General features: G+C 41.7%; 5 protein-coding genes across 7 annotated transcripts; 1 reads left to right on the forward strand and 4 right to left on the reverse strand.

Moving 5' to 3' along the window:
• Positions 1-11,525: 11,525 nt before the first annotated feature.
• LOC123311644 (cell division control protein 2 homolog 3-like) lies at positions 11,526-12,353 on the reverse strand. Its single transcript, XM_044895712.1, has one exon. The coding sequence runs from the start codon at positions 12,351-12,353 to the stop codon at positions 11,526-11,528; it is 828 nt and encodes a 275-aa protein (XP_044751647.1).
• Positions 12,354-16,125: 3,772 nt separating this feature from the next.
• LOC123311368 lies at positions 16,126-18,847 on the reverse strand. 2 transcript variants are annotated; one of them, XM_044895278.1, is made up of 2 exons: positions 18,385-18,847; positions 16,126-16,991 (listed from the first exon to the last, which is right to left on the reverse strand). In XM_044895278.1, the coding sequence occupies exons 1-2, from the start codon at positions 18,628-18,630 to the stop codon at positions 16,197-16,199; spliced, it is 1,041 nt and encodes a 346-aa protein (XP_044751213.1). In that variant the 5' UTR covers positions 18,631-18,847; the 3' UTR covers positions 16,126-16,196. The 2 variants fall into 2 exon arrangements, with proteins under 2 accessions (XP_044751213.1, XP_044751212.1); XM_044895277.1 differs by having other exon boundaries at positions 16,126-16,994.
• A 21,504-nt stretch (positions 18,848-40,351) lies between these two features.
• On the forward strand, positions 40,352-47,470 carry LOC123311371. Of its 2 annotated transcripts, XM_044895281.1 has the most exons (7): positions 40,352-40,939; positions 40,991-41,113; positions 42,429-42,600; positions 43,462-43,710; positions 45,106-45,386; positions 46,801-46,985; positions 47,169-47,470. In XM_044895281.1, the coding sequence occupies exons 5-7, from the start codon at positions 45,331-45,333 to the stop codon at positions 47,453-47,455; spliced, it is 528 nt and encodes a 175-aa protein (XP_044751216.1). In that variant the 5' UTR covers positions 40,352-40,939; positions 40,991-41,113; positions 42,429-42,600; positions 43,462-43,710; positions 45,106-45,330; the 3' UTR covers positions 47,456-47,470. The 2 variants fall into 2 exon arrangements, with proteins under 2 accessions (XP_044751216.1, XP_044751217.1); XM_044895282.1 differs by having other exon boundaries at positions 40,352-41,113.
• LOC123311372 lies at positions 45,502-46,215 on the reverse strand. Its single transcript, XM_044895283.1, has 2 exons — positions 45,783-46,215; positions 45,502-45,662 (listed from the first exon to the last, which is right to left on the reverse strand). Coding segments are annotated over exons 1-2 (423 nt in total). The 5' UTR covers positions 46,204-46,215; the 3' UTR covers positions 45,502-45,660.
• A 13,068-nt stretch (positions 47,471-60,538) lies between the features above and the next one.
• Positions 60,539-61,636, reverse strand: LOC123311646. The gene has a single exon (XM_044895715.1). The coding sequence runs from the start codon at positions 61,634-61,636 to the stop codon at positions 60,539-60,541; it is 1,098 nt and encodes a 365-aa protein (XP_044751650.1).
• Between the last annotated feature and the right edge of the window lie 10,453 nt (positions 61,637-72,089).

Consider the following 72,089-nt stretch of genomic DNA (forward strand, 5'->3'; position numbering starts at 1 on the left):
CTCCTTAATCGACACAGCGTTGTCACATGAAATGAAATAATGTCCTGTCCATACACTGATTGCTTCAACCATCAAAGATTCTGCTGTCTATACTTGTGATCTAGAAAACTGAATGAGCCCTCTTCAATTACTATTCACTTGATATAATTGTAGTCTACTAGTTCTAATTCAAACAAGCCTAGCAGATTTATGAAAATGTTCAAGATCTACTACATTTTTAATAGCCTGGCAACGTTGGTGCCTTATTTACGTAGGCAGAGGATTGAGGATCTACGCAGGCCCGACCGGCCAATAGGCAATTAGTTATCGTTACAATACACGCATGTGGCAGTCACGGCCGTGTTTCTATGCTATGCTATGCGGCATACGCTGTTCGTAGTTCGTTCTCCTTGTCGTCCATCTTGAAATAGTTTCGTAAGCTGTGTGTGTTTGTTTTGTCTGGAGGAAATTAATTGTACTTTGTCATGAGTGATTGAAATGGATTTTGATTCAATATAGTGATGGACATGTTTAAACATCTGCTAAAAAACAAAATGACATAACCGATTTTGAAGAAAGCTCTCCACTTTCAAGTCTACTAATATGATGAAAAAGATATTTGGTATGTTTTGTTCGACATGTTTTTTTCTCCTAAAACTAATTGAAATAACATTTTACAGAGGCCGTAGTGCTGATGTGGGTACATCTGATCGAAGCAATCTAAAAATATAGGAATAGACCATTATATTTATTTAAAGAGGTGTGCTCAATATATATACCTAAATTTTGAAAACTACTATTTTATTATTTTCTGAATAAATTGGTTTGAGACCTAAATAGTTAAAAATTTAGTTTTCCTAAAATCCGATTGACACTATGTTATGTCTTATTCGAAACTATGAAAAGGATAAGTATGGAAGAAGGTAAGGTTGTTATAATAAATGTTGAAGATTGACTATATTCAGAACAGTAATATCTAACAACAAATACGCCTAATGTTCATTCATACGATATTCGACAATATAAACGATGATCCGAAAGTGCATTTATTGTTCTTTTAATTTATTATATTCGAAATAATCGATCAAAACATATTAATGCAATTTCGGATCATCGTATCGTCGGATATCGTATACATGAACAGTAGGTCTAACGTTGTTCAGAGACGTCTGTAACGAGGTTTACTCGGAGAAGCCTTTATCTCGAGCGCCAGCTATTCTTTTCAATAGGAAGAATAGCAAACCTACCAGAGAAGCTGCTAGCCGGAGACAGAGCTCGATGTTGTCTAGGGTGGTAGCGACAACGAAGAAGTCAAAATCGAATTATGTAAAAGTTTATTCACACCTTCGGAAACTAATTAGATGTACAAGTGAGATATGTGTAGGTACGAACTATGAGTGATTCTATAAGCGAACATACATTCGGGAAATCCTATCCGGTCACGAGCACTTATGAAATTTATACCGGGTGTAGTGAAAAATTAACGGTTCAATAAAAATGCGCCAACCAGAACTGACGGAACGAATGCTAAGGACTTGCTATACGGTATCGGTATGTAGTTGTATTTCCCCGGAAATGAAACACAATAAGGGCGGATCTGTTCGAGACTTTTATTCGCTGCCCCAAGGGTTAACACGCCATGACTGACAGCGAAGAAAATGTCTATTTTTAGCGCAACTACGGGATTTCACTGACTACGTGCGGTATCTCTTATTCTCTGCCCCAAGGGTTATAACACGCCATGACTGACAGAAAAGAAGAGATTTCGGATTTAACACTTATGACGCGGACAGGGGGGTTGACGGAACTTTCCCTTCAGTACCCCAAGGGTTAACACGCCATGACTGATAGCGAAGGGAAAAGTCAGACTCGCGAAACAGGGTAAAGAACGATAAAATACAACAGAAAACGATACAGTACAGCAGTGTCAAAGTTAAGGAAGTAACGGCGTAGGTCTAACAAAGAAATTGAACGGTACAGACGGGGACCTACCTCCTTTGTTTCAAGCACTCGGAACTCAAAGGATTTAAAAGAAAAAAACTAAAAAATTAACTCTAAGCACTGATGCAAACACAAAATGATTATTCTGCAACGGCGAAAGAAATACCGAAAATTAACTGGATCTATAACAGAAGTCACCACGTTAGAAAGCGAAAAATCGAAAATACTGAAGCGAAGTGAAAGAACCGAAGTAAAAGTCAAAAAGTGACCGTCGCGGGGGGAAAATTTGCTTTTATAGGCATATCCCCTCTCACGGTAAAAATCTGAAAATTCCAGAATGCGACAAGAATGAAAAACGTTGTCAGCTCCGGTTTATCGCATATCAACAGATGAAAAACGTCGAAATCTTCAGCGGCATGTAAGAAAAACAACGTGAAATACAGATAAGCGGTTTTTTACATTTACTCTGCCTGTCGGAATGAACGTACGGAATATTCGAGAATTAAAATATTTTCAAAGACGGAAATTTAAAACGAAAGAAATGCACTAAAATGAACTCCAATTTTCCTCAGAAAACTGGACTTCATTACACCCTCTTCAGCTCGGAAGAAATTAACTTACGATGAAATAGTGAGTTTAATTTCACGACTCTATCTACCCCTAGAAATAATGACCTTACTTTCGCGCGCGCCACCTATATGCACGTGACCAGATCACAAGTACAGATTACAGAGTAGAACTTATTACAAGTGAAGTGAAGTACCTACTCCTCTCTATGGTTGGCAGTGGTAGTTCCAATGCGCACGCAGAAACGTCAGCGTCCGTCAGTTCGGCGCAGGTCTCCGCCATCTTGTCAAAGAATTTTGTTCAGCGTTCCGTGCGTGGATGTTCAATTATTATAGTGGCAAATCTTCTTTCTCCATGTGGAAATCCATCTTTATCGCTGGTCGGAAACGTGCCATGTTTCATTCCTCCGGTGAGTACCTAATTTAACCGTGTTTGGCGGATGTTTGAATTCCATCGTGGTTTTGTAGGTTACCCAGGATTCGTGGGAGCTGCAACAGGTGGAAGACCTCCGGTACGTGGGGCTCAATGGACTGAATGGACCGGTTCACCCCTTTCGACCTGGCTATACGGACGTTGGGACTCTCGGAGCCGGCAGGAGACTCGCAGGTGGGTAATTTCTAACAATAAATTCTCCGATCTTCATCGTTCCTCGTGGTCCACTTTTCTTCTTGGAACGGTTTTTTTCTCTGTATTCTGTTTTCAGGTAGACGGTGTTAAATTGACGGTACCATAATTTCGATTCGGTTCAGAATAGAAATTGGTTAGATGCATTTGATTAATAGACGGATATACTCAGTTGTGATGTGAAACAGTATCCTTTATTGGTATTCCTTACATAAATAACAGATTTTCAGACAGTTTTAACAGGTTTGATTTATATTTAATTTCATGCTGAACGGATGAAAATCTGTAGATACAGTATTTCGGTCAACGGTGGTGCATGTACGGAATTTGAACGGAATTGTTACGGTGTAATCGGTTATAACTATGTTTAGTAACGGGCTTCAGATTTACGAGGTTTCTCCTTGCAGGTGGCCTCTTCATCTTGGACAGGTACGGGGGGCTAATTCTCTACTGGTTTTACCTGCTGATTCTTGGTGACAGATTGTCCGGATGCACTGGTGATATCACACTGTACGGCAGCCTCTCTTTGACAGTGATGAGAATGACAAGGACAATTTCTAGTCAGTGTACCTACAGTTATTCGGATTAACAGGTAAACGGAAAATAATAATATAATCGGTAGCAAAAAAAAATAACGGGTTCCCTCCTTTCAGAGGTTATTTCTATAGAACGGTCAACGGATCATGACAATAATATATATTATGCATGAAACGGTTTTAAATCTTTAATGTGTATTTTAGTGATTTTTCTACCCTCTGTATCTTTCAGGTCATAGACGACAGGTGAAACAACTTTAACGACGGTAAACGATCCGAAAAACTTCGGAGCCAACTTGGCGGCGAAACTGTCAACGGCCGAGGATAAAGGACGGTCCCGGCGTAGAACTTGATCTCCCGCATGGTATCGGATTTCTCTTCGTCGAAGATTGTAGTGGTGAGCCTGTTGCTGGAAGGCACGGTACAGTTCAGTACGGACGAACTCATAAGCCTCCTGGAGATGCTTGACCTGTTGAGTACGGTAAGTCATGTCTCTGTTTTCTTCTTCTGTACGGTTGGATTCTCCGTTCATTTCATTATTGTGGGGGTTTGTCGAATAAATCGCCCTCGGGACTAGTTCCCTTCCATAATTTAAAAATGCCGGTGTAAATCCAGTAGACTCCTGCTTAGCGGTGTTGATGGCAAACATTAATTCTCCTATCTTTTCATCCCAGGTTCTTTGATCGGCTTCACATAACTGTGCTATCATGGTCTTCAGGGTACGGTTAGCTCTTTCTACAGGATTGCACTGAGGAGTATACGGTGGTGTGAAACGGTGAGCAATGTTCAGCTCTCGGAGACTGTTCTTGAATAGCCTGCTGTCGAATTGTACTCCATTGTCGGATATTACTAGTTTTGGGCAACCGTATTTCAGTATGACTTGTTCGTAGAGGGCCGAATAAACAGTTTTGGCGGTAGCTTTCCGCAACGGACGACACTCTACCCACTTTGTGAACCGGTCTTGCATTACCACGATGTAGAAGTTTCCCTTTTTTGACCGTGGCAATGGTCCAACTATGTCCGTGGATACTTCTTTGAACGGCGCATCCGCCATTCGGTGTGGTTGCATCTTACCAGGGGTTTTCTGTTGCGAAACTTTGTACTTTTGGCACGATGTGCAGTTCCTCACGTATTTCGCAATGTCTCTAAACATCCCTGGCCAGTAATAATTTCTGGCTATCCGTGCAATCGTCTTAGCAATCCCCATGTGACCTGCTAGTTCTGAGTCGTGGTTTTCCTGCAGTAATTCTGTTCGCTGTTCGGATGGTACACAGAGTTTCCAGCGTTGGCCGCTTCCATCTTCTGTGAAGTCGGATGAGTCCCAGAAATGTCGCAACAGTTTTCCATTTTCAACGGCGTAGTCAGGAAAATTTGCTGGGTCTTTTTCCACCTCCTGTAACTTTTTGTTGTACCATTTGCACTGGGTTGTTTCTATCTCGGACAACCATACGGAATCTAGGGACGGCAACGGGTTTCGGGACAGGCTGTCGGCTACTTTGTTCATCGATCCTTTACGGTACTGGACTTCGAAGTCGAATTGCTGAAGGAAAACGGACCATCGAGCAATTCTTCCGGACGGTGACTTGATGGAGTTAAGCCATTTCAGACTCATGTGATCGGAAATTACTGTGAAATGGAATCCTTTTAGGTACGGTCGCAGTTTCTCTATGGAAAATACTATGGCGAGACATTCCTTTTCTGACACGGAGTAATTTTTCTCTGCGGGGTTTAGTGTTCGGCTCACGTAGGCGATTACTCTCTCCTCTCCATCGATCACTTGTGTTAGGGCACCTCCAAGGCCCATGTCACTGGCGTCAGTTTGCAGAACGAACGGTTGGGTGAAGTCTGGACAAGCCAGTATCGGAGATTCTGTGAGTTTTTGTTTCAGAAGCTCGAAGGCCTTCTGCTGGTCTTCTCCCCATTTCCAACGGTGTTTCTTCTGCAGTAATCGAGTCAACGGAGAAACTAAATCGGAGAAGTTCTCTATGAAACGACGGTACCAGCTGGCAACTCCAAGAAATCGACGCAGTTCTCGGACGGTTTTCGGTATTGGCAAAGACACTATCGAAGAGACTTTGTCGGGATCGGTACAGATGCCATCGGAGGTGACGACATGTCCAAGGTATTTTAGGGATTTTCGCACAAAGTCACACTTGTCGGGGTTGAGACGAAGATTAGCTTCTCTCAACCGTCGGAATACTTCTCTCAAGTTCTCCAGGTGCTCCTCGAAAGTTTCCCCTAGGACAACTATATAGTCCAGGTAAGCGAACGCTTCCGGCTCCATTTCTGGGCCAATGACGGTGTCAAGGAACCTCTGGAAGGTGGCTGGGCTTGCATGCAAACCGAACGGCATCACAGTGAACTGGAACAGACCTCTTCCGGGGACGGTAAATGCAGTAATCGGACGGCTCTCCTTTGCTAATGGTATCTGCCAGTATCCTTGTTTCAGGTCCAGTGTGGAGATGTACTTCGCTTTTCGGAGTTTGTCCAGAATCCCAGAAATGTACGGCAACGGGTATGCATCTTTCACAGACACTTGGTTAACAGCACGGAAGTCGATGCAGAAACGGTACTTTCCGTCTTTCTTCTTGACCAATACAACCGGTGAACTCCACGGTGACTTGGAGGGTTCAATTATTCCCTCAGCCAGCATACGGTCCACTTCCAGATTGAAGATCTCCTGCATTTTCGGATTTAGGGGTCGGTACCGTTGTTTGATCGGTTCGGTGCCCGGTTTCAGTTTGATCTTGTGTTCAATCAGGTCGGTTGTACCATACAGGTCTTCGAACTTCTTTAATTCCTCGGTCAGAAATGCCTCCAGTTCTTGTTTCTGAGATTCTGTCAGTTCCAATAGGTGTTCTTCGGCGGTGTGAACTTCTGCGGTGGTTTCGACGGGAGTCATCGGTTTTCCTTCCAGGAAGCACTCGGCGGTACTGAGATTTACGGAAAACTTGAGAGTCGACAGAACATCCATCCCCAGAATAATGTCTACCGGTAAGCTTGGTACCAGTAAGAATTTCAAATCAGGCAGTGTGTAATCGGAAATTTGCACGGTGGTGGTGTACAGTTTCGGCGTGGCGGTGGTTTTTCCGTTCGCTATTACTGCAAAACTGTTGTGCATTGTTTGTCCTGTGATTCCCTTACTTTCACACTGATCGGATACGGCCTGACTGCAAAAACTCCTGGTCGCCCCTGTATCTATCAGTGCTCGGAAGTGTTCGCCGGCTATTTTGACCTCTATTAACGGTCGGTTATCATTACAGGTGGTCGGTGTCAGTGGAGTCAAGATTCCGGGAGATGTGGTCGACTCCGTCTCCAATCTCCCCTTTAGTTTTCCGAACACGGGCAGTCTCGTGATAGAATGTTCTCCCTCTGACATCGAGAACAGAAGATTTTCGGTGGCCTGCGACATTCTCGACGCATGTGGCCATATCCACCACATCGGAAACACTGTGTCTGGAAGGACACTCTCCTCCCTGATGATGATTGGGTCCGGTCAGCGTGGCTATTTTCGGCTCGAGGACGGGGTGGCGGTGTTGAATTTCCGGATCTACCTTCGGACCTGTCTCCAGAAGTCGGACGGTGTGATTCCTGTTGCTGGACTATTGATTCTCTGGATCTGAGTGGCTTTGGACGGCTTTCCCCCGGCGGAGAAAGTCGTGTCTGGCCAGCTGGTGTTGGCGGGATTGATTTCCTATGATCAGTTGTTTGTACTTGTTCTCCGGTATCCACAGAAAAACTTGCCTGATATCGGTTCAGTTGGCGGGGAGTGTACGTTAGGTGAGGTTCCTCCACGAAACCTGGTTTTGAGGGTGGCCTGGTATACTGGCTCATCTGCCACTGGACCAGTTCAAAAACTTTTCCCTTACGGAGAAGTTCATCATACGTCTTGGTCTCCTGGAAGGCCAAGGCCTGCTGTAAGGGCGGGATCAACCTTTGTCGGATAAGTCGGATCTGCTCCACTTCGGATGGTTTTGTATAGGTGAGTTTCTGGAATAAGTTCTGCATCCGGGTAACATACAGACTTCAGGACCTTGTGTTCGTCTTTTTATTTCCTCCAACAGATTCTACTCATAGTTAACAGGCAGAAACGCTTCTTTCAGTTGGTTGCTGAAATCCTCCCAGTCCTCGAAAGTACCTCTCCTGGAATAAACCAATCCCTTGCATCCATTCTTAGTAATTCATAAACTGATTCAAAAACTTGTTCCAGGGACACTTTACGGGCTTCAGCCAGCCTCTCCACTTCTTCAAGGAATCCGGTCACACTTCCAGTGCCATCAAAGGAAATGTTCCACTTGTGTACAGGGACAGTCGGTATTGTTGATCGGGACTCCGGTTCTGATCTGGCAGGTGTTGTGATGACTGGTCGGTCAGGATTTATCCAAGGTGCAGGTAAGTTTGGGAAAGACACCCCTCGTGTAGAATTAATCCATCTACCTTGTGTCGGACATTCAGGTGTTGTTGTCTCACAGTCCTGTGACTGTGTGAGAGGTATCGCTGGTAACTGTCGCAGTAATGCTGTACATGTCTGTCTTGTCTCATTCATGACCTGTTCTAATGTTGGATTCCTTACAGGTGTACCAGTACGTGAGACATCCACTGCTACAGGAGGATCGACACCATCTCCCAAGTCGATAAGTGATGTTTCGACCCTTGACATCCTCTCCGGTTGGATCGGTGACACTCCAGGTGAACTGGGCACCTCCACATCCAAGAGAGACTTCTGATGTCGGTTAGATGTCTGCAGCTGTTCACGATTGTTCTTTTTACGTAGCTCCTCCAGTGTTTCCAATGCCTTAGCAGTAGTTGCCTTCATTTGTCCAACCAGTTGTAACTGTGCTGTGTCTGCAGTAACAATAAAGTCCAGCCTTCCTTGAATGTGTATTAATCGGGTGTAAATTCGTGAAAATTCGTTAGCCGCATTCTCATGATTGAAGTTCTGAAGGGATTCCACTAAATCGGTGAGTTTATTTTGACAAATCTCAATCTCCGAGGCGGGATTCAATACTACTTGTCGTAGTAGACTCCGTTTAGTCATCACAGTACCCGGTATCGATTGTCCTCTCAGTTGTAATTCGTAAGTAAGTTCATCACTGAGTAACCGGTTTACATCCATGTTCGACATATTATTTTCAACTAAGTCCGATTCAGAACGCACCAATCTTTCACACTCGGTATGTCTTTCACAATCTGTTTAAGTTCTAAGTCCAACCCGGTGAGTTAATCGTTAGCTAACCTACTCACTTAAGTTCGAAGTGGGTATCGGTGTAACCCCAAAAAAAATAAAGTCTAAGTCCCGGTGTATCAGAAGAAAAAAAAAATCTAAGTTCAAGTCCCGGCGCACTAAAATAATCTAAGTCCCGATGTATCACACCAAAAATTTTACAAGTTCAACGTTACTCGAAAAAAAAATTGTCAATCAGTCCCACTAAAGTTCGAAAATATTCGCGAAATACCGCACACACTCGCAAGTCGTTTCGTATAGTCCGGAAAATTTCCCGAAATTCGAATCGCACCAGAACGCACAGGTTAATTTCCAAACAGTTTTTCAATTTCAATATTCGGAAAATAAATCGCAATAATCGAATTTCAGTTTTCAGAAAAATCAGAAATAATTGGTAAGTTTCAACAGTACAGGTCAAAAGAAATAAAAGCAGGTAGACAAGTTATCAACAGGGTAATAGGTGATTCACTATTCAACCGATAGGTAAATCAAGCCTATTAAATTTTTCCAATTGTGACAATAAATTTTCAATGTTCGGAAATTCACTCACCTTCAATACGAAATTAGAGCAGTTCAATTCAATAAATCAGAAATAATAAGAAATCGGAAATAATTTCCACTGATATTAAGGCGCAACAACAGTTCAGTTTTCAATAACTCAATAAAGTAATCGGCAAAAGGAATAATCACAAATTAATTAAATTATTTCCAATAGGTTTCAACAATAGGAAAATTTTCAGAATATAGTCCAATTCAATTCACAGTATAACAGTTCAATACAGAGTGGCAGGTAATAAAACACAGTTCAAGTTTATTTTTCACAGTTCTCGGTTCAAGAAATAGTTACTCACTGTTCTTAGGTTTTACTCACTGTTTCGGGAATTCACTCACTGTCCGGTTAATGTTTCTCACCTCTGTTGTTTCCTACTTGATTTTGCACGGTCCCTGCTCGGGCGCCATTTTTGTAACGAGGTTTACTCGGAGAAGCCTTAATCTCGAGCGCCAGCTATTCTTTTCAATAGGAAGAATAGCAAACCTACCAGAGTAGCTGCTAGCCGGAGACAGAGCTCGATGTTGTCTAGGGTGGTAGCGACAACGAAGAAGTCAAAATCGAATTATGTAAAAGTTTATTCACACCTTCGGAAACTAATTAGATGTACAAGTGAGATATGTGTAGGTACGAACTATGAGTGATTCTATAAGCGAACATACATTCGGGAAATCCTATCCGGTCACGAGCACTTATGAAATTTATACCGGGTGTAGTGAAAAATTAACGGTTCAATAAAAATGCGTCAACCAGAACTGACGGAACGAATGCTAAGGACTTGCTATACGGTATCGGTATGTAGTTGTATTTCCCCGGAAATGAAACACAATAAGGGCGGATCTGTTCGAGACTTTTATTCGCTGCCCCAAGGGTTAACACGCCATGACTGACAGCGAAGAAAATGTCTATTTTTAGCGCAACTACGGGATTTCACTGACTACGTACGGTATCTCTTATTCTCTGCCCCAAGGGTTATAACACGCCATGACTGACAGAAAAGAATAGATTTCGGATTTAACACTTATGACGCGGACAGGGGGGTTGACGGAACTTTCCCTTCAGTACCCCAAGGGTTAACACGCCATGACTGATAGCGAAGGGAAAAGTCAGACTCGCGAAACAGGGTAAAGAACGATAAAATACAACAGAAAACGATACAGTACAGCAGTGTCAAAGTTAAGGAAGTAACGGCGTAGGTCTAACAAAGAAATTTAACGGTACAGACGGAGACCTACCTCCTTTGTTTCAAGCACTCGGAACTCAAAGGATTTAAAAGAAAAAAACTAAAAAATTAACTCTAAGCACTGATGCAAACACAAAATGATTATTCTGCAACGGCGAAAGAAATACCGAAAATTAACTGGATCTATAACAGAAGTCACCACGTTAGAAAGCGAAAAATCGAAAATACTGAAGCGAAGTGAAAGAACCGAAGTAAAAGTCAAAAAGTGACCGTCGCGGGGGGAAAATTTGCTTTTATAGGCATATCCCCTCTCACGGTAAAAAACTGAAAATTCCAGAATGCGACAAGAATGAAAAACGTTGTCAGCTCCGGTTTATCGCATATTAACAGATGAAAAACGTCGAAATCTTCAGCGGCATGTAAGAAAAACAACGTGAAATACAGATAAGCGGTTTTTTACATTTACTCTGCCTGTCGGAATGAACGTACGGAATATTCGAGAATTAAAATATTTTCAAAGGCGGAAATTTAAAACGAAAGAAATGCACTAAAATGAACTCCAATTTTCCTCAGAAAACTGGACTTCATTACACGTCTATTACTGATACTTAATTGTAGTACAAAATACGATTATTAAACGTCTATTTTTCGTACATTAAAGTCGTTGAAATATAGTCTATAATATATGAGTTGTGAACGTTTATAGACGACTGGTTTTCGACGAAAGTTCTGAATTACTTAAGTAGTCTAAAAGACGTATATGAAATACGAATAGGAGACGTATATCCAGGATTGATTTTATACGTCTACCACGCGGACATTTGTCCTTCTTATTTGGTCTAATGAAACCGTATTTATACGTCGGAATAAGTTGACTTATATATGTTTAATAAACGAAAGGTGGTTTCCTGGGAATGATGTTTAATAACGGGCTTCAGATTCACGAGATTTTCCCCTGCTATTGGCCTTGGCTACACGGAGTTCTCGACATCTTGGACAGGCACGGAGGGCTAATTCCCTACTGGTTGGCATGCGGAACTTGTTCAACTTCTTTCGGGGTGGTTCAGATTGGGTGGATGCGCTGGGGATATCACACTGGACGGCAGCCTCTCTTTGACGGTGATGAGAATGACAAGGACAATTTCTAGTCAGTATACCTAGCAGGCCGCAACTGCTGCAGAAGAAAATCGGTGTACCGGTGCAGTGGGCTCGACTTGCCACCTCTACGGCCACCAACCCCAACGCCCACAGGTCGACGGATGTGTCATACGGTTCCAGTCTTCGTTGTTCCGGTGCCCAGTATACAATGGCTCCTGCTGGCTCGGTGAGCAGGGGTTGGGCGGCCAACCCAAAATCTGCCAGCAGGAATCGGCACCGGCGGCGTAAGATGTTGGCCGGCTTGATGTCTCGATGAACTATCCGCTGACGGTGACACTCCGTCAAGGCTGCTGCCAGTTGCCTCATCACCCGGAACAACCGAGACGGCTGGCTTCTCGGTCCCTCTCGACGCAGGAATGCGTTGAGATCCTCATCGCAGAGAGGCATAACCATGAAAAGGTAATCCGTCTCAACGATGGCCTCGTGCAGAGATAGTATGTTCGGGTGTTCCAGTAGTCTGAGCATGTCTACTTCATGGATAGCGTGGTGAGTCAACATTGTCCTTTTCACAGCCACGGCTTGGCCGTGTCGTCGGCCTCTATAGACACGCCCAAAGCTGCCTTCTCCTAGGATCTCCCCCATCTGAAACATGTTAACTAGACACCTTTCATCTTACGGGACACTGGTTCTGGTTGGCCGAGCAACTACAGTTATTCAGATAAACATGTAAACGGAAAATAATAATATAATCGGTAACGAAAAAAAAAATATGTATATATATTCGGTAACGGAAAAAAATCACGGATTTCCTCTTTTCAGAGGTTATCTCCATAGAACGGTTAACGGATCATGACAATACATAAATATATATTATGCATGAAATGGTTTTAAATCTTTAATGTGTATGTTAGTGATTTTTCTACCTCCTGTATCTTTCAGGTCGTAAACGACAGGTGAAACAACTTTAACGACGGTAAACGGTCAAACTGTCAACGGCCGAGGATAAAGGACGGTCCCGGCGTAGAACTTGATCTCCCACATGGTATCGGACTTCTCTTCGTCGAAGATTGTAGTGGTGAGCCTGTTGTTGGAAGGCACGGTATAGTCTAGTACGGACGAACTCATAAGCCTCTTGGAGATGTCTGATTTGTTGAGTACGGTAAGTCATGTCTGTTTTCTTCTTCTGGACGGTTGGATTCTTCGTTCATTTCTTTATTGTGGGGGTTTGTCGAATAAATCGCCCTTGGGACTTCTAGTTCCCTTCCGTAATTCAAAAATGCCGGTGCGAATCCAGTAGACTCCTGCTTAGCGGTGTTGATGGCAAACGTTAACTCTCCTATCTTTTCATCCCAGGTTCGTTGATCAGCTTCACAAAACTGTGCTATCATAGTCTTCAGGGTACGTTTAGCTCTTTCCACAGGGTTGCACTGAGGAGTATACGGTGGTGTGAAACGGTGAGCGATGTTCAGCTCTCGGAGACTGTTCTTGAATAGTCTGCTGTCGAATTGTACTCCGTTGTCGGATATTACTAGTTTTGGGCAACCGTATTTCAGGATGACTTATTCGTAGAGGGCCGAATAAACAGTTTTGGCGGTGGCTTTACGCAACGGACGACACTCTACCCACTTTGTGAACCGGTCTTGCATTATTACGATGTAGGAGTTTCCCTTTTTTGACCGTGGCAATGGTCCTACAATGTCCGTGGATACTTCTTTGAACGGCGCATTCGCCATTCGGTGTGGTTGCATCTTCCCAGGGGTTTTCTGTTGCGAAACTTTGTATTTTTGGCACGATGTGCAGTTTCTCACGTATTTTGCAATGTCTCCAAACATCCCTGGCCAGTAGTAGTTTCTGGCTATCCTTGCAATCGTCTTGGCAATCCCCAGGTGACCTGCTAGTTCTGAGTCGTGGTTTTCCTTCAGTTGTAACGGGGTTTTCCTCGGTGGACTCGAGCGCCAGCTATTCTTTAGGGGAGAATAGCAAACCTACCCCGGCAGCTACTAGCCGGAGACAGGGTTCCCTTGTGTCTAGGATGTTAGCGACGCACAATGATAGGCAGAATCAACGTATACAACAACTTTTATTTGTCGATTCGAAAAAGGGGTACACAACTAGCACTATTACAAAATGCAGAGACTCGAAATCGGTGAGAATTACAGGGCAAAAACTAACGGAATAACATTGGATCCGATCTCAACGGTATACGGGGGTTAACGGAGTTGTTCGCCAGCCAGAACCTGAGACGTACACTTGACGGACAGATATTGGACTTCAGCCGGGTTAGGGGATAAAAGACAGCACAGAAATACGGGTACGTCACCCCAAAGTGTCTTCGGTACCCCCTGGGCGTCCGCACCTGCAGGGTACTTTAACGACAGTAGGGGTGAACTAGATACGACGGGAAATTTCGGGAAAGGGTGAGCCACCCCAAAGTGTCTTCGGTACCCCCTGGGCGTCCGCACCTGCAGGGTACTTTAATGACAGTAGGGGTGGAACTCAGACTCGGGTATGAGAGACGGAAAAACTGAAGTTCCAATATTAAAAAAAATAACGGCGTGTAGTCTTACCTTTGGCTTGGCCACTTGCACTCCCGAATTTCAAAGTAATTTGCCCCAACGGCGGTGAATGAGAAAAAAAAGCAAACAAAAATTTGAACTCTAATATAAAGAAGCAAAAAAAATAAATATCTTCTGACAAATTCCGGCGGACGGCACTAAGGATCGTAATTAGCAACGCAAGTTAATCTTTAGTGAAAAACGCAAGTGTCGCGAGTTAATCTTCAGTGAAAAAACGCAAGTCAAAATCGTAAGTGAAGTGGCCTGCGGGGGCACATCTGATTTTATACCCACAGGGGGGGTGCGGGAATCAGATGTGCCCGACAGTCGAAATTCGGTAATTTTGCGTCGATGAAAACGTCTTAATTTCGACTTATCTGTGCTAGCGAACAAAAAAACTCGATTATCTTCCAATTCAGGATGTTTTATACGGTGCGACATCGTTTTTAGGAAATAAAAACGGAATAAAAACGGTGCGGTATGTTTACAATTCCGAACGATGTCGGAATCCTGAATTGGAAATTCGAAAAGATTTCTCGAAACAAAATTATTTAAAAAGGAAAACTAAAATAATTATTCTAAAATGAGGGAATAGGTTGGAAAACCCATTTTCTCATTACATCCCCTCGTCTCCGGTTGAAAAATTGAATCCACGATGAAATAGGGGATTAAATTTTTCACGGTGAAATCTACTAAGTCCAGTTAACGGTTTGACTATTCACGGCAAGACGATTGAGATCGGATTTACAATAAACAAGTTCACCTAATCTACTCCAGGTGGCTTATACTCGGCCAATGCTCCCACTCTATGGTCCGCGATGACGGCGCTTTTCGATGAATCTGTCGAAGTTCTGTGTTCTATCAGCTAACCTCCAAAGTTGAATTGTCAAACTTCGCCGGGTGGTTCCAAACTTCGATTTCCATTTCCATCGGTGAAGGAAATGCCGGAAAATAGTGGAAACAGTGCAGGACGGAATGTTCAAAGTGAGTACCATTTCGATTTGTCATTCGTTGTGTTATTTCTGAACCATTTTAGGGTGGACTTCGCAAAGCCGGCTCCGGGCACATGTCATGGGGGGTTAACAGTTACCAATATCATCGAACCAGGGTAGTTTGGAATACCAGACAGCGTCGTTGGCTCCCCATGTGACGGTGGTGCAATTCCCCAATGGTGTTGGAGTCAGCAGCAGTTGTAGGTTGCATAAAAATGAGAGAAAAGCATTTAGTATATTGATATCCTGGAGCAGAGGGATGACAGGGTGTACGGTGAAATTTCGGAAGAAACGGTAAGTACGGTCGGTAATGTGAATAAGGAGATACAAATATACTGTTCTATTTCACTTACCGTTCAGGCCAGTTTGTAATATCGGTGTAAGCGGTGTCAGCCTTCTATTGCTATTTTCTATTCGGTTATTGTATTTAACAGTGACACAGGGGTGAAATAGAGACAAACAGGACGGGTGTATCTCACTTGTTATTATCGGACCCACAATTAATACAGAAAAATTGAATTAACTGTAACGGTTACTGTTTTTCCAGTGAATTAACGGAATTTTCTGTTGTAGGTGTTCTGGGATACCACTTATCTACACAATGACAGTCAGACGGCCCTGCCTGGTGGTAACAAAAGCTGCACAGAACAAACAAAACTGCACGGAACAGAATCTTCCAACGCTGGCAGACCAGGTCAGACCCATCGGTTATGGTGGAATCGCGGAAATATAGGTATGTACATTCTGGCAGTTAATAAGGAGATACAAGTATAAGGCTCTATTTCACTCACCTGGGCACTTACTCAGTGAAAGCAGCGGTATTCGGTGATAAATATTATTTTTAACGGTAATAGAGGGGTGAAATAGAGTCAGACAGAACGGATGTATCCCATTTATTATCGGTGCATGCTATAATATAACGGTACGGTTTAATTTGATTACGGTCATTAACAAGACTTCTTGTTGTAGGTTTTGGCCACATAGTGGCACCTCGGACAGGCCTGGGTCGTCTTCTGGGACGTCTTCCGGGGGAGCGGTTCCTTCTTTGGACCTGGAGCGGTCTTCCGGGGAAGCGGTTCCTTCTTCGGAATTGGAGCGGTACGGGGCTTCTTGTTTCCTGGACCGGTAGGAGACGGTGTTGGATCTTTCTTCACACCTCCACATGGACAATCCCGGGAGAGGGTGTCCAACAGACCACAGCGGCTGCAGAACAGGGTGGGGGTTCTGCTACAGGTGGCTCTGGTGTGTTCCCCCTGGCCGCACCTCCAACACAACCCCGGGCGGAGCTCCACGTATACCTGGGGGCCCATAGTCCCAACGGTTCTGGTGCTTGGGGGTAGGTACTCGTCTTTGTCAGTTTGTTGTTCTTGTGTTTGTGTTCCCTTCCGTATCCTCGCTTTCGTCTCCAGGTACCTTTTACTGACTCCAGTTTTTCCCCAGGATTCAACGGTGTTGGATGGGACCTTCTCCCTGGGCGGTGTTGTCCCTGGTAGTCTCGCCGGTCCGAGCGCTGGGGACGGTGTTGTGGAGCAACCGGCGGCGATATTCGGCGTCGGGCGGAGGAATGCCTTCGCTGCTCCCAACGGTAAGGGGACCGGTCTGGGTGGATCTTCGGGTATGTCCACCTCCTCGGGGTCCACAAATCCCAGCTCCTTATCGAGGCGTTCCAGGATCTCCACCTCCATGTTGTCGTCAGCCATGGTGTCGGATGGAGGACAAGTCGTGGCCTCAACGGTCGGTTTCTGCTAGAAAAAGACAGGTGAGTGAGGTACTATTTCTGCATGATCGTTAGTGTATATTTTATTATTTTTTTTTTTTTTTTCTGACTTCTCTCTATCCTAAGACAGAGAGACGGAGTACCTCTTGTCTTGTCCGTTTCTGGCGGCACCCAGATTCGGCGGACGGAGCCGGACGGGAACCTAAAGCGGTGTCGGGCTCGCGGACCGCCCCTGCTTCCCGGCAGGAGCGCCCTCACTTTCCGCTTTAGGCTCCGGGTCCATTCTGGGGGTTGCGGTGCGGTATCCAATCGGTGTGCCAGGTCCGGTGGCAGGCGGACGACCCACAGATCATCGGACGGTGGTGCTGGGGTTGTCTCCAGGTCCACCACGGTGGACAGATGGACGGCCGGCCACTCCCACTGGTCGGCGGAGCGGCGGAGGGACGGCTCGTCCATCAACAGCCCTTCGACGAACCAGACCACGGACGGGTGCAGCTGGGCCAACTCCCTCTGGCGTTCTTCGCCTGGGGAGGAGGCCCAGTGCTCCGTAGCCTGTCCGTCGATTCGGCAGGGCCGGCCCGTGGCCACGTCCATGGCCACGAGCCCTAAGGCCCATAGATCCACCGCGGTGTTGTACGGTTCCCGGCGGTGTTGTTCCGGGCTCCAGTACACTGGGGTGCCAGCCAACTCTGTCAGGAGTGGTCGGCACGGTGTAATTTGCTCGGCCACTCCGAAGTCAGCTAGCATGAACCGAGCCCCCCGTCTTAGCACGTTACCGGGTTTCAGATCGCGGTGGACCACGCCGTGCCGGTGGCATTCGGCGAGGCCCACGGCGATCTGGCGGACCACCCGGAAGAAGGATGAGGGGCCCCTCCTCGGACCCTTGCGGACGAGGAAGGTCCCCAAATCCTCCTCACATAACGGCAAGACCAGGTATAAGTGAGGGGGCTCCACCAACGTCTCGATGAGCGGTATTATATTGCAGTGGTCAAAGAGGCCCATGAATTCTGCCTCCCTGGCGGCTAGGGGATCCAGGTGGACCTCTTTGATGGCACGGCGTTGGCCCTCCTGACCACGTTCCCTGGCACTGAAAACGCGGCCAAAGCCGCCTTCCCCCAGAATGGCCTCTATGCAGTATTTCTCCATCCTGCAACGGTAATCAGTATTAGTTCAAATATTCGGAGAGAACACGGTTCTGGCTGGTCCGGATGCCGCATCTTCGTTAAGAAAAAAAAATTTTATTATTATATTTTTTCTCTCTAGGGGCCGGACAACTTGTGATGCACTGACGGACGGACGGTACGGATTCACAACCCGGCATGGGGGCCACGGACTACACACTTGGAGTAGGACGGAGTACGGGGGAAATGGTACCTGTCGAGGGAAGGAAAGGTAAAACGGTTATTTGACTAATTTACCAAGTGGAGGTGCTGTGAATCGGTGGAGCATCTCGGGCATGCTCGAAGAGCAAGCTCTTCGCTCGTCAGCATCCGACGTGGCCACGGGATATCTTCCCTACCCTCGATGCAGTCACAAACCTCCAGTGTGTCCCACAGGCCACAACGGTCACAGCTTCGAGTCGACGGTCCCCTAGTCAGCCAGATCGATCCGGGGAGGCCACAACGCCAGCACGCCCCGGATACGGTTGTCTGCAAATCGGACATCTGAAACTGATTTTAAGTTCAGTACGGTCAACACCCACCGACGGCCGGAGGGCTCTGGCGGACGAAACGGGGAACCCCTCGAATGAGACCGGAACCAAATGGTGAGTTCGGTGAATTTTCTAAACGGTTATTTACGGTATACTTACTAACAATCTGACGGGTGATACGGTTTTAAATCCTTTACATGAATATTGGTGATTTTCTTACCACTGTCATCTTTCAGGTCATAAACAACGGGTGAAATCACTTTCACAACGGTATACGGACCAGAGAACTTCGGAGCCAACTTGGCTGCAAAGCTATCAACGGCAGACGACAACGGATTAGCACGGCGCAGAACTCTATCACCGACATGGAAACGAACTTCTCTTCGACGGAGGTTGTAATGATGAGCTTGCTGCTCAAATGCACGGTACAACCTGGTATTGACAAACTCATAGGCCTCCTGAAGATGACGGATTTGTTCTGTACGGTGAGTAAGATTTACTCTACTTTCTTCTGGGCTTCTGTTTGTCTCCTCGGTGTATTCGTCTTGGGTGTTTGACGAGTAGATTGCCTTTGGAACTGTTAGTTCCCTTCCATAGTTCAGGAATGCCGGTGTGAATCCTGTAGATTCTTGTTTTGCGGTATTCAGGGCGAAAGTTAGTTCACCTAACTTCTCATCCCAAGTACGGTGATCGGCTTCACAGAACTGACCTATCATAGTTTTCAACGTACGATTGGCTCGTTCTACGGCGTTGCACTGTGGTGTATACGGAGGGGTGAAACGGTGAGCAATGTTTAGCTCTCGGAGACTGTTTTTGAACAGTCTACTGTCATACTGTACCCCGTTGTCAGATATCACCAGTTTTGGACAGCCATATCGGAGTATAACCTGTTCATACAGGGCTGAATAAACGGTTTTGGCGGTGGCTTTCCGCAACGGACGGCATTCAACCCATTTCGTGAAACGGTCCTGCATCACCACTACGTAAGAATTTCCCTTCTTGGAACGGGGGAGTGGCCCAACCACATCTGTACAGACCTCTTGGAACGGTGCATCAGTCATTCTATGTGGTTGCATTTTTCCAGGCGTCTTCTGTTGTGGTACTTTGTACCTTTGACATGATGGGCAGTTCCTTACGTATTTTGCGACATCTCTGAACATCCCTGGCCAGTAATAATTCCGGGCTAGCCGAGAGATGGTTTTGGAGATTCCCAGGTGACCAGCTAATTCCGAATCGTGATTTTCTTTCAGGACCTCCAGTCGTTGTTCGGTGGGTACACAGAGCTTCCATGGTTGTCCGGATCCAACTTCAGTAAAGTCGGAAGAGTCCCAGAAGTGACGATACAGTTTCCCATCCTCAACGGCGAAGTCAGGGAAATCTTCTGGGTCTCTTTGTACCTCTTGGAGCTTTTTGTTGTACCAACTGCAGCGAACTTCGACGTCGGCCAGGCATACGGAATCTACAGACGGTAACGGGTTTCGGGACAGACTGTCGGCGACTTTGTTCAGGGCACCTTTGCGGTATTGGACTTCAAAGTCGAATTGCTGAAGGAAAACGGCCCATCGAGCAATTCTTCCGGACGGTGACTTGATGGAATTCAGCCATTTCAGACTCATGTGGTCGGAAATTACGGTGAAATGAAATCCTTCCAGGTATGGTCGCAGTTTCTCTATCGAGAAAACAATGGCGAGACATTCCTTTTCGGACACGGAGTAATTTCTTTCGGCGGTGTTCAAGGTACGGCTGACATAGGCGATCACCCTTTCCTCCCCATCAAGAACTTGGGTCAGGGCTCCTCCAAGGCCTACGTCACTGGCGTCTGTTTGCAGGACGAACGGTTGATTGAAATCCGGACAGGCCAGTATCGGTGATTCGGTCAGTTTTTGTTTCAGGAGGTCGAACGCTTCTTGTTGTTCCTCACCCCACTTCCAACGTGGTTTCTTCTTTAACAGGTGAGTCAACGGTGAAACGACATCGGAAAAGTTCTCTATAAAACGGCGGTACCAGCTAGCAACTCCCAGAAAACGGCGCAATTCACGGATAGTTTTCGGCGCTGGGAATGCTACGATAGAGGAAACTTTATCCGGGTCGGTACGGATTCCTTCGGAGGTAACGACATGTCCTAGGTATTTTAGAGATTTTCGTACAAAGTCACACTTTTCGGGATTGAGACGAAGATTGGCTTCTCTCAACCGCCGGAATACTTCTCTTAAGTTCTCCAGGTGCTCCTCGAAAGTTTCCCCCAGGACAACTATGTCGTCCAGGTAAGCGAACGCCTCCGGTTCCATTTCTGGGCCAATAACGGTGTCTAAGAATCTCTGGAATGTGGCTGGACTAGCGTGAAGACCAAACGGCATAACGGTGAACTGGAACAATCCCCTTCCTGGAACTGTGAAGGCAGTAATCGGACGGCTCTCCTTTGCTAACGGTATCTGCCAGTATCCTTGTTTCAGATCCAGTGTGGAGATGTATTTGGCCTTACGCAGTTTATCCAGAATCCCAGAAATGTACGGCAACGGGTATGCATCTTTTACAGACACTTGGTTGACGGCACGAAAGTCGATGCAAAAACGGTATTTTCCGTCTTTCTTCCTGACCAATACTACCGGTGAACTCCACGGTGACTTGGAGGGTTCAATCACTCCCTCAGCCAGCATACGGTCTACTTCCTGATTGAAGATCTCCTGCATTTTCGGGTTTAGGGGTCGGTATCGTTGTTTGATCGGTTCGGTGCCCGGTTTCAGTTTGATCTTATGTTCAATCAGGTCGGTTGTACCATATAGGTCCTCAAACTTCTTTAATTCTTCTTTCAGAAATGCCTCCAGCTCCTGTTTCTGAGACTCTGTCAGCTCCAACAGGTGTTCTTCGGCGGTGTGAACTTCTGCGGTGGTTTCGACGGGAGTCATCGGTTTCGAGATCAGACGGCCTTCTAGAAAGCACTCGGCGGTACTGAGGTTTACGGAAAACTTGAAAGTCGACAGAACATCCATCCCCAGAATAATGTCAACCGGTAAGTTTGGTACCAGTAAGAATTTCAAATCAGGCAGTGTGTAATCGGAAATTTGCACGGTGGTGGTGTACAGTTTCGGTGTGACGGTGGTTTGTCCGTTCGCTATTACTGCGAAACTGTTGTGCATCGTTTGTCCTGTGATTCCTTTACTTTCACACTGATCGGATACGGCCTGACTGCAGAAACTCCTGGTCGCTCCGGTATCTATCAGTGCTCGGAAGTGTTTGCCGGCTATTCTGACCTCTACTAACGGACGGTTATCATTACAGGTAGTCGGTGCCAGTGGAGTCAGGATTCCGGGAGATGTGGTCGACTCCGCCTCCAATCTCCCCTTCAGTTTCCCGAACACGGACATTCTCGTGAGAGAATGTTTTCCCTCTGGCATCGAGAACAGAAGACTTTCGGTGGCCTGCGACACTCTCGACGCATGTGGCCATATCCACCACATCGGAAACACTGTGTCTGGAAGGACACTCTCCTCCCTGAAGGTGGTTCCGTCCGGTCAGCGGGGCTATTTTCGGCTGGACGGCGGGGTGGCGGTGTTGCAGGTCTGGATCGACCTTCGGACCTGTCTCCAGAAGTCGGACGGTGAGATTCCTGTCGCTGGGCTATTGACTCTCTGGACTTGGGTGGCTCTGGGCGGCTTTCCCTCGGCGGAGAAAGTCGTGTCTGGTTGGCTTGTGTCGGCGGGACCGATTCCCTGTGATCAGTTGTTTGGCGAACCTGTTCTCCGGTATCCATAGAAAAGCTGGCTTGATATCGGCTCAGTTGACGGGAATTGTATGTCAGGTGAGGTTCTTCCACGAAACCTGGTTTGGAGGGTGGCCGGGTGTACTGGCTCATCTGCCACTGGACCAGTTCAAAAACTTTTCCCTTACGGAGAAGTTCATCATAAGTCTTGGTCTCCTGGAAGGCCAAGGCTTGCTGTAAGGGCGGGATCAACCTCTGTCGGATAAGCCGGATCTGCTCCACCTCGGATGGTTTTGCATAGGTGAGTTTCTGGAATAAGTTCTGCATCCGGGTAACATATAGAAGCAACTTTTCTTCAGGGCCTTGTGTTCGCCTCTTTATTTCCTCCAACAGATTCTCCTCGTAATTAACTGGCAGAAATGCTTCTTTTAGCTGGTTGCTAAAATCCTCCCAGTCCTCGAAAGTACCTCTCCGGGGAATGAACCAATCCCTTGCATCCTTTCTCAGCAATTCATACACTGATTCGAAAACTTGTTCCAGGGACACTTTACGGGATTCAGCCAGTCTCTCCACTTCTTCAAGAAATCCGGTCACACTACCAGTGCCATCAAAGGAGATGTTCCATTTGTGTACCGGAACAGTTGGTACTGTTGGTCGAGACTCCGGTTCCGATCTGGCAGGTGTTGTGATAACTGGCCGGTCAGAACTTATCCACGGTGCAGGTAAGCGTGGAAAAGACACCCTTCGTGTGGAATTAACCCATCTACTTTGTGTCGGACCCTCAGGTGTTGCTGTCTCACAGTCCTGTGACTGTGTGAGAGGTATCGCTGGTAATTGTTGTAGTAATGCTCTACATGTCTGCCTTGTCTCATTCATGACCCGTTCTAATGTTGGATTTCTTACAGGTGTACCGGTACGTGAGACATTAACTACAGCAGGAGGATCGACACCATCTCCTAAGTCGATAAGTGATGTCTCAACCTTTGATAACCTCTCCGGTTGGATCGGTGACATCCCAGGTGAACTGGGCACCTCCTCATCCAGAAGAGACCTCTGACCTCGGTTGGATGTCTGCGGCTGTTCAGGATTACTCTTCCTACGCAGCTCCTCCAGTGTCTCCAACGCCTTATCTGTAGTCGCCTTCATTTGCTCAATCAATTGTAACTGTGTTGTGTCTGTGGTGACAATAAAGTTCAGCCTGCCTTGGATGTGTATTAATCTGGTGTAAATTCGCGAAAATTCGTTAGCCGCATTACTATGATTGAAGTTCTGAAGGGATTCCACCAAATCGGTTAGTTTATTTTGACAGATCTCAATCTCGGAGGCGGGATTCAATAATGTTGGGGGTAGTAGAGGTTCATTAGACTGAAGCACTTGTCGTAGCAGACTCCGTTTAGTCATCACAGTACCGGGTATCGATTGTCCCCTCAGTTGTAATTCAAATGTAAGTTCATCACTGAGTAACCGGTTCACATCCATGTTCGACATATTATTTCAACTAAGTCCGATTCAGAACGCACCAATATTTCACACTCGGTATGTCTTTCACAATCCGTTTAAGTTCTAAGTCCAACCCGGTAAGTTAATCGTTAGCAAACCTATTCACTTAAGTTCAAAGTGGGTATCGGTGTACCCCAAACAAAAATTAAGTCTAAGTCCCGGTGTATCAGAAAAAAAGTCTAAGTCCCGGCGCACCAAAAACAATCTAAGTCCCGATGTATCACAAAAAAAAATTTCAAAAATTTTTAAAGTCCAACGTTACTCGAAAAAAAAAATTTCTATCAGTCCCACTAAAGTCCGAAAATATTCGAGAACTACCGCACACAATCGCAAGTCACTTCGTATAGTCCGAAAAATTTTCCGAAATTCGACTAGCACCAAAACGCACAGGTTAAATTTCCAAAAAGTCTTCAAAGTTCAATAGCCAGAAAATAAATCACAATAATTGACTTTCAGTTTTCAGAAAAATCAGAAATAAACAGGTAGATAGGTTATCAACAGGTAATAGGTGATTCCCTATTGAACCGATAGGTAAATCACACCTATTAAATTTTACCAATTGCGACAATAAATTTTCAATTTTTCAAAGTCCGGAAATTCACTCACCTTAAATGTGAAATTAAAACAGTTCAATTCAATAAATCAGAAATATGCAATTAGAAATCGGAAATAATTTTCACTGATATAACGGCGGAATAACAGTTCAGATTTCAACAACTCAATACAGTAATCGGCAAAAAGAATAATCACAAATTATTTTCAACGGGGTTCAACAGTAGGAAAAATTTCCAAAATATAGTCCAATTCAATTCACAGTATAACAGTTCAATATGGAGTGGCAGGGAATAAAACACAGTTCAAGTTTATTTTTCACAGTTTTCCGTTCAAGGAATAGTTACTCACTGTTCTGAGGTTTTACTCACTGTTTCGGGAATTCACTCACTGTCCGGTTAATGTCTCTCACCTCAGTTGTTTCCTGGTAGATTCTGAACGGTCCCTGCTCGTTGCGCCATTTTTGTAACGGGGTTTTCCTCGGTGGACTCGAGCGCCAGCTATTCTTTAGGGGAGAATAGCAAACCTACCCCGGCAGCTACTAGCCGGAGACAGGGTTCCCTTGTGTCTAGGATGTTAGCGACGCACAATGATAGGCAGAATCAACGTATACAACAACTTTTATTTGTCGATTCGAAAAAGGGGTACACAACTAGCACTATTACAAAATGCAGAGACTCGAAATCGGTGAGAATTACAGGGCAAAAACTAACGGAATAACATTGGATCCGATCTCAACGGTATACGGGGGTTAACGGAGTTGTTCGCCAGCCAGAACCTGAGACGTACACTTGACGGACAGATATTGGACTTCAGCCGGGTTAGGGGATAAAAGACAGCACAGAAATACGGGTACGTCACCCCAAAGTGTCTTCGGTACCCCCTGGGCGTCCGCACCTGCAGGGTACTTTAACGACAGTAGGGGTGAACTAGATACGACGGGAAATTTCGGGAAAGGGTGAGCCACCCCAAAGTGTCTTCGGTACCCCCTGGGCGTCCGCACCTGCAGGGTACTTTAATGACAGTAGGGGTGGAACTCAGACTCGGGTATGAGAGACGGAAAAACTGAAGTTCCAATATTAAAAAAAATAACGGCGTGTAGTCTTACCTTTGGCTTGGCCACTTGCACTCCCGAATTTCAAAGTAATTTGCCCCAACGGCGGTGAATGAGAAAAAAAGCAAACAAAAATTTGAACTCTAATATAAAGAAGCAAAAAAAATAAACATCTTCTGACAAATTCCGGCGGACGGCACTAAGGATCGTAATTAGCAACGCAAGTTAATCTTTAGTGAAAAACGCAAGTGTCGCGAGTTAATCTTCAGTGAAAAAACGCAAGTCAAAATCGTAAGTGAAGTGGCCTGCGGGGGCACATCTGATTTTATACCCACAGGGGGGGTGCGGGAATCAGATGTGCCCGACAGTCGAAATTCGGTAATTTTGCGTCGATGAAAACGTCTTAATTTCGACTTATCTGTGCTAGCGAACAAAAAAACTCGATTATCTTCCAATTCAGGATGTTTTATACGGTGCGACATCGTTTTTAGGAAATAAAAACGGAATAAAAACGGTGCGGTATGTTTACAATTCCGAACGATGTCGGAATCCTGAATTGGAAATTCGAAAAGATTTCTCGAAACAAAATTATTTAAAAAGGAAAACTAAAATAATTATTCTAAAATGAGGGAATAGGTTGGAAAACCCATTTTCTCATTACACAGTACTTCGGTTCGCTGTTCGGTCGGTGCACAGAGTTTCCAGGGTTGGCCGGTTCCATCTTCTGTGAAGTCGGATGAGTCGCAGAAATGTCGTAACAGTTTTCCATTTTCAACGGCGTAGTCAGGAACATTTGCTGGGTCTTTTTCCACCTCCTGTAACTTCTTGTTGTACCATTTGCATTGGGTTGTTACTATCTCGGACAGGTATACGGAATCTACGGACGATAACGGTTTAGGTGACGGGTTGTCCGCAGGTGTATTCAGGGATTTTCTCCGGCCCTGCACCTCAAAAGCTTCTTGAATTTTCGGTGTTGGTTTGGCAATCAGTCGACCCTCCAGGTAACAGTCCGCGGTACTGAGGTTAATGGAAAAATTGAACCTTCCTAATACGTCCATTCCTAGAATGAGGTCAACTGGTAAATCAGGCACCAACAAAAATTTCACGTCGGTCAAGGAATAATGAGCCAGGTGAACGGCGGTAGTGTAGAGTTTGGGTGTTGTCGTGGGTTGACCATTTGCAACCACCACGAAACCATTAACATCGAACATGTCGAACATGTTGTCCGGTGATTCCCTTGCTTTCACATTGTTCTGCCACTTTCCGACTTACGAAACTCTTCGTGGCTCCCGTGTCAATTAATGCTTTGTAGTGCTCTCCGGCTATCTTCACTTCGACAAGCGGTCGGTTATCACTCCAGGCAGTCGATGTCATGGGAGTCAGTGTGTTGGGAGATATGGTCGACTCCTTCTCCATACCTCCGTCTAGTTTTCCGGACGGCAGGGACAATCTCGTGAGAGAATGTTCTCCCTCTGGCATCGAGAACAGAAGATTTTCGGTGTCCTGCGACATTCTCGACGCATGTGGCCATATCCACCACATCGGAAACACTGTGTCTGGAAGGACACTCTCCTCCCTGATGATGATTCGGTCTGGTCAGCGTGGCTATTTTCGGCTCGACGGCGGGGTGGCGGTGTTGAACGTCTGGATCGACCTTCGGACCTGTCTCCAGAAGTCGGACGGTGTGATTCCTGTTGCTGTACTATTTACTCTCTGGATCTGGGTGGCTTTGGACGGTTTTCCCCCGGCGGAGAAAGTCGTGTCTGGTTGGCTGGTGTCGGCGGGACTGATTCCCTGTGATCAGTTGTTTGGTGAACCTGTTCTCCGGAATCCACAGAAAAACTTGCCTGATATCCGTTCAGTTGACGGGGAGTGTACGTTAGGTGAGGTTCCTCCACGAAACCTGGTTTTGAGGGTGGCCGGGTGTACTGGCTCATCTGCCACTGGACCAGTTCAAAAACTTTTCCCTTACGGAGAAGTTCATCTTCAGGTCTCCTGAAAGGCCAAGGCCGGCTATAAGGGCGGGATCAACCTCTGTCGGATAAGCCGGATCTGCTCCACCTCCGATGGTTTTGTATAGGTGAGTTTCTGGAATAAGTTCTGCATCCGGGTAACATACAGAAGCAACTTTTCTTCAGGGCCTTGTGTTCGTCTTTTATTTCCTCCAACAGATTCTCCTCGTAGTTAACTGGAAGAAATGCTTCTTTCAGTTGGTTGCTAAAATCCTCCCAGTCGTTGAAAGCACCTCTCCTGGGAATAAACCAATCCCTCGCATCCTTTCGTAGTAATTCATAAACTGATTCAAAAACTTGTTCCAGGGACACTTTACGGGATTCAGCCAGCCTCTCCACTTCTTCAAGAAATCCGGTCACACTTCCAGTGCCATCAAAGGAAATGTTCCGCTTGTGTACCGGGACAGTTGGTACTGTTGATCGGGACTCCGTTTCTGATCTGGCAGGTGTTGTGATAACTGGCCGGTTATGATTTATCCAAGGTGCAGGTAAGTTTGGGAAAGACACCCCTCGTGTAGAATTAATCCATCTACCCTGTGTCGGACACTCAGGGGTTGTTGTCCCACAGTCCTGTGACTGTGTGAGAGGTATCGCTGGTAACTGTCACAGTAATGCTCTACATGTCTGTCTTGTCTCATTCATGACCTCTTCTAATGTTGGATTCCTTACAGGTGTACCAGTACGTGAGATATTGGCCACTACAGGAGGATCGACACCATCTCCCAAGTCGACAAGTGATGTCTAAACCCTTGACATCCTCTCCGGTTGGATCGGCGACACCTCAGGTGAACTGGGCACCTCCACATCCAAAAGAGACTTCTGATCTCGGTTTGATGGCTGCGCCTGTTCACGATTACTCTTCTTAGGTAGCTCCTCAAGTGTTTCCAACGCCTTATCTGTAGTTTGCCTTCATTTGTGCAACTAGTTGTAACTGTGTTGTGTCTGCAGTGACAATAAAGTCCAGCCTTCCTTGAATGTGTATTAATCTGGTGTAAATTCGCGAAACTTCGTTAGCCGCATTCTCATGATTGAAGTTCTGAAGGGATTCCACCAAATCGGTGAGTTTATTTTGGCAAATCTCAATCTCCGATGCGGGATTCAATGATGTTGGGGGTAGTAGTGGTTCATTAGACTGAAGTACTTGTCGTAGCAGACTCCGTTTAGTCATCACAGTACCCGGTATCGATTGTCCCCTCAGTTGTAATTCGTATGTAAGTTCATCACTGAGTAACCGGTTCACATCCATGTTCGACATATTATATTTAACCAAGTCCGATTGAGAACGCACCAATATTTCACACTCGGTATGTCTTTCACAATCCGTTTAATAAATAATAAATTTATTCGATCCATTAAGACACTAGATACACAGTGTATAGGACATGTCAGGCTAAAAACTTAAGAAACTAAGGAGTCGTACAAATATTCATCTACAGAGTAAAAACCTTTTTTTACAAGAAGGTTCTTAATTACATTCTTGAACAGTTTAGAATTTAACTTTTTCACAGAGGCTGGTAGATGATTGTACAATTTCATGCTTGTATATGAAGGACTGCATTCAAATCTGTGTGTTCTATGCTTCGGAAATGAAAACGTCTTAGAGTTCCTCGTCTCATACTTATGATGATCTGACAATTTTAACCATTTATTTTCATTTTCTTTAGCATAGAGCAAACATTTAAAAATATATATACAGGGCAACGTCAAAATTTTGTTCTCAACAAAAACTGGCCTACAAGAGTTCAGTGGATGGAGGTGGAATATGGAACGAATAATACGCTTTTGTGCTATGAACACTCTGGAAATATCAGAGCAACTTCCCCATAGCAAGATGTTATAAGATAAGTGGCTATATACAAGGCTATAATATACATTCAAAAGACAGTCCAAAGGCAAAACATTTTTGATTCTGTTGATCGCAAAGAAAGAGCTGTTCAGTTTCTTACATAGTACGTCGATGTGGGCCGTCCACCTCAAATTTTTATCTACATAGAGACCAAGAAACTTAGTTGTCTCAGATGTCAATATTGAGTTATCCCCGCAATTTATTCTAGAGGTTGTTAATTCATTATTCTTCAAACAAAAGTTAATGCATACCGTTTTTTCTACATTAACCATTAGGCGGTTTGAGCGACACCAGTTCACAAATTCACAAACAACACGTTCACATAGCCTCAGAAGTTCTTCGAAACTGTTGGCAGAAAGAACCACGGAAGTATCATCGGCAAATATAGTTAGCAATAAGCAGGCTAAGTACTCGGGCAAGTCATTTATAAAAAGCAAAAACAGAAGTGGTCCCAACACAGAACCCTGCGGGACTCCAAGGCTAATGTGACGGGGTCCAGAAAAATTTTCGCCTATTTTTACCGCCATAGTCCTCCCATCGAGAAAACTGCGCAACCAATCCAGAAATACACCCCTGAAACCCAAATTGTAGCACTTTTCAAGAATGAATTCGAAAGAGAGTGAATCGAAAGCCGAAGAAAGGTCAAAAAATAGACCTGCCACAAATAAGCTCTTGTCTAAGCATTCATATACTGATTCGAAAAAATTGACTGCTGCAGACTGTGTCGAATGACCACTTCTGAATCCGTGCTGTGCAGAATCTATCTAGATTGAATTTATTGAGATAACACATCATTCTGTTCAATACAATTTTCTCGAATACCTTGGAAAATACGCTGAGTATTGATATCGGGCGGTAATTCATTATTTCCTCTGGATCGCCTCTTTTGAATATGGGGATGACTATGGATTTTTTAAGGATTTCTGGAAACTTAGCCGATGTTATAGAAATATTGATAAGATGCGCTAAATGCTCACTTATTACCTGATTCATTGCCTTCAGTATTTTTGTGGATACAGAATCGACACCAACGCTTTTTTTATTTTTTAGGGATCTGATGGTTTCCTCAACTTCTGCTTTTATTACAGGATAGAAAAAGAAATTTTTATCAACCATTGCTGCTAAAGTACAGGATTGTGATAGATTAGCGCCATAACAAGATCTCAATTTAGAATTTGTGATAGAGGAAAAGTGTTCCGCAAAGATTTCAGTCAGCTGATTTGGTTCATCGCACATAACACCACTAAAGTCAATACATATGTCGTTTTGGCTATTTGTCCTACCAGTCAAGCCATTTACAATGTTCCACACTGTTTTATTTCTATTTTCGGAGCGATCGATTATCGAACTATAAAACTTCAACTTAGAGGCCTTTATCAATTGCCTATGCTGATGTTTGGCAACTTTATAGTTTTGAAAAGTGACTGGTGTACCTAGATTCTTATGAAGCCAATGGAGATTAGACAGGTTATATTTACTTTGAACAATCTCAGGCGTCCTCCACCTCCCCACCGATCGATCCGGAGCCAATTTATTCATAGGACAGTACCGCTCAAGAAAATGCTGCAGAACACCCAAGAAAGATTCAAAACACATGTCAACGTCATTGTGAGAATAAACTTCATCAAAACAGTGCCCAGATAAAGAAGCTATAAGATTATTAACATTAACTTGGCTCAAATTTCTGAATGAATGTGTTCCGAATGTTTTCCTTTGTTCTGGTCGGAAATTCAATTCTACTAAAATGCTTTTATGGTCACTAATATATGGTTCGAAAACAACAACTTTATAATCCCGTGGATCTACATTTGTAATGATATAATCTACTTTTGAGATACTAGTATGGCCATTGATGTTAGTGAACTCCCTAGTGGCATACCTCGACGTAACCTTCAGCTTGAAGCAATCTAGAAGGTCGTCCAACATTTTTGAATTTTTACATTCAGTTTTGAGGAAATCTATGTTAAAATCTCCACACAGGAGAATAAAATCAACAGTATCGATACATGACTGCAATGCATTAAACAATCCAGAGAAGAACAGTTCGATGTTTCCATCACAGGGTCGATACACACTAATAATGCCCAAGCGAGAGCCTTCAACTGAAATTACAGCACCACAGATCTCCACATGCATTTCCTCGGAGAATCTAGAAACCTTCAATTTTCTCAACCTCAAGTCATTCCTCACATATAATACGGATCCGCCGTGTTCTCTGACTACGCGACAAAAAGAATCAGCTCGCACATACCCCGGTATCACCGCGGAGTCAATACTGGCCGCACCACACCAATGTTCTGACACACTCAACACATCAATATTTGTGTCCAGCAATAACAGCTCTAAAATGTCTAGTTTGTTCAAAATGCACTGAGTGTTCAGCTGCATGATTCTCAGACCTTTAGGATTAGCAGTAGGAATTAATTTATTCGTTCCTGATTCAATTTTCTTCTGTGAAAAAAATGATGCACGCTGACCTTATTAGGCCAGTTGGAACCATCAAGTGCTTTGTCATATTCTGAACTAGGAATCAGTACTTTAAATGACGCGTAAGAATCTGGGTATCGGGATGTAAGTTTCTCACATATGACAGTGGAAAACTTGTCCCTGAGAAAATTCTGCAGATTTTCTATAGTTGTATCGGGCCTGAGATTCGAAACGTGGAGAGCCCTGAACTTTTCTAGACCTTCCACGCCTTCAGCGCCAGAATTTGTTCCAATAACAAGTGCTTTTCTAGGTTTGCGTTTTTGTTTCCTTTTATTCCCAACGACATTCCATGGGTTACTGTCCGCTGTAGATTCATCGGCTTCATTTACATTAGTCACCAATTGCGCTGATTCGATCGCCCGATTTACTTCCTTCAGGGTGAACTTTTTCAAGGGCTTGGACTTCTTTGTTAAAGGAGCGGCAGTTGAAGATCCCGCGACAGACCCGTCACTGATCAAGGTAGATGGCCGAGGAGCATCCGTTGCAGTTGCCGCTGCATAAGAACCGGTCAGACTGGTCAGAGGGAAATTCCCGGAATTCCTCACACCCACATTATCCGAAGTATGTTGCTTATCGTTATCAGACGCGCCGATAAGATTTTTTTTCAGTTTGTCTATTTCTTGCTCCTTGTTTATAATTTGATATTCAAGGGATTGAATTTTGAACCTTAGGAGAGAATTATTTTCCATAAGGATGTTATTTTTCGACTCCAGCTCAAAAATAATTCTGAGGAGAAGATCATGCTGTTTTGATTCGCCACTTATGTCTTTCACTGCGGTCTCGCAAATAGGTGATGAACTGACACTGATTTTATCAGAAGGAACTAGACCGGATATTTCCGCATTGCAGCACTTTTTCATTTTAGATCCGCAACCGGGATGAAAAGACTTTAGGCAGATAAGACACTTTGCACTATTCTTTGCGATAGATCTCTTGCAGCATCCACATTGAGGGATAACTGGCACAGAGAGATTCACATCGACTTCTTTACTCGCCGACATCTCGACGTTGAATAAAGTTCCAAGTCCAACCTGGTAAGTTAATCGTTAGCCGTACCGGTGTATGAGAGAAAAAAAAAGAAAAAAATCTAAGTCCCGGCGCACCAGAAACAATCTAAGTCGCGATGTAACACAAAAAATTTTACAAGTCCAACGTTACTCGAAAAAAATGTCAATCGGTCCCACTAAAGTCCGAAAATATTCGAGAAATGCCGCAAACAATCGCAAGTCGTTTCGTATAGTCCGGAAAATTTCCCGAAATTCGAATCGCACCAGAACGCAAAGGTTAATTTCCAAACAGTTTTTCAAGTTCAATATCCAGAAAATAAATCACAATAATCGAATTTCAGTTTTGAGAAAATTCAGAAATAATTGGTCAGTTTCAACAGTACAGGTCAAAAGAAAATATAAAGCAGGTAGACAAGTTATCAACAGGGTGATAGGTGATTCACTATTAAACTGATTGGTAAATCAAACCTATTAAATTCTACCAATTAAGACAATAAATTTTCAATGTCCGGAAATTCACTCACCTTCAATACGAAATTAAAACAGTTCAATTCAAAAATCAGAAATAATAAGAAATCGGAAATACTGATATAACGGCGTAACAACAGTTCAGTTTTCAACAACTCGATACAATAATCGGTGAAAAGAATAATCGCACATTATTTTCAATGGGATTCAACAATAGAAAAATTTCCAAAATATAGTCCAATTCAATTCAGAGTATAACAGTTCAATACAGAGTGGCAGGGAATAAAACACAGATCAAGTTTATTTTTCACAGTTTTCCGTTCAAGAAATAGTTACTCACTGTTTCGGGAATTCACTCACTGTCCGGTTAATGTTTCTCACCTCTGTTATTTCCTACTAGATTTTGAACTGTCCCTGCTCGGACGCCATTTTTTTGTAACGTGGTTACCTCGAAGAAAACTTATCTCGAGCGCCAGCTATTCTTTTCACTAGGAAGAATAGCAAACCTACCAGAGTAGCTGCTAGTCGCAGACAGAGTTCGCTGTTGGTGGTAGCGATAACGAAGTAGTTAAAATCAAATTATGTTCTAGTTTATTCACACCTTCGGAAACTGATTATATATACAACGGAGATATTTGTGGGTATGAAATATGAGCGAATCTATCAGCAAACATACATTCGGGAAATTCTATCCGGTCACGAGCACTCTATGAAGTTCATACCGGGTGCAGTGAAAAATCAAAAGTTGTTCAATAAAATGCGCCAACCAGAACTGACGAAATGAATACTAAGGATGACCTCGCGAAGTGAAATGACTTGCTATACGGTATCGAGATGTAATTGTATTTCTCCAGAAAGGAAACCTAACCAGGGCGGGTCTATTCAAGACTTTTATTCGCTACCCCAAGGGCTATAACGCTCCATGACTGATAGCGAAGAAAAGGTCTATTTTTAACTCAACTACGGGATTTCACTGACAACGAGCGGTATCTCTTATTCTCTACCCCAAGGGCTTACGCGCCATGACTGATAGAAAAGAAGAGATTTCGGATTCAACGCTTATGACGCGAAACGCGGACAGGGGGGTGAACGGGACTTTCCCTTCAGTACACCAAGGGCTTACCCGCCATGACTAATAGCGAAGGGAAAAGTCAGACTCGTCTGTATTGATAATTCTGCATTTTCAAAATGCAGTTTTTGACGTACAGTGACTGTACAGTTTCTGTATTGATAATTCTGCATTTTAAAAACGCAGTTTTTGATGTACAGTAACTGCACAGTTTCAATATTGATAATTCTGCATTTTCAAAATACAATCTTTGATGTACAGTAACTGCAGAATTACTGTATTGATAATTCTGCATTTTCAAAATGCAGTTTTTGATGTACAGTACCTGCACAATTTCTGTATTGATAAATCTGCATTAAAAAAAAAAACAGTATTTTATATACAGTTATTCTCTGTATTTCAAAAATGCAGTTTTCGATATACAGTAACCGCACACTTCCTGTATTTATAATTCTGCATTTCAAAAATGCATTATTTGAAATACAGTGCCTGTATAGTTTCTGTATCGATAATTCTGCATTTAGAAAATGCAGTTTTTGACATACAGGGACTGCATAGTTTCTGTATTTATAATTCTGCATTTAAAAATGCAGTACTTGATATTTAGTTACTGTACAGTTTCTGTATTGATAATACAGGTAGCCAAACGATGGCATCACTGCTCTCAACGGTTGTGATCACAGGGTAGCATACACGTCTATTGCGGTGCAGCATATACCAAACGATGGCGCCACCAGCGACGCAATACTCTATACCGTCGACGTAACCGGAGTTTATAGCAGGCACGAACTACGCTGCTTCGGCGATTCTCGTAGGTAGCTGCTAGGGTTCATTATGTTACTGGTTAACGATATAGTTACTGCACATTGACTGCTGCACCCAGCTTGTCGTACAGTTCTTGAACAGCTATTGTTGCATTTAAAGTGCAGCTTGCTGTACACTACTGTACAGTTTTTACACAGTGACTGCTACATTCAAAGTGCAGCTTGCTGTACAGTTTGAGCACAGTGACTACTGTATATAAAATATAGCTTGCTGTACAGTTTTTGCCCAGTGACCAAAATGCATATAGAATACAGCCAGTTGTACAGTTTTCGCACTTAACTGCTACATTTGAAGTGTAGCTAGGTGTGCAGTTTTTGCAAAGTACATACTGCATTTGAAGCACAAATTGCTGTACAGTTTTAGCACCTAACTGCTGCATTTGAAGTGCAGCTTGCTGTACAGTGATTGCAATACCATCGCTGTTTTTAAAGTGCAGCTGTGGCTGTATATCAACTGCAGTTTGTTCTGTACATGCACAACTGCACAACTGCACAGTCCACCGGGACATATACGGTCCTTTTTGGTGCAGTTACTGCATTACCGTCACTGCAGTCAAGTGCAGCAACGATGTGCAGTTTTTGTACAGTGACTGGATTTCAGTGTTTGCTGGGCAGTTTATTATTCACCATTACAACTTGATATCTATTGGTAAGATGATAATAATACAACAACAGCAACCAACGAGTCCAATTCAATTGCCGACTCGAACCGCTGAAGGTGCTGCTCAGGATATTCAGCCAGTGCTCACCCAAGCGGGGTTAGTTAGAAAGCGCATGAAGTGGACAACGTCCATGAATGAAACTATTGTGCGCATATATAACTCCATCACGGGACTAGGGCAGAACACGAACAACTATGAAAAAAGGCTCCATGAGGAATTCTGCAACGCCTACCCAAATCTCAATGTCACTGAACAACGAGTGGCGGAGCAGTACCGCATAATTCTGAGAAATGAACTAATACCAACGGCCCGAATCGACGCAATTAAACGAGAACTTCAGCGTCCGCCTGCAATAGAGAATAACACCAACACCTCTGATGAAATTCACATGCCTGGGCAACAACAGGCAGAAGAAACTCATACTGAAAGTCCATCTTGCAACGCAAGTGAGCCTGAACACCAGGACGATAGGGAAGAGCTCCACCGACAAGTTGACTCTGACATGAGGAGATACTTTGCCGAACTGTAAGGAACAGATCCTCTTCATCGAGTAGCACCTCCACGACTCAATACATCCAAGAAACTGTCACTTATAATCGACATCTTGAATAGGGACGTTTTACCTGAGTACCTACAGAACGGAAGTTCATTGGAATATCTGCATCTAGTTTTTTACTGTGCTGCGCTAACGACAGCGAAAACCATAGAGGCAAAAATTCGCCGAACGAACAACGATGGTCCAAAATTACACAAATTACACGCGCCAGCATGGCAGAAACGTCTTCAACACAAAACAGAAAGGCTAAGAAGAGACATTGGACGACTGACGGAGTACTTGAACGGGAATCGAGGAAGGAAGGTTGTGAAAGCTGCCAAAGAGATCATGGATAGAAACAGGACACACACAGAACGAGAGACGGAGAATGCTTCAGCTCACCATTGCCTCGACACTCTGAAGCAAAAATTGAGTCTGTATGCAGAACGCCTGAGGAGATATAAAAGCAACTATAGCCGGAAAAGAGACAATAATTCATTCGAAAAGTCGGAAGAAACTTTCTACCGGTCACTCACATCGTCTGATGGAGAAAATGGAAAGTTACCACCAAAGGAAGCCATTGAACAATTCTGGACCGAACAATTATCAACAAAACCTCAGTTCAATGGAGATACCGGATGGATTGAAGATGAAAAATCTGAAGCTAGAAAATATGAGCCGATGCAGCATGACATGATCACAATTGAAGAAGTAAAATCAGCTATCAGAGGACTGCACAACTAGAAAGCACCTGGGCCTGATGGATTGCAGAACTTCTGGATCAAGAAACTTTGGATCATGCATGACAAATGGACCTCCGCAATAAATGATGTCATTGAAAATCCTGAAAGAATGCCAGTATTCCTTACACATGGCACAACATACCTGTTACCTAAAGACCAAAGGAATACAGAAGACCCATCAAAGTACCGACCAATCACATGTCTTCCAACGATGTACAAATTAATCACATCGTGCATTTCAAACCGAATTCACAACCATTGCGAAAGGAATAATACATCGCCATGCAACAGAAAGGATGCACCAAAGACAGCCGAGGTTGCAGAGAACAACTAATAATAGATTCAGTTATCTGCAATCAAGCGTTCTCCAAGCGAAGGAATCTTTACGCTGCGTACATAGACTACAAGAAAGCATTCGATTTTATACCTCACGAATGGCTCTTGACGATCTTGAAAATTTACAAGGTGGATCCCAATATTGTTGAGTTCCTGAAAAACGCCATGTCAACCTACGGACTACGGATTTTCCATCAAGAGCGGCAGTAGAACTAGGATGGAACTGAATCATCTCCTTTACATGGACGATTTGAAACTCTTCGCATCTACCAAAACACAAATGCAACTGATGCTGAAAATGGTGGAAGGATTCTCGGAAGACTTCAAAATGAAGTTTGGACTAGAAAAATGTCGACTGCTAAACATAACGAGAGGGAAAATAGAAGATGGTACGTTCAAACTCAAGGAAGGTGCAGAAATTGAAGCATTAAAGGAAGGAGACACATACAAGTATCTAGGCATAAAACAGGCAAGAAAAATCAATCAGACCCAGATGAAGAAATAATTAACGGAGGAGTTCACCCGAAGATTGAGAAGGATAATGAGAACTGGTCTCAACAGCAAGAATCTGATAAAAGCGATTAACACCTACGCTTGCTCGGCGCTGAGCTATTCATTTGGTATTATCTCTTGGACGACCACCGATTAAGCAGCTTTACAGAGAAAAATAAGGACGATGCTGACTAAACACAATAAACATCACCCCAAAAGCTCAATAGAACGGACAGAGCTGCCACGACATCTTGGGGGTAGAGGAATTGTTGATTTGGCCAACCGTATGTCCCAGGAAATTGAAGGACTTCGAAAATATTTCTTGAGGAAGGCAGCTTCGTCAGAACTCCATCGAGTAGTTCGTGTTGCTGCTAGTTCTACACCATTAAAGCTACAGCAGGATCACTTGGAAACCATCGAACACTCTGCAGAAAGTAAAATGCAGAAACTGATTGGCAAACCTTTGCATGGGAGGCACCAGAACGAGGTCAACCATGATTACGTCGACATATCTGCGTCGAACTACTGGTTGACTTCCGGAAGGTTGTTTCCTGAGACAGAGGGCTTCATGCTCGCCATCCAGGATCAGGTGATTCCAACAAGAAATTACATGAAATACATCGCCAAGGATGCCTCAGTGGCGGACGATAGCTGTCGTTATGGCTGTGCGACACATGAAACTATCCAGCACATACCGGGGGATGTCAGAAGTTCACGGGCACGGAGTACAAAAATAGACATGATGCTGTTGCCAAGATTCTTCACCAAGAATTGGCACTAAAACACCAACTTCTAACTTCGAAAAAGGTTCCTTATTACAATTACCATCCGGATGCTGTGCTGGAAAATGAACATCACAAGCTCTACTGGGATCGCACGGTTCTCACAGACCGGAAAATAACCCACAATAGACCAGACCTCATATTGCTCAATAAGGATGAGGACACAGCACTATTCATCGACGTGGCAATTCCAAATAATAAGAATCTCCTAGATAGGCACACTGAAAAAATTTCAAAATACAGAGATCTCGAGGAACAAACCAGAAGACAGTGGAAGCTGAAAGATATAAAGACCATCCCTATTGTCATTTCATCTACAGGCCTGATACCGAAGAAACTACTAGAGAACTTGAGGAGACTTCAGTTGGACGAAAATGTTTATAAAGTCATGCAGAAGGCGGTACTGCTCGGAACGGCGAGAACTGTACGCAAGTACATGGGGAATGCAGAGGAACACCATCTGCTCCGACAGGAAGTGCGGGTGGAGCAGGAATCCAACCTACAGCAGGAAGCCGAGGAGCGACCCGGACCCGACCACCACCACGAGCCCGACCACCACCACGAGCCCGAAAACCTGGAAAGGGCTCCAACAGAGCTTAATCCTTTTGATATCTGGGATAAGTGAATTTTCCTCTGGAGAGGAGTGTGAAAGCCGCAAGGCTAAAGTCATACCCTTTATTTCTCACTGCAGACTCTACATGTACATATACAGGGTGTGGCGTAATGAATGGTAATATAGAGCCTGCGGGTAGAGGACTTTATGGTGGTTCAGAAAAATCTGCCGATTGGTTTCCGTCACCAGATAGCCAGGCGACAGAAGTCTGCGTTTAACGGGAAGTCTAAACGGAACACAAATGGGGTAGGACGGGATAGGCTACTGTGATCTTTCTGTGGCAACCTTGGGTGTCACACGCCAAGCATTACCAGTAGAAAAACTTCGAGATTTCCGTCGACTGGTCTTGGTTCACCAGAGAACCAAGCGACAGAAGTCTGCGTTAAACAGCAAGGATTAACACAATTCAACAAATAAAAGAATGCAACTTTGAATCACGAAGTATGCGGTATCAAGAAAAGACTTACAGTTTGTTCCGGTACGGTCACACCACCACTTAAGCAAAAAAAATGAAGAAAAGCAAAAGAAAACTCTAATAGGAAGAAAGACTTAAAAAGCGGAAATGAATTAATTACTGAATCGAGAAAAGAATCAATTACAGAATCACTACCGGATCAGGACTGAAAAATGAATCTAGAATACAGAATCGCAGATTGACTACCGAATGAATAATAATGAATTATCTTCGTCTGGTGGTGTGGCCCTATTTATTAACTCTCCAACATGTGGACGGTCACGTGATCAAAATTGCACTCAAAATTCAGAATTCTCGAATATTCTCCCCAGAAGAAATATTCTCGGTGGCGGTTATCTCTTTATCGGTAAAAGAAACTGTCGTTATCTGCAATCCACGATGTTTTATACTGAATTCGGTGTGTTTTTGTGGACAGAAAAACAACGCCGAATGCAGAAAGACACTTTTTCTTTATTTTGAATTCTTGCGGCGGATTAATGATGGAAATTTCAATTGTACGGAATTTGAATTTATTCATCAGGATTCTGAAAAATATTTCCAAAATGAAACGGAATAACTATATTGAAACTGAAATCTCCATCAGACGGTGTTGCATTATTTCAACTGGAAAATTCAGGGAAACGGATATTTAAAACGAGGCTTGATTTTTACCAAAAAACAATCAAGTATAGTTACATCCCCCTCCCCTGGGGAAAATTGAAGTTGCGTTGAAGACACAAGTTCAATTTAATAAGGGGTAACTGGCCCATCAAAAAAAAAGAAAAATTAATCGGAAATTCAAGTCGGTTAAGTGCTCGCTATCTCACCCTTACAGAGTTCTCATCCTAATCTAAACAGTACAATAGAAGTGATATCCGGATCTGCTCACAGGCGTAGTTCAGTAATCGTCCGGTAGGCGCTCCTTCCATGTAGCGGTTCTCTCCGATCCATGATCCACGATCCATACTCTGCGCTCTGCGTTACGCTCCGTGATAGGTGTCGTCCCTGGCTATGGACCGAAGTGCGTGTGATCTTTGATCCGATTGTTGGTAGACGTTTGACATAACCTTTTCCGTGGCACTCTATGACTGTCGCTGGTTCTGTGGTATCTGTCAGAAACAACGTGCTTTTAGTGAAATGAAATTACTCCAGAATTGGGAAATGAAATCGATGGCAACATATAACGGTGAGTACTCCATATCGATTGTTCCATTTCCTATTAACGGTTGGATTTTAGGGAACTATCATTCACGATGAAATGGGCTGATGAGGCATCTTTGACGTTGACCACTTGTTGGCACTGTTTCCTTCTTGGATGTTGGTTCGGTGTATCATTTGACTACGAAGATGGGTCAAGCAGGTGAGTTTCGAATATCCCCTTCATCAAACCAAAGTTCTTTCGATTAGTACTTCAAGTGGGAGGAACCATTCACTAACTTGTGTTCTCGTTGGAGCATAATGGCTCTACAACCGACCATTTCTCAACCAACACTGGAATAAAACAAGGCTGCGTATTAGCGCCTTTACTGTTCAATATTTTCGCCATAGCTGTATCGATAATTGCTGACATGAGCATGCCCGTAAGAGGTGTTGGGATAAGATTCAGATTTGATGGAGGCCTGTTTAACCTGAAGCGCCTCAGAGCAAAAACCCGTACCAAGTTTATCACGGAACTTCAATATGCAGACGACTGTTCACTCATCGCTAGCAGCTCAGAGGATCTACAGATAATGATGGACACCTATAAACATATATACGAAGCTTTAGGCCTTAGACTCAATATTGACAAGACCAAAATCCTGGTAAGTCCGCCAGAAAGCCTTGAAACAGATATCAGCCTGGACAATGAAACTCTAGAACAGGTTGAGCAGTTCAAATACTTGGGAAGCTTCATAAATACTAGGGCTAACCTTGACACGGAAATACACAACCGTATCAATTCGGCATCACGGGCATTCTGGAAGCTGAAGGACAGAGTGTTCCAAAATCACGACCTCAATCTGAAGACCAAGACAGCTGTTTACAGAGCAGTGGTCCTCCCAACGCTTCTTTACGGAAGCGAAAGCTGGACTCCCTACAGGCGACATATTAAACAGCTTGAACAGACGCAGCAACGTCATCTAAGACAGATAATGCACATCAGATGGTTCCACAAAGTTTCGAATGCAGAAGTCTTGCAGCGCGCGAATTGTACAACAATTGAGACTCAAGTAACGAGGGCCCGACTCAGATGGAGCGGCCACATTCTGAGGATGCAAGACACAAGACTCCCCAAAATAGCTCTATACGGCGAACTCACTGAGGGAGCCCGGAAACCAGGAGGCCAGTATAAGCGGTTTAAGGATACACTACATCAATCCCTAAAATCAGTTAATGCTAATCATAACTGGGAACAACTAGCGTTAGACAGGTCACAGTGGAGGTCTTTGGTCCACAGTTATAGTGGAGAATCGAGAAGGATACAGCGGCGGCCAGATCTGGTTGGAGACTATCCATGCCCTGAGTGTGGAAGGATCTGCAGGTCGCGGTTGGGTCTCCTTAGTCACAGGAGGGCACACAGTCGCAACTAGCACTAAGAAGTTACAAGTCTGTTCGAATTTTTTTTTTTTTTCTTCTTCTTTTTGTAGATTCATTCCCGGTAACGGGATACAGCAATGAATGAATGAACGTTGTAGGTGGAAATGTACCCAAGCTTGAAATCACTCTTGGTTGGAGGTGAATTGGACCCTCTCACAACACTGGAGGTGGATGTGGACATTCACTGTGTGCCAGAATATTGTTCGGAGTTGGAACGTAATCCCTGATGGAGGAATGGTGGAGGCTCTCTGATCCGACAGTCCCTGCTAGGTAGGTTAACAGCTGAACTTTCATTTAAATCTTGTTGGAGTAATTGATATCCTAGAACATACTTAATTGCCACACAGGTTATGTTTTAACAGTAGAACATTGACAGTATAAAGAGCTTTTTCCAGTTTTCTTGGGTAGAATTAATTGAACAGATCACGGATATGCACTTTCACCAGTATCGGTGTTACAATTTCATAGAAAAAGTTACACAGGAGAACAGTAGTAGAGAACTAGATACAATTCGGACTATCTATCCAGTTTTTAAGGTAGTACGGTTAGTATTTGTTAATTGTAATTCATCTTAAATATTCTGAATACAATATTTAAAGCAACGGTTTGTCTCGGAACCTTGTGAATTCACAGAATAATTAATGTAACGGATTTCAAGCTGTGCTTTGCTCTGTCTACAGGATGTACCTTTCAGAAACACAGACAGATGACAATTTATATCGTTTTGACATGTCGGTGTTGCTGAACGGATTGGCTTTATCCAAATGAATTTATGTTTTCCAATTGTAATTGCAAAGCTTGAACGGTATCATGAATCCATTCAATCCACTGAACAAAATGTAGAAAGAAAGTATTGTTTCTAGTTAGATGACATGGTAGATACTGATTTGTTCGGTGAACTGAATAGGATATGAAATCTTATACGGTGACGGTTGCTGTCAGGATATTGACAAAGGGTTTGTCAAATCACCGGTGTGATGGTTAACGGAACGGTAATAAAACGAAATTTCACATGACTGGGGATCATGTTTGATTAACGGGTGAATAGTAAAAATATCTCTATCCTGAGTGAAACGGTTTTAAATCTTTAATATGGATGTTGGTAACCTTCTTACCCTGTTCATCTTTCAGATCATACACTACAGGAGAGACTACCTTAATAACGGTATACGGTCCGGCGAATTTTGCAGCCAGTTTAGCTGCGAAACTGTCGACAGCGGATGATAACGGATTTGTGCGACGGAGAACTTTGTCACCTACATGGAAGCGAACTTCTCTACGGCTTAGGTTGTAATGATGAGCCTGCTGTTCAAAAGCCCTGTACAAGCGAGCTTGCACAAACTCATGTGCTTCCTGTAGGTGCCGGATTTGTTCTGTACGGTGAGTCATGTCTCTATTTACCTCGGTTGGGTTACTGTTTTCCTCAATTTGGGGGTTTGTCGAATAAATCGCCCTAGGGACATTTAGTTCCCTACCAAAATTCAGAAAAGCCGGAGTAAACCCGGTAGGCTCTTGTTTAGCGGTGTTAATAGCAAAAACTAATTCCCCTAACTTTTCATCCCAGTTTCTCTGTTCGGTTTCGCAAAATTGTGCAATCATAGTTTTCAGGGTTCGATTTGCCCTTTCTACCGGATTACACTGTGGCGAGTACGGTGGGGTAAATCTGTGAGCTATATTCAGTTCCTGAAGGCTGTTTTTAAATAATTTACTATCATACTGTACTCCATTATCGGAGATAACAACGGACGGACATCCATATTTAAGGATGATTTGTTCGTATAACGCAGAATAAACGGTTTTGGCTGTAGCTTTTCGCAACGGGCGGCACTCGATCCACTTCGTGAAGCGATCTTGCATGACCACAATGTAAGAATTACCTTTTTTACTTCGGGGTAACGGTCCGACGATATCTGTAGATACTTCCCTGAATGGTGCATCTGCCATCCTGTGTGGTTGCATCTTCCCAGCAGTTTTCTGTTGCGAAACTTTGTAGCGTTGGCACGAAGTGCAGTTTCTAACATATTTCGCAATGTCTCGGAACATACCAGGCCAGTAGTAATTCCGGGCAATCCTGGAACTTGTCTTGGCGATCCCCATATGTCCGGCTAGTTCCGAATCATGATTCTCCTTCAGTACTTCGGAACGCTGTTCGGTGGGTACGCATAATTTCCAGGGTTGTCCAGTTCCAATTTCCGTGAAGTCTGATGCATCCCAAAAATGTCGGAACAGTTTCCCATCGATTATGGCATAATCTGGGAAATTTCCTGGGTCCTTCTGAACCTCCTGTAGTTTCCTGTTGTACCATCGGCAGTGAATTTCCACTTCGGCCAGGTATACGGAACCTACGGACGGTAAGGGATTCCGGGACAGACTGTCAGCAAGTTTATTCAGGGATCCCTTACGGTACTGTACTTCAAAATCAAACTGTTGAAGAAAAACGGACCATCGAGCAATTCTTCCCGACGGTGATTTTATAGAATTTAACCATTTTGAACTCATATGATCGGAAATGACCGTGAAATGGAATCCCTCTAGGTACGGACGTAGTTTCTCTATGGAAAATACGATGGCGAGGCATTCTTTCTCGGATACTGAATAGTTTTTCTCGGCTGGGTTTAATGTGCGACTAACATAAGCAATTACCCTTTCTTCTCCATCTATCACTTGTGTTAGAGCTCCACCTAGGCCTGTATCACTGGCGTCTGTTTGTACCACAAACGGTTTGGTGAAATCCGGACAAGCCAATATCAGTGACTCAGTCAACTTGTGTTTCAGGATATCGAAAGCCTTCTGCTGGTCTTCTCCCCATTTCCACCGCTGTTTCTTCTTGAGTAGCAGGGTTAGCGGAGAATCTACATTGGAGAAATTCTCGATGAATCGACGGTACCAGCTCGCAACACCCAGGAATCGGCGTAACTCTCGGACAGTCTTGGGAGCAGGAAATGACACTATGGATGCCACTTTATCCGGATCCGTACAGATGCCTTCGGAAGTGACGACATGTCCCAGGTACTTCAGAGACTTCCGGACAAACTCACATTTGTCGGGATTGAGACGTAAGTTGGCTTCCCTTAGTCGTCTGAATACTTCCCTTAAGTTCTCCATGTGTTCTTCAAAGGTTTCCCCTAGAACGACTATATCGTCTAGATAGGCAAACGCTTTATGCTCCATTTCGGGACCGATTACGGTATCCAGGAATCTCTGGAACGTGGCTGGGCTTGCGTGTAAGCCGAATGGCATGACGGTGAACTGAAATAGTCCTCTTCCCGGGACCGTGAATGCTGTAATAGGCCGGCTATCCTTTTCTAACGGTATTTGCCAGTATCCCTGTTTCAAGTCAATCGTCGAAATGTATTTGGCTCTGCGTAATTTGTCCAAGATTCCCGAAATATACGGCAACGGATACGCATCTTTAACGGACACTTCGTTGACTGCTCGAAAATCGATACAAAACCGGTATTTACCGTCCTTCTTTTTGACTAACACAACAGGTGAACTCCACGGCGACTTAGAAGGCTCAATAACTCCCTCAGCCAGCATTCGGTCTACTTCCTGGTTGAAGATTTCCTGCATCTTCGGATTCTGTGGCCGGTATCGCTGTTTAATCGGTTCTGTCCCAGGTTTGAGTTTGATTTTGTGTTCTATCAGTTTCGTGGTGCCGGACAGCTTCTCGAACTCCTTCATTTCTCTGGCGAGAAAAGCATCCAACTTCTTTTTCTGTGCCTTGGTCAGTTCCAGTAAGTGTTCGCCAGTGGCGTGTACCTCCACAGTTTTTCCCACTTTAGGTGTTGGTTTGGAGATTAGTCGGCCTTCCAGATAGCACTCGGCGGTGCTAAGGTTAAGGGAAAAATTGTACACTCCCAGTACGTCCATTCCTAGTATGAGGTCTACTGGTAAATCAGGCACCAACAAAAATCTAATGTCGGTCAAGGAATAATCCGCCAGGTGGACGGCGGTAGTGTAGAGTTTGGGTGTTGTCGTGGGATGACCATTTGCGACCACCACGAAACCATTCTCAACATGTTGTCCGGTGATTCCCTTGCTTTCACATTGTTTTGCCCCTTTCCGACTTACGAAACTCTTCGTGGCTCCAGTGTCAACTAATGCTTTGTAGTGCTCTCCGGCTATCTTAACTTCGACAAGCGGTCGGTTATCATTCCAGGCAGTCGATGTCATGGGAGTCAGTGTGTTGGGAGATATGGCCGACTCCGATTCGGTTGGTCTACTGTATGTTAGCTTCTGGAACAAATTCTGCATTCGAGTGACGTACAACAGCAGCTTTTCATCAGGACCCTGCGTTCTCCTTTTTATTTCTTCCAACAGGTTCTCCTCATAGTTCACCGGTAAAAATGCTTCCTTAAGTTGCTCCTTGAATTCCTGCCAGTTCCTGAATGTACCCCTCCCGGGGATGAACCAATCCCTGGCATCCTTCCGCAGTAGTTCATAAACTGACTCGAACACTTGTTCTAGGGGCACCTTACGAGATTCGGCCAATCTCTCCACCTCCTCGATGAAGCCGCCCACACTACCTGTGCCACCAAATGAAATATTCCATTTGTGGACAGGAATGGTTGGCACCGGTGACGGTCGAGGTTCCGGCTCCAATGGTATTCTCTCTCTGGTCATGGTCCTGCCAGAGCTCACACAAGATGCAGGTAAGTGTGGAAAAGACACTCTGCGGGTAGAATTAATCCATCTTCTTGGTGTCGGACCTTCAGGTGATGCTGTCCCACAGTCCTGTGACTGTGTGACAGGTATTGCCGGCAACTGCCGCAGTAATGCTGTACATGTCCGCCTTGTCTCGTTCATGACATGTTCTAATGTTTTATTCCTTACAGGTGTACCAGTATGTGAGACATCAGCAGCTGTCGGAAGATTGACCCCATCTCCAAGATCAATCAGGGATGTTTCAGCTCTTTCCGGTTGGATCGGGGACATCCCAGGTGAACTGGGAACCTCCACATCCAAGAGGGACCGTTCCTGCTGTCTGGATGGCTGTCCACGGGTGTTACTACTACTCAGTTGCTCCAGTGTCTCCAAGGCCTTAGTTGTAGTCGCCTTCAGTTGTTCGATCAGTTGTAACTGTGCTTCATCGGAAGTGATAATAAAATTCAGTCTTCCCTGAATGTGTGTTAATCTTGTGAATATTCGCGAAAATTCGTTAGCCGCATTAGCGTGGTTGAAATTCTGAAGTGCTTCCACTAGATCGGTGAGTTTATTTTGGCAAATGTCGATATCCAGTGTGGGGTTCATTGATGTGCAAGGCTGTAGCGGTATGTCTGACCGTAACACTTGTCGTAGTAGACTCCGCTTTTTCATCACAGTGCTTGGTATTGACTGTCCTCTCAGTTCTAGTTCATAAGTCAATTCATCACTGAGCAGCCTGTTCACATCCATGTTCAATGACATATAGTTCAACTATCTTGCCACCCGACTCACGATCCAGTAACACACTCAACAAGTTCGATGCCCGGTATGAAATAATGTAAAGTTGAAGTTCAAAGCTAACACACGGAATAATTCAACAATGGTTATAATCTTTCAGTATCACTAAGTCCGATTAAATATCACTGTCACTAAAGCCTGGATGAACAATTAACTCAATAAAATTCACTGAAGTCCGGATGAATAATCAATTCAAAAATATACTGAAGTCCGGATGGATAATTAATTCAATAAAATTCACTGAGACCCGGATGAATAATTAACTCAATAAAATTCACTGAAGTCCGGATGAATACTAAAGTCGGGATGGATAATTAATTCAATAAAATTCACTGAGGCCCGGATGAATGATTAAAAATTCACTGAAACCCGGATTAATAATCAATGTCCAATCGAGGAAGCACCTATTATTCTATCACTCACTATTTATCGGTCACTTGACAGCTCACTGTTAACCTAACACTTGTTCGAAGAAATAGGTTACCTGACAACAAAATATTTCAGACCAAGTCCACTATCGGTTTTAACAGCCAAGAAAATTATTTCGGTTCAAGTTCACTTACAGTTTTACCTTTCTGAAGTTTTTTCGGTTCAAGCTCACCTAATTCAAAGGGAATAATTCACCAACAGTGTATCAACGGTTTCAAATAAAATAAAGTAATCAGAGAAACAACAAGTCCAATGCGGTTATAATCACAATAAACTATCAGAGTTATAATGAACACTTGTCAACCAGCAAATAAATCAAATGGGGAAAGGGAAAAGAAAACACAGTCAGTTTTATTATTCAAGTGAAAATCATAAGCGTGTGAAAATCATAAGCGGTGAAAATCATAAGTCAATTCCATATTGTGCGGTTATCAGAAATAGCTGGTTAACTGTTCGGTTCTGTTTAAGGTTACCAGTGATGTTCTATTATAACTCAAGATAGGTTAACTCAACGCAATCAGCAAATCAGTCACTCAACTGATCTGAATAAATTATATTTCAGAAATATAAGCCGGATAAAATATTTCTTGCAAGTCAACAGCTGAATAAATTGGTTTGTATGGTTCACCGTTCAAAACTATTCTCCTCGGTTAGATAAAAAAAAAGAAGTTATTCCAAAACTGAACCCGGTTTTAAGAGTCCCTGCTCGGGCGCCAATTTTGTAACGGGTTTGGTTCGGAAAAAGGGTTTAATCTCGAGCGCCAGCTATTCTTTCAATAGGGAGAAAAAGCAAACCCACCCAGGTACCTACTAGTCGGAGACAGAGTTCGGGTTTATCTAAGGTGGTAGCGATAACAAGTACTTTAAAACCGAATTTATTACAACAATCTAACTTACTGTGAACCGTACAGTTATTTCCAAGTCAAGAAATATATACAGCTGATGACCAAGTTCAAAAATAAGGAAAACAGAAATGCAATAACTTGTCACGGTAATCAGAAAGTGAAATCAATGAATCAAAGAATATTCAAATCAATTATATTCAGTCGAACTATCAGGTATTAAAGAAAGCAAACAATTAATAGCAGTTACTTTGATTCCTTCTGAGACAATAACGGATATACGGGGTTTATATAAAATTTACAGCAACCGGGTGTCTCAGAAAGATCCAAGTCTCTGTAATCGGTTAACTTAGCAATGGGTTTGATCCCGAGCACTTCCAGTGATTTTCAGTGTACAGGCCAATCAGAATTGAAACTATTCAATAAACGGGACGGGGTTGATGCAGATGAAACACAATGCAACAGTTTACAGGATAACGAGGTAGTTTATCGTGGTCTCTCCGTGGCAACCTTGGGTGTACACGCCAAGCATTACCAGCAGAAAAACTTCGAGACGTCTGCCGATTGGTTTCTGTCACCAGATAGCCAGGCGAGAGAAGTCTGCGGTAAACGGGAAATCTACACGGAACACAACAGGGGTAGTACGGTATAAGTTACTGTGGTCTTTCTGTGGCAACCTTGGGTGTCACACGCCAAGCATTACCAGTAGAAAAACTTCGAGACCTCTGCCGATTGGTTTCCGTCACCAGATAGCCAGGCGACAGAAGTCTGCGTTTAACAGGAAGTCTAAACGGAACACAAATGGGGTAGGACGGGATAGGCTACTGTGGTCTTTCTGTGGCAACCTTGGGTGTCACACGCCAAGCATTACCAGTAGAAAAACTTCGAGATTTCCGTCGACTGGTCTTGGTTCACCAGAGAACCAAGCGACAGAAGTCTGCGTTAAACAGCAAGGATTAACACAATTCAACAAATAAAAGAATGCAACTTTGAATCACGAAGTATGCGGTATCAAAAAAAGACTTACAGTTTGTTCCGGTACGGTCACACCACCACTTAAGCAAAAAAAATGAAGAAAAGCAAAAGAAAACTCTAATAGGAAGAAAGACTTAAAAAGCGGAAATGAATTAATTACTGACTCGAGAAAAGAATCAATTACAGAATCACTACCGGATCAGGACTGAAAAATGAATCTAGAATACAGAATCGCAGATTGACTACCGAATGAATAATAATGAATTATCTTCGTCTGGTGGTGTGGCCCTATTTATTAACTCTCCAACATGTGGACGGTCACGTGATCAAAATTGCACTCAAAATTCGGAATTCTCGAATATTCTCCCCAGAAGAAATATTCTCGGTGGCGGTTATCTCTTTAGCGGTAAAAGAAACTGTCGTTATCTGCAATCCACGATGTTTTATACTGAATTCGGCGTGTTTTTGTGGACGGAAAAACAACGCCGAATGCAGAAAGACACTTTTTCTTTATTTTGAATTCTTGCGGCGGATTAATGATGGAAATTTCAATTGTACGGAATTTGAATTTATTCATCAGGATTCTGAAAAATATTTCCAAAATGAAACGGAATAACTATATTGAAACTGAAATCTCCATCAGACGGTGTTGCATTATTTCAACTGGAAAATTCAGGGAAACGGATATTTAAAACGAGGCTTGATTTTTACCAAAAAAACAATCAAGTATCGTTACAGGCCCCTTGGTTTTCGAGATATTGGAGATTTTCGAAAATTAAAGAAAATCACACCCTTCGCCACTCGTTTTGCAGGCAAGATTCCAAATAGAGGAATTTTTTCAAACTATTTTTTGTTTAGTATACCTGTATAGATGCGGTATCGACTGTAAATCATTATTTTTGAGGCGCATGAATACTTTTCCATAAAAAAAAAGATCTAACTCAACTTTTCCGTTTTGCTTATTTCTATTCCTATTCCTAAGTTCAACCCAGCGTGGTGTAAAAAATAATATGGTTACCTGAGTGCCAAAGCAAGAGGAAGCATGCCTGTTTCACTGAGATTTTGAAATGGTATAACATATTTCCAGCATTGGTCCAACAATGAGTCAAGGCGGAGTTTGATGAAAGCTTCTTCTTTAATTTTCAGCAACTGAAATGGGAACTTCTAGCAGAATGAAGCAATTATTCATAAGAAGTTGTGAAGCATCTAGTAGAGCTCCTGATGCCCACTTTGAACACTTTTTGTAAAACTCGATTCAATTGAACGATATTTTAAAATTGGTTTTTTCTCTCGTATTCTTTCATTATTAAGCACTATAGTTATAAAGTTAATAGTTTTTTAGCTAATTTCGCGTAACGAAGTGAATTTGAGCATTTTTTTAATCAAGAAAAAAAGCTAAAAATTAATTCCTATTACATATAGTCAAGACTTTTGTTACAAAAATGCTGAAATTTAATTCATAACGTGAAATTAACTTGAAAATATTGATTTCACAACGTTGGGGTTCGATAATAAAAGGAAACGGGACAAAATAATAATTTCAAAATATCGTTTCATTGAATAAAGCTTCACAAATGATGTTTAAATTGGCTACCATGAGTTCTGATACATGCTCTATAGTCTACACTTTCTAATGAATCATAGTTTATTGCAAATCAACAATTTTAAAAATAAGTATCGTTTCATTGAATTGAATTTCACAAAAGATGCTCTAAGAGGCCGCCATGAGCTTCAGTACATGCTCTATACCTTCTTATAGATGGTTGTCTCAGTCTGCTTGCATTTCTCATTTTAGCTGCTAAAAATTTTAGAAACAGTGTTTACATTAAACTAGGCCTCAACTGATTGCAATAGGAATTTATTTTGTATTAAATGCTGAATATGCAGAGAGTTATACCATTTTGGAATCTTAATGAAACGGGCATGCTTTATCTTGCATTGGCCCTCAGGTAACAATTTTATTTTTCACACCACGCTAGGTTGAACTCATGAAAAAAAAAAATTTGTAAAACAGAAGAGTTGAGTTAGATCTTATTTCATGAAGAACTATTCATGCGCTTCAAAAATCATGAATTATATTCGATAGATCATCTATTCAGGAATACTTTCCAAAAAACAGTTTGAAACAATCCTTCATTTGAAGTCTTGCCTGCAAAACGAGTGGCGAAGGGTGTAATTCTCTTGAATTTTCGAAAATCTCCAATATCTCGAAAACCAAGGCACTTTTACTGAACATAAAATATATTTTTCTGAACCGCCATAGAATCCTCTACCCGCAGGCTCCATATTATCCATTCATTACGCCACACCCTGTATAATACAAGCAAAAAAACCCGCATAAGAATGACGTCAAAAAAAAAACAACAGAGTTCTATGTACTTCTTTCTAAATATTTATTCAGAGAATGAGGCTCCAGTTCTAACAACCATTTTCTAATATTTCGGACATAAACCCTGTAAGACCCAAAGACTCTCAACTGCCGAGGCAGGTGATTAAATAATTTCCTGCACATGTATTCAGGATGTTTTTCAGTCGAACTGAGACGGTGTATTGGATATTGAAGATCCCTGTGTCTCACCGTGTATCTATCATTTGCATAAGACTCAAATCTATGCCTATTTTTATAAAGAAATTTCAATGAGTCCATTATGTACAAGCCAACTATGGTTAGTATTCCATTTTTCCTAAACACACCCCGACACGAATCACGATATGACATTCCCAGCATTATTCTCATGATTTTCTTCTGCAACAAAAATATTTCACCAACTCCCGCAGCTGCACCCCAAAAGATTATTCCATAACGTGCCACAGACTCGAAGCCAGCAAAATAAACATTTCTGCACTATTCAGTTTTGAGGTAATTAACCAAAACCCTCATACTGTAGCACAACGTGCTAAATTTCTTGCCAAGCCACTCCAGATGATAATGCCATTTTAGGAACTCATCAATGTACAGTCCCAGAAATTTAGTGGTATGCTCCGAGGCGATTGAACTATCCTCTATATTTATTGATTTTATTTTTTATAGATAATATTATATCTATCTGTTGTGAATAGAATACTTGTTGTTTTATCCACATTCAGAATCAATTTGTTCATAGCTAGCCAGTGTTTAATTCCTTCATAAACAATAGCAGCGATATTTGACTTGTTCTTCCTCCAATGATTATATTAGTGTCATCCACGAATCCTGTGACTGATGTTAGGTCCAATCCAAAACTATCGTACAAATCATTAATGAACAAAACAAACAGTATGGGTCCCAGAACACTACCCTGAGGTACCCCACACTCACAACCAATTAATGTGGATTTGGCTTTGGTGCCTGATTTCTTTATGACAGTTCTTTGTTTTCTGTTGTTCAGATATGATTCAAAGCAGGTGTATGCCCTACCTCTGATTCCCATTCTTTTAAGTTTACACACTATGAGAGGTGTGGATAAACAATCATATGCTTTAGTCAAGTCTATGAAGAGAGCTAATGCCAAGTTATCCTGTTCTATAAGATTTATTATTGTCTTTGTTAATTCAAAACTGGCAGTTTGTGTTGATCTATTTCGTAGGTAACCATGTTGATAAGCAGAAAAGAGGCTACACCCTTCAATGAAATCTATCAATCTTCTGCACATTGCATGCTCAAATATCTTAGAAAAGCTTGGCAATACACTAATAGGGCGATAACTCTCGAATAAATCTTTATCACCTTTCTTATATACAAGGTGAATCAGTCCTATTTTCAATTGATCTGGAAAAATGCCATATATAAAGGAGTTATTTATTATTATTTAGCTCTCGATCAGGCCATACATTGATATCATATACACGAAATCCGTAGTTATATATTTTTTTCCAATAGTTTGTCATGACTCACTGTGTCGAATGCTTTCGCAAGATCTACAAATACACCGAGAGTTGGTTTACTGGTATCTATATTTTCATAAAGCTTTGTTGATAAGTCTCTTATTGCATTTTCCATTGAGAGTCCCTGTCAAGAACCATATTTTTATTTTTTATTTATTTCTTTCCAAAAACTCATCATTCGCACCTTGATTAATTTCTCAAGAATCCTCCCCACATTTGAAATCAGAGTTATTGGCCTATGCTTCATCATTTGCGACCTATCCCCACTTTTATGTATGGATCTAACCACTACTAACTCCAAAATGTCTGGAAAACAACCCCTTTGAAAACAGATGATCACCACATAAGTCAACGGTTCGGCAATTTCCTCCTTTATTTCTTTTAGAGTTTCGGCTCTTATTCTATCGACGCCGGTTGACTTTTTAGTTTTCAATTCCGATATAACCTGGATGATTTCTGGCGGTTCCACCGGAGCTAGATAAAACGAACCATCAACTTTAAGAATATTCTCAATGAAATCTTCCGAAATGTACTACATATTCTTCACCTAATTTGCTATAGTATTCATTGAAAGATTGTGCGATCTCGTAATCCGCATAAATTTTTCCTTCCTCTGATATATGTATTTTTTTTCTGGTTTATGCTCATTGCAGATGTTTTTCACGTAGTCTCATAACGTCTTCGATCCTGAAGTCTTTCGAATGCAGTCTTGAAAGTAGTTATACTAAGCTTTTTTTATTTTTTCTGGACATCATTTTTGCATCTTGAATATTCATTTTTAAATTTTGATTATATCGTTCTAAAAAAAGAACGATATAATCGCCTACGACATAATTCATTTTTATAGTTGATCTATTTCAAAATTGGTGATGGGCTTTTTCCCTCACCCTGGACGCTCCTCATCTTTGCTCGGGTGCCAGTGGGGCAATCAGTGGAACCCCACGTCTCTCACAGAATCTCCAAAGAATTAGAGAGCCCGGGTGAACTTAAATGTGGAGAAGGGTAACAATGAAAACTAGGGTGGTAGCATCTTCTTGGTCCCTGCCTTCTGACGATTTTTAATCGTTCAAAAAGAGAACCTACCTCTTCTGACAAAAATCTAGCTGTAACTGATTTAGGAAACAAACTCACACTGGCAAAAATAACTGGCAACAAAATAAACGTTCAGTTCTTCATTCCTACATGATTAAATTATATACAGAAATGTACAAGTAGTAACAAATGTTGATGTCAACCGGCGGCCTGGTCGGTGTGGGGCCGGCTGATGAAATACGGTCTCTCCAGGAAAATACGGTTGAAATAGATAGTTTATACAGTTAAATTTTGTACGGTCACTCCAGAGGAGTACGGTGGAAATAGCCGGTAAATACGGTTAAATTTTGTACGGTCCCTCCACAGGAGTACGGTGGAAATAGACGGTAAATACGGTTAATTTTTGAAATCCTGGCGAGTCACTCCCTCTGTCGGCGGAAATCGGTACGGTGGCTGGTCCCAGTCCAATTGAAGTGCACCCTGTCTCTTTCTCTCTCTCTCTCTTTCTCTCTGCGACCCTCAAAATAGCTGCCAGTCAGACAGAAGGTCGAAAGAAGCTGTCAATCTGTATCTTGATGGGTTGGAAGTCCGCTTATGCGGTGCTTATTAACAAAATAAGCACCAAGAATACGGTAGGAACCCCAAGTCCTCCTGGGACCTAACATCGGCCGAACGGTCGCGGAAGCCGGCACTCTACACAGCCTACAGTAACTAGATCAAGTTTAAATGGTGGTAGGTATTTTCAGCCAGTCCAACGGACTAACGAACGTGGAAAATAGTGAAGATATCCCCTCAGGTATGCATTACGTAAGGAATAATAATGCCACAAGTGACTTGCCTTAAACTTTCAAACTTGTCGTAATTTTAACTGTACTGCACGGTAAAACACCTCACACAATTACCTTGGTACTTAGATCTCAACTTAAGCGCTCTTGACCTTCAGCGCCGGGCGTCGAAGAAGTACCCCTCCCCTCGGGAAAATTAGCCTCGCTATGGGTAACTGATTTCCCCATTGGATATACTCAAATTGTTCGGTCAATCAACCGGCTCGGAAAGAGACATAAACAATTGAAGTGAACAAGTCGAAAGACATTTCTCGAGTCAGAAAAACTACGGTTGAACTGAAAGAATTATAAAATACATGAATTCTGAAAACAAAAGACATATACGGTTTCCGCTACAAATATGGGACTATTCGGTGGAAAACAATGACATAATATCAATCGGTTAAGCCCCCTCTATGATTATATAACGGTTTTCTTCCAAAATATTTCAGTTGTCAGGTCCTATTATGAAAGTATCGCTGAAAATATTTCCATTCGTGGTAAAGCAAAAATCTGTCTCGTCACATCCCCCTCCTTCGTCGGCAAAAAATAAAACGAAATTTTATTTTTCTTTCAACCCCCCTTTTTATCGTTGCGGTATTTCTAAATGTCGGTTTCAGCCTGTGAACAAAGAAAAGCTGCGGGGTTATTGACCTCGGAGTTATTTCATGACCTGATCAACTCGAACGGTAAGTTAAAATAGTCGGTTGGCGCATCCACCATTTCGGTAAGAAGACTTTTAACCTTCTCGGATTTTCAAATTGGAAATTATTCGGTCAGGCTCTTAACGGTATATACCTTTCAATTCCAGGGGACTTCAGGTCCTTCATGTAGATGTGTCTGACAACCTTACCACTGCCATTCTTACGTTTATAACGGTATACGGTTTGGAGTATTTCGGAGCCAAATTGGCGGCAACTCCCTCCACTGCAGAAGACAAGGAATGCTCACTTCGGTACACTTGGTCTCCAATCCTATGACGCCAGTCCCTATGACGTAGGTTATAGTGACTTTTCTGGGCGAAGGGTCGTGTTAATCTAGTTCGGACAAATTTAAAAGTTTCGGTAAATCGGTTACGGTTATTTACATGGTAAGCAACTTGCGGTTCGGTATCCGGTTTGGTGTGATCCTTCCCATCCTTGTTAGACATCTTGGTAGAAAACTTGGCGTTCATTGAACGCATTTCCCTATTAAAATTCAAGAATGCTGGGCGCTCTCCGGTCGACTCCTGCTTTGCGGAATTAACTCTCTCATCTTACTTGGAAGCCTGGTACTCACATCTTTAGATAGCTGTTCTCATGGATCTAAATTACATTCATTTGGAGAATCTGTCATTTTTACAAGGTTCTTCCACCAAATAGGAATGATTCCTTGCCAGTTTCTGCTGTGGAACCTTGTATCGGTGACGGCTACATTTTCGGACATATTGGGCAATTTATCGGAACATTCCTGACCAATAGTAGCTGCGGGCTATGCGAAATTTCGTTTCTGTTATTCCCAAGTGTCCAGCGGTCAGTCGGTCGTGGTTTTCGAGAAGGACTTCTCTTCGGTCATCTTTCGGAAAACTTTCAGGGATTTCCCAATTCAGGCTCTGTAAAATCATCGGTTTCGCAGAATTGGCGGTATAATTTTCCTGACACAATCCTGTAGTCGGAAAACGCTGTTGGATTTAATTTCACCTCTGCCAATTTCCTCCTGTATCATGAGTAACTTCCATTGTCCTCGGTCAGGCATATAGTTCCTTCGGTCGGTAATAGTAACGGTAACGGATTCTGCTTTTCCTGCCATTCAGAAAGCATTCGGCGGTTTGGAGATTGATGGGGATGTCGTGTGATCTCAGTACATCCATTCCCAGTACTACTCTGATCGGTAAATCTGAAACTAACAACCAAATAGCCTCAATATTTTCGGATCCAACCTGAACCTGTGTTGTGTACATTTCCGTAATCGGGATAGAACTTCCGTTAGCGACGGTTTTGGAAACGTTCCTAACATAATTCGATTTTATTCCAGCGGCCTTGCAGTGGGCAGCTACTTCACTGCTGATGAAGGACCTGGTTTATCCGGTGTCCAAGAGTGTCTGGAACTCCTTGTCTCCTATAAGAACAGTAATTATAGGACGGTTATCAGAAAGGGTTTTCTTCGGAATAACCAGGGATGGGGTTGGTTGGGACTGACGGATCTCCGGTTTCGGGAGTTCCTCGGTAACGGACACTGACAATTTCTGGACATTACACCCTTCTTACGACATCAAAAGCAGAAAAGTATCGGTTTCGATGTACACTGTGTTTGTAGATGGCCCTTACCACTACATATCCAGCACTGGGGTTCGGTTGGTGGTCGGACGGTTTTCTTCGGTTCTTTTTTTTTCTGACGTGCTGTAGAGTTTTGGACAAGTTTCAGTTTCTCGGAAGGTTCGGACAGTGTGCTGAGGTGCATTCCGATCGGTTGGATGTTCGCTGAGGGATTTCGGAAGGTAAGATGCGGTTCGTTGATGAGACCTTTTTATATCGGTGGCGAAGTATAGTTAGCAGTTTGCCATTTTTTTTTTTTTTTTTTATTTTTTTTTTTTAATAATCACCATTCTGGGTAGGCACATGATTATGCCGGATCACGAGGATCAAAGCATTTCTCAGCTGCTGGTGAGGAATCTTCTGACTATCCTTGTAGTCCAGAGAATGACTTCCCTCTGTGCCACATCGATTAAGCTCTCATCAAGTCCGAGCTGCGTAGTGTGCTGGGTCAGGTGCATTTCAACAAGTCCATTGGTTGTGATGACGAGCGGAAGGATCGAAATACAGGTAAGTTGGTGAATCTCTTTTAGTTCAAAAGCCAGGTCATGATATTTGTCTATTTTCTCAGTGTAAGCTTTCTCAGCGTTGTCATCCGCTTGAACCGTGATGTCAGTGATTGTTGCCGTCTTTTCTTTTTTGTCAAAGATGACAATGTCTGGGCGGTTGTGTAAGACTGATCGATCAGTAGTTAGTGGATGATCCCAGTAAAGCTTCAGGCTTTCATTCTCTAGCAGAGTTTGTGGTGAGTATTCATGAATTTTTTATGATATTTTAATAATCCATGTTTTATGGCAATTGCCTGGTGGTAAACTTTTGCCATGGCATTGTGACGATCCGTGTATTCTCTGGGAGCGAGAGTTGCACAGGAGGAAGCGACATGCTGGATCGTTTCTACGGATTGTGAGCATTTGCGACATCTATCTGTTGGCAAGTTCTTTTTCACTACATTTTTCAGGTAGGCTCTCGTAGGTATTACCTGGTATTGGATGGCTGCAAGTCTGCCTTCCGTCTCTGGAAAAAGATAACCGGCTTTCAGGTAAGAAATAGACTTTTCTTTGTTGATCTTATTCCATTTCAGGGCAGTGGGATATCTTCCATGAAGGGCTTTACCGTGCCATTCCCGAGTGATTTCCTCGATGTTTGAGGTTTCTACTGGGTCTATTCTCGATGCCAGGTTCGGGGCTGTGATGTTGTGGTCTTCTTCGGCTATAGCTTGATAGAAAGGTGAGTTTTTTGATTGAAAATACTCTCTCATCTGTTTGACTACAGTGCGATGCGTGTGCTCAATTTTCTGTAGGCCACTTCCTCCTTCATTTCTTCTTCTTCTTCTTCTTCTTCCACGCAATTTAGGCCTTAGGCCTGTAAGTCCCATTTCAACTCTCCTGTGAGATTGACGTCCAAGAATCTTTCCACCTTTTTGGTGGCCTGCCCGGAGGATGTCGTGCCATCCCTTGCAATCCTCGCTATTCTATTAACATCCATTCGGCTCACATGCTCATTCCATTCTCGTCGTCGTCTGCGGCCCCATCTGACCACGTCTTCGATCTCGCATTCCTTCCGTATGTCGCTGCTTCTTTTCATGTCTCTCAGAGAGTAGCCTGCAATACTTCTGAGTGTTTTCATTTTAGTTGTTCTCAAGATGTTCTTGGTTCTTTGGTTTTCTGCCCGGGTTTCTATAGCATATGTAAGTACACTTCATTTCTTGGCATGTATAATCTTGTGACTGATGCATGAGGGTGGTGCATTCCATACCTGGTGAGGAGTACCCTAATTTGTGTGTCTAGAGCTCTTAGTTCCGTAGTTGACCATTTGATGACGCCGAAGGAATAAGCAAGACAGGGCATCGCCCAAGCCTTAATTGCTGTGAACGTTGATTTTGCATTAAGTTCGCTTTGCAATACTTTTTTTACCCTTTCAATGACCCTGGTTTTAAAGGCATCTCTTGCTTCAGCTGTTTTAATTTCAAGCCCTTGTTGGATTCCCAGGTATTTGTAAGTTTCCTCTGGTCCCATCCTCTGTATTTGTAAGCCCTGCTGTATAAGCATGGCTTCTCCCTCCACTAGTTTTCCTCTCTTTACATGCAGCACCGCACACTTATCCAAGCCCATCTCCATCTTCACAGTTTCTGTGAAGATGGTGTCTTCGAAGTTGATCTTCATTTGCTGCCTACAATTTGAGGTCATCGATGTAGAGCTGATGATTGATTTTTGTGTTGTTTGTTTTTTTGAGGATGTAGCCGTACTTGGTGTTATTAAGTAATTTGCTCAAGAAGTTTATTGCGAGGCAGAACCAGAGTGTGCTTAATTTGTCTTCTTGGAAAAGCCCTCTTCTGATGTTGATTTCAGCCGTTGTATATTCACCTGTATTCGTATTCAGGTGTAGTCTTGTTCTCCATGTCAGCATAAGATATTTGAGGAAATTGATTATCGCCTCCGATACTCCATATAATCTTAAAGTTTTTAGCAGCCATGAATGTGGTATAGAATCGTAGGCTTTTCTATAATCAATCCATGCCATCGATAGGTAGCAACTCCTTGCTACCCTTTGCATCTTTTAGGCATCCATTCTGTTCACGTGCTAGAATTTTGTTTTTTCCAATATGTTTCCAGCTTTTTTGGGTTATCACTCCTGTCAGGATTTTATATACGACAGGTAAGCAGGTAATTGGCCTATAATCTTTGGGATTATTGTTTTTCGGCCCCTTCGGAATCATGTGAGTTATGCCAAATGTTAGGGTGTTCGGTAATTGAGATGGATTCACCAAGGCCTGCTGAAATAACTTTGCTATTTTTTTATGTGTGGAGCTGAAGTGCTTCCACCAGTAATTATGTAGCCCATCGGGTCCCGGCGCAGACCAGTTGCATGTTTTTTTTAATGTTGCTCTAACATCATCCTCAGTGATGGTAACCTGATCCATGACATAATTTTTTGATTCCTCCTCTGCTTCCCGTATCCAAGACGCCCCATCATCATGCTCTCCCTTGTCGCTCCAGATTTCTTCCCATGTTGTGCGCATTTCATCGGGTTTTGGGAAATCCTCTTCAGCTGTAGTTGTTTCCTCTAGTTGTCGGTAGAACTGTTTTTGGTTTTTATAGTACAACTGGTTATTCTTGTACCTTTTTACCCTTTCATTATATCGTTTCACCCTATTCCCTAATGCTTGTGCTTTCTGTTTCAGGGTGTCATATATTACCACAAGTTTTTGCTTGAAGGGTCCATCTCTACCTCTTACATTGTGTTCTGATGCTATGCATGAGATCTTTTTAGTTGTTTTTCTGGATGGCGAGTTGGAGTTCAGGTAAGTATGTAGTACTCCTATTTTTGATCGTATACTCTCTATTTTTTTTTCCAGGCGGATCTTCCATGGTGGTGCTCTGTTCTCTCGTATTCGGCTTTTGGTAACAATTAGCCTCACGTTATTTTCTTCGCACACAGTTGCAGCCCCGGCATAAACATAGTCAGTGACTTGTTTGATGTTGAGATTGTCTGGCATGATTTTTTCCATTATTTCATTTGTCCTTCTAACACTTTCCAATATCTTCAGTGATCCTTTGAGTCTTGGTATTCTTGGCCTCTCGTGAGGATTGATCTTGGCATACATCTGTATGAACCTTCTGAGAACTTTCTCTGTTTTCCTGTACTCAAGCGTCGCTTGAACTCTGCCTCCTCAGTGATGGTAGCGCCATGAGTTGGGACTGGGGCGTATGGTCTCACGCTTTTTCTGATGTATTCGAGTTAGACGCTTGAAAATTTTTCATTTTCCAATATCCATCTAACCCTATTTGCCAGCAGATTCGGATATGAGAGCCTACTCGGATTGATCTCATTCCAAGTGGTGGTCAGGATTTGTCGATACGTTCTTTGTTCCGTATTTTGTTGGCGTAGTTCCTCAGCAATAAAATGAACTCGTATAATGAGGATATTCTCTTCCTCCGTCCAACGTGTTCTTCCATGTGTTGTCTGAGGTTCAGCGGGACGGTTTCTGATTCCGTCCAAACTGATACTTCTTCTGACTCTTCTGATGTTCCTGATGCTATGGCTTACGGTGCCATCTCGGGGGGCTGCGCCGCTTGCCCCACAGCTGACCCCAACAGGCTCTACCTCCAGACGGCTCCGAAGAGGGCCAGCCCGCTGCCCTCTACCGCCCTGCATCATGCTTCTAGTGACAGGAGCTTCTAATCTACAGCTTCCCAGGCTGCTAACCTGGGGGCTGGGTGACTCGGGTAGGCGGGGTCGTCACTCCCCGAGTGCATTATCCCCCCTGCATATATATATATATATATATATATATATATATATATATATATATATATATATATATATATATATATATATATGTTACGGCTAAAGATAGGTGCTAACATAAACTTAAGATTAGCCGGCTAAACTTAGGTTTAGCTTCGGGTATTTGCTAATGTTTGTTTTTTCTATCTTTAGCCGGCTAAACTTAAGTGTAACCAAAGCCCATTAGCTAAAAATGTAGAAGCTAATAAAAAAAAGGGAAGTATTGGCAATGCTTGAGGGGCGCAAATTTTTGGGCAATTAAAAAATGTAAAGAAATAGTAATATAATCAAACAATTAATGCAATGCATTTTATATGAATTTCACATATTTTTAGAAACTATCGTTTCTCTATTTCGTAGGAAATTTTTCCATATTCCCAATTATTGTAGAGTAGGAAAAATATACTTTTGTTCACAGAAAAAATACTTTATATCTAATGTCTAACATTCAATTTTCTTCTGAGGTCAAATTCTGGTTTTTCACAGGACAATTGACTATCCACGTTCGTAGTGTCCTGTGGAAAAATATATATCTAACTTCTGTTTGTGAATTGATTTTAGAAAACTCAGGCTCGATTTGAAGAGCATTAATCTCAAACAGTTGAAAATAACTCATTAAATGTTAAATAGAAAACCAATGGGCTTTATGTCACGAAACCTCAATGCAATAGTATTCGATGCTATTTTACATATTTCCATTCTGAAAATTGAAACAAAATGTGGCCGCATGCGTTCGTCTTCTCCCAGCCGACCATTCAAAAGACCTCAAATAGGTATCTACATTTTTAGCCGTTTCGTTTCGGATAATGTGCACATTAGCCGGCTAAAGATGAAATTCCCTGACGCAGATGAATATTTTATCGAACTTTAGCCGGTCCTCGAATATAAACCTAAGTTTAGCCGGCTAATCTTAAGTTTATGCTCACACCTATCTTTAGCCGTAACATATATATATATATATATATAGATTTAAATTAAGGGTGTTTCGACTATTTTTCAGGGCAAAATTCCAATGAGAGTCAAATTATATTAAAGCTCTATATTTCGTCAACTATCGTTGACTTCTTCAGGAGCAACTGGAAAATACAAAGATCTCATAACAAAAGTTCAAATTCTCTTAGGCTAAAACTTACAATACCATGACAATAAATATGGTAGCTTCAGAAAAAACAAGACCATGTAGAGGGTAATCAAAAAAGTACGTCAATTTCAGTTGAATTATTCAGGAAAAAATTGGTTTTACAAATGACAGATTTCAGAAAATTCTATAAATTGGCATGGACAAACAAATGTGCCATGATGTTCACAGAAGGGCAAAAAAAATTGAGAAAATCTTTTCTTATTTTATACAATTTGGATTAGAAATGTCTCTTATTTATAAGTACCTGCAAATAAGGTTACAAATTAGGAGATATTAGGAGAATACCTATTTTTTTTATCACAGGTCAGTAAGAAACTATAGATGTTACTAAGATTATTCGTATCCGTTTTCTTATTCATCGTTGAATTTTTATTTTCATTTATATAACACATTTCTAAAAAAGTTCTTTTTTGGTATTCTTGTTCGTGATCTAAGACTTGTATATTATCGTAATCTACAGCATGTCCTGTGTTATTAATATGTGAAGCTAAAGCACATCTTTCAGGTCTCAGAACAGAATCACTTTTGTGTAACGCCATTCTCCTATCAAGACCTTGTGATGTTTGTCCTATATAAAATAGAGGGCAGTGTTTGCAATTTATCTTATAAATAACATTTTTTATTTTTGAAATATTCAATTTATCCTTTGTGCTTTTATAAAGGGACCTAGCAACAACCATGTTATATCTACTGATTTTTATGTTGATAAATTTCTTAAAAAGCTTCGTTAATTCGAATGTGACTTCCTTAATGTAGGGCAGTTTTGCAAAACAGACTCGGTTTTCTTCATTATTCACTTCATTTAAAGCTTCGGTTGGTTCTGGTAGTCTTGGAGCATTGTATATTAATTTTTTAAGAAATATGTTTGAATATCCATTATCCCTCATCAGCCTAAATAGCCTTCTCAGTGCCGCTTGTCTTAGAGTATGATGAGTGATATCCTCTATTCTTCTTTTTAATCCCAAAATTATATTTGTTTTTATTTTGATATCATGGTAAGAATCTATATTTATATATCTCCCAGAACTACTGGGGGTTTTCTGTACCAATCTAAAATAATCCTGTTATCCTCAGTCCTATATAGCTTCGTGTCTAGAAAAGGTACAGATTTATTATTCTCCCTTTCTATTGTAAATTTAATGTGATCATCGAAACTGTTGAAAACGATTAGTATCTCCTCTTCTCTATCTTCAGGTATAGATAAAATTAGATCATCAACATACTGATATATAAATGATGGAGTAAAAGAAAGTCTCTCTAAAGATGATTTTATAAGCGTTGACATCACCATATCAGCTAAAATAGGACTCAAGCAACTGCCCATGGGACATCCAAATTTTTGTTTATAGAAAGAACCATTATATAGGAAATAATTAGAATGAAAAATGTATTCAACTATCTGAATGAAATGCTCTTTATGAATCTCTGTGTGTGGCATTATCAACTCCCAATTTTCATCAATAATGTATATTGTTAATTCTAAGGAGATGTTTGTAAATAATGATATTACATCAAGGGACACAATCTCATGGTCAGGAGGCAGAAGAAATCCATTCATTTTGATAGCAAATTCTTTTGAATTTAGTATCTGAAACTCATTGTATTGGTGAAAAGAGGCTTGAAGTATGTTGGCAATGAATTTACTAAGATTAGATGTGGGCGAGCCAATAGTACATACTATAGGTCTCATAGGAACTCCTTCTTTGTGGATCTTAGGAAGCCCATAGAATCTTGGAGGATGTGAACCATAACACATGAGCTTTTTGGAGATGACCAATGTTTTTCTTTCATGAATTTCACCCATTTATTATTTTCTGTTTCAAATCTAGATGTAGGATCTCTCGTCAATTTTTCATAAACGTTTCCATCATTAACCAAAATATTACACTTAGTGAAATAGTCATTTTTATTCATTATTACTGTTACGTTGCCCTTGTCTGAATTCATTACTAAGAGGTCATCATTTTGTTTTAAGAATTTTTTGGTTTTCATGAATAGCTTGTTGATAAAATTTGACGAGAGATCCTACATCTAGATTTGAAACAGAAAATAATAAATGGGTGAAATTCATGAAAGAAAAACAATATATTGATGGGGTCATCTCCAAAAAGCTCATGTGTTATGGTTCACATCCTCCAAGATTCTATGGGCTTCCTAAGATCCACAAAGAAGGAGTTCCTATGAGACCTATAGTATGTACTATTGGCTCGCCCACATCTAATCTTAGTAAATTCATTGCCAACATACTTCAAGCCTCTTTTCACCAATACAATGAGTTTCAGATACTAAATTCAAAAGAATTTGCTATCAAAATGAATGGATTTCTTCTGCCTCCTGACCATGAGATTGTGTCCCTTGATGTAATATCATTATTTACAAACATCTCCTTAGAATTAACAATATACATTATTGATGAAAATTGGGAGTTGATAATGCCACACACAGAGATTCATAAAGAGCATTTCATTCAGATAGTGGAATACATTTTTCATTCTAAATATTTCCTATATAATGGTTCTTTCTATAAACAAAAATTTGGATGTCCCATGGGCAGTTGCTTGAGTCCTATTTTAGCTGATATGGTGATGTCAACGCTTATAAAATCATCTTTAGAGAGACTTTCTTTTACTCCATCATTTATATATCAGTATGTTGATGATCTAATTTTATCTATACCTGAAGATAGAGAAGAGGAGATACTAATCGTTTTCAACAGTTTCGATGATCACATTAAATTTACAATAGAAAGGGAGAATAATAAATCTGTACCTTTTCTAGACACGAAGCTATATAGGACTGAGGATAACAGGATTATTTTAGATTGGTACAGAAAACCCAGTAGTTCTGGGAGATATATAAATATAGATTCTTACCATGATATCAAAATAAAAACAAATATAATTTTGGGATTAAAAAGAAGAATAGAGGATATCACTCATCATACTCTAAGACAAGCGGCACTGAGAAGGCTATTTAGGCTGATGAGGGATAATGGATATTCAAACATATTTCTTAAAAAATTAATATACAATGCTCCAAGACTACCAGAACCAACCGAAGCTTTAAATGAAGTGAATAATGAAGAAAACCGAGTCTGTTTTGCAAAACTGCCCTACATTAAGGAAGTCACATTCGAATTAACGAAGCTTTTTAAGAAATTTATCAACATAAAAATCAGTAGATATAACATGGTTGTTGCTAGGTCCCTTTATAAAAGCACAAAGGATAAATTGAATATTTCAAAAATAAAAAATGTTATTTATAAGATAAATTGCAAACACTGCCCTCTATTTTATATAGGACAAACATCACAAGGTCTTGATAGGAGAATGGCGTTACACAAAAGTGATTCTGTTCTGAGACCTGAAAGATGTGCTTTAGCTTCACATATTAATAACACAGGACATGCTGTAGATTACGATAATATACAAGTCCTAGATCACGAACAAGAATACCAAAAAAGAACTTTTTTAGAAATGTGTTATATAAATGAAAATAAAAATTCAACGATGAATAAGAAAACGGATACGAATAATCTTAGTAACATCTATAGTTTCTTACTGACCTGTGATAAAAAAATAGGTATTCTCCTAATATCTCCTAATTTGTAACCTTATTTGCAGGTACTTATAAATAAGAGACATCTCTAATCCAAATTGTATAAAATAAGAAAAGATTTTCTCAATTTTTTTTGCCCTTCTGTGAACATCATGGCACATTTGTTTGTCCATGCCAATTTATAGAATTTTCTGAAATCTGTCATTTGTAAAACCAATTTTTTCCTGAATAATTCAACTGAAATTGACGTACTTTTTTGATTACCCTCTACATGGTCTTGTTTTTTCTGAAGCTACCATATTTATTGTCATGGTATTGTAAGTTTTAGCCTAAGAGAATTTGAACTTTTGTTATGAGATCTTTGTATTTTCCAGTTGCTCCTGAAGAAGTCAACGATAGTTGACGAAATATAGAGCTTTAATATAATTTGACTCTCATTGGAATTTTGCCCTGAAAAATAGTCGAAACACCCTTAATTTAAATCAATAATTTCACAAACGACTAGTATCCTATAACTTCAATTTATATATAAAGTGTTAATACCACCTCCAAAATAGTAACTCGTTTAACGCTCTCACCTCATATATATCGCTGTCACCTCCGAAATCGGAGGTGAGAACGTTTTGCCTTGTTTTTTAGCTTGTTAGTTTCAGGAGGCTTCAGGGACCAACATATCAAAAAATCGTTTTGAGGTCACAACGCACCCCGTTTATGTACTGAACAATCTTTTAGTTCGAGTGTATATCACTGGCGCTAGTGTGCTGAGCTGTATATTGAAGAATTGCTCTGGAAGACTCTTTGTTCGTTGGCACCTCCGAAAATGGCAACGCTGTATTGTCTGAGCAGATGTAGACAGGCGGAATATCGGTATACGGAGGAATTAACTGAAGAGAGGCGCAGCGCGTTATCTCCTCCATTATTGCAATCCAGGCGGCAAATCTCAAAGATTTTTTATCGCATTCTTCTGTAGGGGAAAGAATCACGTGAAAGAAAACCAATCTTGGCTCTCTCGAATGGGATTATGACTGTTTATATTTCATCGTGCGTATATCTATGCTTCTTTCATCTCAAGCTAACACTATAATTCTGAATTTGGCGAACTATTTCATTACCTATCTGAAAACAAATCGATTTGAGTCTTGTCCATAATAATATTGCTTCTCTCTATCGAGCAATCACGATGAGTTAGTTATTATTATCTACCCTAGAAATAATTTAAAAGGCAAAACTAGGTTTGCCGGGTCAGCTAGTAGATAATACTACCTATTAGAATAACAAATAATCAGTATTGCATATAATAAAATAAGCTTTTCAGAGAAAAAATTTTTTGATAAGAATATTCAGATGTTAATGGTGATGAATATTCAAGGACAATGCGCCATTCCGAAAATTTTCATTTCAGAATCAAGAGAAAAAATGCTACAAATTTTACAATATCACAGAAATGAACAACGTCGGCTACCGAATGTTGGACATTGTTGTGTTATTTCAAATGGAACGCTCTTTATATTTTTTTTGAATCAGATTGCTCAATGATTTTGAGGAATCCTTTACTCAGAAACATCTCTTTTATTATCGATTATGTTTGAATATTGGATTTTCCCGAAAATTTGAAGAGCTTGTACCATCTCTCTTTAAATATTTTAGTGATGTATCATGAATAAAATTACCAATTATATCGAAACAAGTAAGATTTTATGAAGGATTCGCCAAAACAGATTTGCATTTTTCGATAGATCATACAGGATTTAAGGGAAAAAATAAACAATATTGAAGTCTTTGGAAGGCCTCGAGTCAACATATTTTGAAATTGCAACCATATTTTTGTCAATATATGATGAATCTTCAAAATGAAGTTAATACATACTCGGATACATATGATTCATATACAGATGATTGATTGGTAAATTCCCAAAAGCAATGATGAACAGCGGACACTATGATGAAAGGAGGAAGACAAAAGTTAATTTAAGTATTTTCGCATGCAGTATTATTATTCAAAATAGATGATGATTTTTATAATTAACAAATCATGTGCAATTGAAATTGTTGATTTGGTCTTCGAAAATAACACATATTGATCAAACTTCTACTATCTAAAATAAAAAGGTACATAGATAAAATAAGCTATATACAGGATATCTGTAAACAAATGCGAAGGAATAAGGGAGATGATTCCTTAATGAAAATAAGCGGGGGTAGTTCCTATAAATTTTTTTCCAAATCGACAGCCCTTCCAAGATACAGCCTTTGGACGGCGATGACGAGTTTACAGTTTTTAATTTTTTTTACAGGTTCTAAAAACCACTGAGTCATAAAACTATACATATTATGAAGCACTGAATAGATTGGTACCAGTTTCAACCTCGGCAAGCTAGTAGTTTAGGCGGTATCTCCCTTAAATTCAAAAATTTCTGTTGAAATGTTGAAATTTGAGTTATTATGCTATTGTCAATATTGTCATAGAAGTGTACGAAACTACCAGGTCAGGCGATCCAAGATTTCGGGCCGATTCACCTTAAAAAAAATAATAAAATTAATTTCGTGAATACCGAGGCTGAAAAGCACTATTCTCCGCTATAAAAAATTAATATCATTCCAATAATATACCGATTTAATTAATGCAACGTTTCTATTATTATAAGGCCCGGTTGTTCAGTTCAGGATTAGGCCGAGATTTAAGATGATCATAGATTAACCAGACAGGAATGAACTGAAATGTCAAAATCAATCTAGGATAAACTTCAATCCCGAACTGAACAACTGGGCCTACTCATGTAGAGTTTCGGATTTTGCGAGAATCTACTACTTTTTCTTCAAAACAACAACTGCGCGTAGGAAATGTGTCTCTCGCTTAAATTCAAAAATTTCTGTGAAAATGTTGAAATTTGAGTTATTATGCTATTGTCATAGAAGTATACGAAACTAGCACGTCGGGGATCCAAGATTTCGGGCCGATTCACATTAAAAAAAAAAACATAATAAAATGAATTTCGTGAATACCGAGGCTAAAAACCACTATTCTCCGCTATAAAAAATTAGTATTATTCCAATAATATACCGACTTAGTTAATGCTAAGTTGCTATTACTATAAGGCCCGGTTGTCCAGTTCAGGATTAGGCCGAGATTTAAGATGATCCTAGATTAACCTGACAGAACTGAACTGAAATGTCAAAATCAATCTAGGATAAACTTCAATCCCGAACTGAGCAACTGGGCCTATTCATGTAGAGTTTCGGATTTTGCGAGAATCTACTAGTTTTTCTTCGAAACAACAACTGCGCTGAAGGAAAATTGATTGACTGTTAGAGACACAATATAATATCAACCATCTACATTTTGTAGTCTATACAAATTTTTTCGAACTCTCATTATACTATGTAGCAGTCTGATACTGAAATCCGTCATTTGACAAAATGAGTTGTCAGTTTATAGACTGACCAACATTTTCGAAAGCTATTGATCTATTAATGAAATCTTTCTATAATTGATCCTTAATTGACAGTCGTATTGTGAACAACGATATGCAGCGGATTATCTAAACACGAAATAAATTCTGAAATGTTTCGGATCATGAGGCTAATTGAATAAATATCTTGTTCGTATCATTTGTTGAACTTCATTATTCTAAATATTCTTCAATGAATGAGAATATAATATCAACACACATAATTTTTTGATTTATTCGTCATCTAATCATTAAATGAATCGTTTCTCGAAAAGTTTCGAGTCTTGATCCAAATAGAATATTGAATTATTCACATCATTATTTGCCGAACTTCAAAGTTCTGAATGAATTAAAATCTAAACTTGACAATATACGAGATAATTTTCGCAAGAGTTTCAATGGAATCTGAAAATTTTCATCATTCTGGAGCATTCTGGACATCAATAATTCTCGAATCTTCCATGGAATAAATTCAATTTTATCCAATATAACACGAAAAACGAAATATTACTCGAACTGGGCATCTTGAACAATTCGTTCCTAAAAAGCCCGAATCAGGTAGAAAAGTTTGAACCCTTCATATCAGCAATAACACGTGTTTTGCAGTAAACAAATGTTGGGCTGAACGATTCTCACAACAAGAAGAATTTGAATTTTCATATGACGGTACAAGGAGGTACAGGGTGTTTCACAAGTAAACAGACAAATGAAAACCGTGAACAGAGGGCATTGAGCTGAGTTCAAAATCACCCCATATACAGCATGTCCCAAAACTAGTGAATCGAACGTCACACCACGATAGAGTAAACCAAATATTATCGAATGACACCAACATTAGTTCGACGAAAATGTACCGTTTCCAAAATAATCAGAATTTTATTAAAATACCTAAAGTTGCGATTTTCGAACTATTTTTCTTAATAACAGGGCCAGTTTGTGGAAAAGGAAATCGATATTAAATTATATTCAACTAAGATTATTGTTATATATCCCCTAATTCAAATTATTTTTGTTAATTGTTAATTGTAGTTAATCGATAACCATAACCTATGTAAAGGTAAATTAAAACAATTGTTCTTACTACATGATTTTTGATACTCAGAATAAACAGGGGTGAAAATATGGGAGAAAAACGCTATCCTCCATCACAAATTGGCCTTGGTTGAAAAAATAGTTCGAAAATCGGCAACTTTAGGTTAGGTTTTCTCAGAAACGGTACATTTTCGCTCAACTAATGTTGGTGTCTTTCGATAGTATTTGATCTACTCTATCGTGGTGTGACGTTTGATTCAATAGTTTTGGGGCACCCTATATATAAGTTTCTTCGGGGTTTCTTTAAATTTCTCGAATTTCCGTTTGGCTATAACTCCTGAAATTCTCGATCGAGTCGACTGAAAATTTATATTTAGCCTTGAGTTGTTAATTTCATTGAAACAGAGCATTAAAATTCGAAAAAAAAAACAGGACCGGGCTCAGTGAGGTTTTACTTCACTTCAAACTTATAAAAACACCGTGTATGTAGTTTTTTAATCATAATTTTAACTTTTTTGTTATCTGCATTATTATTGTCTCAAAATGAATTGATTTTCGGGTTGCCCCACCTGTTGATCATGTTCTAGAAA

This window comes from Coccinella septempunctata, chromosome 4 (assembly GCF_907165205.1).
Source record: "Coccinella septempunctata chromosome 4, icCocSept1.1, whole genome shotgun sequence".
In the NCBI taxonomy this organism is placed as follows: domain Eukaryota; kingdom Metazoa; phylum Arthropoda; class Insecta; order Coleoptera; family Coccinellidae; genus Coccinella; species Coccinella septempunctata.

Excerpts from the sequence above, each read along its gene's own strand:
- LOC123311644 (XM_044895712.1), bottom strand. The coding sequence starts at position 12,353 with ATGTTTCAGATGGGGGAGATCCTAGGAGAAGGCAGCTTTGGGCGTGTC.
- LOC123311368 (XM_044895277.1), bottom strand. The coding sequence starts at position 18,630 with ATGTCCGATTTGCAGACAACCGTATCCGGGGCGTGCTGGCGTTGTGGC. Across the intron at positions 16,995-18,384 it reads ATTCACAGCACCTCCACTTG|CAGAAACCGACCGTTGAGGC; the intron begins GTAAATTAGTCA and ends GTCTTTTTCTAG.
- LOC123311371 (XM_044895282.1), top strand. The coding sequence starts at position 45,331 with ATGTCCCAGGTACTTCAGAGACTTCCGGACAAACTCACATTTGTCGGG. Across the intron at positions 45,387-46,800 it reads ACATTTGTCGGGATTGAGAC|GGGCACCTTACGAGATTCGG; the intron begins GTAAGTTGGCTT and ends CACTTGTTCTAG. Across the intron at positions 46,986-47,168 it reads AGAGCTCACACAAGATGCAG|GTGTACCAGTATGTGAGACA; the intron begins GTAAGTGTGGAA and ends TATTCCTTACAG.
- LOC123311372 (XM_044895283.1), bottom strand. The coding sequence starts at position 46,203 with ATGGACGTACTGGGAGTGTACAATTTTTCCCTTAACCTTAGCACCGCC.
- LOC123311646 (XM_044895715.1), bottom strand. The coding sequence starts at position 61,636 with ATGTATGCCAAGATCAATCCTCACGAGAGGCCAAGAATACCAAGACTC.